Source organism: Piliocolobus tephrosceles, chromosome 4 (assembly GCF_002776525.5).
Source record: "Piliocolobus tephrosceles isolate RC106 chromosome 4, ASM277652v3, whole genome shotgun sequence".
Classification (NCBI taxonomy): domain Eukaryota; kingdom Metazoa; phylum Chordata; class Mammalia; order Primates; family Cercopithecidae; genus Piliocolobus; species Piliocolobus tephrosceles.
In genome coordinates, this window is record NC_045437.1 from 83,569,649 (window position 1) to 83,641,737 (window position 72,089).

Below are 72,089 nucleotides of genomic sequence, written 5' to 3' on the forward strand. Positions count from 1 at the left end.
TCTATTAGCAAATTCATTTCAGTATTGCCGATTTACTATACATACATACATACATATATATGTATGTATATATACATCTCAGTTCTACAAATTTTCTTTTGAACTTTATCTTACTGCTTCTCCTGTTTAGAAATTAGTTGCAGCTGGGTGTAGTGGCTCACACCTGTAACCCCAGCATTTTCGGAAGCTGAGGTGAGCAGATTGCTTGAGCCCAGGAGTTCAAAACCAGCCTGGGCAACATGGCAAAACTCTTGTCTCTACGAAAGTACAAAAATTAGCTGGCCATAGTGGTACATGCCTGTAGTCCCAGCTACTCTTTGCTTGATCCTAGTAAGTCAAGGCTATAATAAGCCAAGATCTCGCTACTGCACTCCAGCCTGGGTGACAGAGCAGGACCTGGTCTCCATTTTATAAGAAAGGAGGGGAAATAAAATAAATTGGTTGAAATCTTTAATGTGCTTTCATTTTATATTTGCATAAGAGTCCTTTATTTTTTCAAAAATTTACTGCTAACTAATCAACATCTTTGTACCCTAAGAAATAAAGCCTCACCACAGAGATTTTGGGGGTTGACTAGACAGTCCTTAGCCTCCAGAGATTCTCACATGAATACTGCTTCATTTCCTAATTTTACCGCCTATCTTTTTCCCAAAGTTCATCTCTTGAATAAGAATTTCATGCCTCTCAATATTCCCAACTCTCCCACATCTTCTTTCACCATAACCCTATGTGTTTGTAAAGTCACAACTTCCTTTCCTTGGAAATTGTCACCTATCAATATCCATCCGTCTTATATCTTATAAATTGTATATTTAAATATCTGCTGTTTGCTAAAGGGAAGAATGCTTCTTGGGGCCTGGTGGGTGGAGAACAAAAGAATGTTGAACATTCCCTATTCTTAGCCTATTACTTAGTCTTTCCCCCAAAGGAAAACAAAAATGAAACAAGAGATCACACAGTGAGGATTAGATAACCTACCAGAAAAACTTGACCCGGATTACATAAGAGATTTCCACTCTTTCTGTTGACTTATCTTTGACTTGATTATGCTAAAACACATACCCTCACCAATTCAACCCCATACACACACCCCATTTATATTCCAAAGGCTTCCTCCATTAGCCTAACAATAAGCAGCACCTGCCCACAACTTCTGCCTGAATCCTGGTTTTTATTCCTGGTTGTAGGAGATGGCAAGAAGCAGAGTTATTAGTGACTAATGAAGTAGAAATATCTGGAAAAGTAATCCCACCTCACAAGAATTGAATCTGGAAATGTGAACATATTGATTCCACCATACTCTCTAATACAATCTCTTTCTTAGAGTTTGTTACCTGGCACATAGCAGGTATTCAATCGACATTTATTGCATTTTTTTAAAAATGTTATCAGCAGACTTCACAGATACAAAGATACCTGCTATACCCATTCCATATCTTTGGCTTGGTGGTCACTTGTGAATATAAGCATTTTCAATGAACTCAAGTCCCACGTGACAAAAGTGTCTCTGAACCAAGGAATCCTACAGTTTATGAATTTTGAAATCCTGTTTTCATTGTTTTTCCTTGTCTCCTACTTATTTTTCTCATCAAAGAAACTTTCTGGGATTTAATAGCTACACTCCCTTTTCCTGAGTCATGCGGCTAACACCCATTATGTGTTCAGCTAACATCGTGTCTGTCTGCCTAAATTTCTTTTGACATCTTTGTTCTGCCAAAACCCTTCTGGTAAAAAGGAGTTTACAGGCAGGGGAATGTGTGGGTACAAGGGGGAAAAACACATGCATGCACACACTTTGAAATGAAAAATAAACCAAAGCATAATCTTTGTTGAATTGTGATGGGCTCAGCCACAGATTCTGCTTTGCAGAGTTTCTCTCCTGTAGAGATTTGTCAGTGATTCACCTTGAATGGAAGATTGTTACATCCTATCTGAAAAAAGGGTCTGTTGTCTTCCTCATAGCTTTTATCTGCAGCTGATGTCAAACTTCAGATATTTCAGTCGAGGTCAAAACTGTTATTGTCATTACAATGAGTCTAGAGATTAACTCTAGAGATGTGATATGAATACTTAAGATGTACTCTCTGCACATTTCAAATAGGCAATAAATTAATATTATTAACTATATTCACCATGTTGTACACTGGCTATCCAGAACTTATTCGTCTCATAACTGCAAGTTTGGTTAGTATGTGTTGACTGTGCTCTAAATGCAAAGCTCTCCAGAAAGGGAACTAATTATTTTCTGCCAAAATTTTATCAAAGTTAGACAACAGATAAGAGACCAGCAAGAAGAAGCAACAAAATATGTTTATGTAACCTCAGTGCTCTTAAATGACTGTACATGACACCATAGTAGCAGTGCATTTTTTTGGTATAGCAGCATCTTTTCATGGAATAATGATAATTTTATGGACATAATTGAGGCTCAGTGAAGTTAAGAGCATGTCCAGGGTCCCACAGGTGTAAGTAGTGGAACTAGCACTTTTTTCTTCTTGTCCTACTCTATGTGCAGTGTTTTGTAACCACCCAGGGGTTCATTTTGCCCGCTCTCTGGATAAAACTCATTTATCAAGACAGAAGAATTGCAATAGAAAAGGAGCTTAATTCACACAGTCAGCTGAACAGGAGACCAGTTTTATTATTACTCACATCAGTCTCCTTGAAAATTCAAATTCACAGGCTGGAATTTTTCAAGGATAGCTGGGGGGAAGAAAGGTGGGTCACTAGGCAATGAGAACTTGCTGCTGCTTAGTTGAGGGAGCAGTTATAGGGATGTCCTCATGTGTGTTGAATCACTTCTGGGTAGGGCCACAGGAGAGGTTGGTGGGTCCAGGTGGAGCCATTGGTGGTCAAACATGCAAAAAATCTGAAAAGACATTGCAAAAGGCTAATCTTAGGTTCTACAAAAGTAGCATTATCTGCAGGAATATGTGGGGCAATTACATATCTTGTGACCTCCAGAATACTAGCAGGTAATCATTTATGTCAGCACCTTAGCAGAATTCAGGCTTCCCTTACCCTCTTAGCCTAGTGGTCTCTCATTAGCTTTACAAAAGCAGTTGAGTTTTGGGAAAGGGCTATTATCGTTTAACCTATAAACTAAATTTCTCCCAAAGTTACCTTGGCCCAAGCCCAGGAATAATTAAGGGCAGTTTGAAGGCTAAAGACAAAATGGGGGCGAGGTTAGATTAGATAACTTTTACTGCCATAATTTTCTCACTGTTATAATATTTGCAAAGGCAGTTTCAATTTTCATTGCACCAAAATCATGTATTCCTTTCAGTACACATGGAAATCTGTATATACACAGGATATATTTTAATCCACAGTGGAAGAAAAATTGGGTATAATAAAATGCTTTGCATTACAATTCTAGTGAATTTTCTTAACATTTAAGAACATATAAGCAACCCTCCCGAAGATCTTAAATAATAACAGTGCTGGGGTTTGTTTTGCATCTAAGGAAACCTAACAACCAGTTATTTGTCAAGTCTTCTCTGGGTATGTTAACAAGGTGTTAGCTATAGTATTTAAATATCTATTCCCTACCCCCGTTTAAAAATAAACATGATTATTCAGATGAGGAATCTGAGACTCAAGCAGTTTACAAGGTCCTGCAGAGTTAATGACAGAATGGAAGGATTAAATTCTGGTCCCAAATTTTGTAACTCACCTAGCCTGGAAACCAACATGACTATTATTTCTGGAGTGGCAGAACATTGTCTCAGATCACAGTTCTTTTAAGTGAGTGGGAAGATAAGAGTTACATAACATCGTTCATCTCCAGTAAATTTTGTCGGTAGAAGTCATTTACACTGTGGCAACAAGCACCCCCTGATATTCCTGTTGGTGCCTTCTATGTAAAAGGCCTGCTGTGACCTAGAAAATGGTGAATTCATTTGCATAATCAGTTCACGCACTGTCCTTGTGCTGAAGTATATTTAGAAGGGCTATGTTTACAAGAACGAGATCAAGAGCTTTTGAGAAAACTCACATGGACGCTTTTTTAAAGTCTTGGTGAAATATACTATTCAAGAGGTGCTACAGTTTCTTGACAATTTGAGATTAACGTATTTTATAAGGAGAGGGATTAATTTATAGAACATATTACTCCAAAAGAGGTCTTAGTCAAAAAATATAAATGCAGCAAGATATAGTTGGAAGCATTTATGAATGCCAGGGATACACATGGGTTAGCATTAATTTTGCAGTCAATTATAGGAAGACTGTGCACCTTCTAATCCTAGCATGGCCACTGATTAATCATATCCTCTAGGCCTGTCATTTAAAATTGTTTGGATTCTACCTCCTCATTTGTGGAATTAAAGATTGCATTCATAAGTCATTGGTTATTGTCCCTTTGTAGAATTTGACCAATATAGATTTTTATTTATCCCACTCAGTGTTTTTAAAAATGTGAATATGAATGGAATTTTTAATACTCCTTTGAGTTTGCTAATATTGCACATACTTTTCCCAGCATGGAAAACATCAGAGTCTTCTTCACCTCTCTCGGAATTACTCACTGAATTACATATCTCAACATCATTTTGACCACTCCTGCTTCTTTAGTTGTCAAGGTAAACTCAATGACTGAATAGAGGGATTCTCTCATTTGAGGCACCTTCTCTAAGAGCTATACAGATATATAAACTGCAGGTGGTGAAACAGGGTGGTGAAGCTCTGAACTATTATCAATCTGGCACTAACTTCCTGCCTCTTGAAGACTGCATTGCAAGCTGAAGCAAATGAACTGAAGTGTCTTGGTACTACAGAATCAATAAGTCAGCAAGAAATGCCTAAAACCTTCATGATAGTATTACAAAGCCTATTCATATGGCATGATGGGGAGAGAGTCAACATCATATGCAATGCAGTGAATGTAATTCTTGCTTTAACATGTAATCTTTTTCTCTTTTCTCAAACTTTTCTGGATCCAAAGTAACTAACACTTTCTTTTCAAAACCAGCATCTTGACTGCCCACTAATAAAATAAAGACTATTAGAGCAAGAGTAACTAGGGGCAGCTAACTCCTTCAGATTCAATCTTTGTAAAAGTGTGGGAAACAGCTGCCCCTTGCCTAGATTTTGGCATTTAACCATTTATGCTGAGACCTGTGCAGAGGTCTGTGAGATACAACAGCTGCAAGGCTTCCTGGTAGTACCTAAGATGGGATACAAGAGAAATTAAAGAGCAGGTATAAGGAAAATGTGTGTATGAAATAAAAGCTGAATAGTCATTATATAGAGAGTGGAGAGAGTAATCTGAAAGCTTTGACTTTGTACTTTGATCACTTATTGCATTATTGATAATCTTATTAAAAATGTTTTTCCAATAAACTCAGTAACAAACTATAAAAAATAAAATATGTGTCAAATAAGAAATTAAGTACTTAATTTTCATTTTGCAGAAGGTTAATGAAGAAAATGTAATATGCACAGAACATTTTTGACATTTATTATCTACTGTGGGAGCAATAACGATAACACTGACCAAATGCAAATCAGAAGATACAAATTTGCTGAAAAACTATCAGCACCTATTTTAGGCTTACTAGATCCTTAAGAAGGTTGTGCCCAAAGACAAAACAGTAATAAGACTTTTCATTGATATTACTGACTCTTGTTCTAAATTAATTTGTCATTTTAAAGTATTTCTTTTCATATTTAAGCATGATAGCTATTAACAGTTATCTCCATTATTTGAAGATAAATTTTACAGTTAGTCATTTTGTTATCAGATTTTTCAAATAGAAAATTAAGTTATGTAAGGGTTTAAGATTTTTATTCAGATAGTAAATATTTTCTGCTAGGTAAATAGAATGAGAAAATCTGTATACATAATGTATGAAGATATTCAGTATATATTTACTGAACAAAAAGTTAGAACTTTGTGTATAGCATGCCACATTTATGTAAAATAAAAAATATCTATTTTTGCATTTATTGCTTTTAAAAAGCCCTGAAAAGTTGACGAAAGTGTTAATCAGTGGTAGAAAGTGGGGAGAGATAAGACTGGGTATGTGGGAATGAAGAAATATGCCTACAACTTTAGACATCATTTAGAATTTATCTTGGATACATTTTATTTACACATTTATTTATGTTGCTTTCTCTTGTGAAAGTGGTAAGAACAAAAAATTATGGTGAGATGTTTAATGATTTTTCTCTTCATCTCCATCGTAAGCACCTTTAAAATATTACTAAGTGGCAATTGGATATTGGGGATCTATTGAATTCCATTAGTCAAAATTTTAGTTGTTTCATATATATCAGATTATCAAATTAAGCTTCTGCCTGGACATGCTGCATTTTCCACACATCCTCTCAAATCTATATGGAGGCTCCTGAGACTCAACTCTTGCATTCTGTGAGCCCACAGGGTTAACATCACATGGAAGCCACCAAGGCTTATAGCTTGCACCCTCTGGAGCAGTGGCTTCAGCTGTATCTGGGGCCTTTTGAGCTGAAGCTGGAGCTGGAGAAGCTAGGATGCAGGGAGCAGTGTCCTGAGGCTGCACAGGGCATTGGGGCACTGGGCCTGGCCCACAAAACCATTCTGTCTTCCTAGTCCTCTAGGCCTATGATGGAAGAGGTTGCTGTAAAGATTGCCAAAATTCCTTTGAGGCCTTTTCCCCATTGTCTTGACTATTAGCAATTGGCTCCTCCTTCCTTATGTAAATTTCTGCAGTCTGCTTAAATTCCTCCCCTTAAAATGGATTTTGTTTTTTACCACATAGCCAGGCTGCGTTTTTCCAAACTTCTGCACTCTCCTTTCCCTTTAAATATAAGTTCACATGTTGGTTTGCTGCACCCATCGACTTGTCATTTATATTAGGTGTTTCTCCTAATGCTATCCTTCCACCAGCCCCCCACCCCTCAGCAGGCCCCAGTGTGTGATGTTCCCCTCCCTGTGTCCATGTGTTCTCATTGTTCAACTCCCCAGTGAGAAACATGTGGTGTTTGGTTTTTTCTTCTTGTGTTACTTTCCTGAGAATGATGGTTTCCAGTTTCATCCATGTCTTTGCAAAGGACATGAACTCATCCTTTTTTATGGCTGCATAGTATTCCATGGTGTATATGTGCCACATATTCTTTATCCAGTTTATCATCAATGGGCAGTTGGGTTGGTTCCAAGAGTTTGCTATTGTGAACAGTGCTGCAATAAACATACATGTGCATGTGTCTTTATAGCAGAATGATTTATAATCCTTTGGGTATATACCCAGTAATGGAATTGCTGGGTCAAGTGGTATTTCTAGTTCTAGATCCTTGAGGAGTCGCCACATTGTCTTCCACAATGATTGAACTAATTTATACTGCCACCAACAGTATAAAAGCATTCTTATTTCTCCACATCTTCTCCATCATCTGTTGTTTCCTGACCTTTTAATGATCGCCATTCTAACTGGCGTGAGATTGTATCTCATTATGGTTTTGATTGGATTTCTCTAATGACCAGTGATGATGAGCATTTTTTCATGAGTTTGTTGGCTGTATGAATGTCTTCTTTTGAGAGGTGTCTGTTCATATCCTTCACCCACTTTTTGATGGGGTAGCTTGTTTTTGTTTTTTGTTTTGTTTTCTTTGTTTTTTATTTGTTTGTTTGTAGATTCTGGATAATAGACCTTTAACAGATGGATAGATTGCAAAAATTTTCTCCCATTCTGTAGGTTGCCTGTTCACTCTGCTGATAGTTTCTTTTGCAGTGCAGAAGCTCTTTAGTTTAATTAGATCCCATTTGACAATTTTGGCTTCTGTGGTCATTGCTTTTGGTGTTTTAGTCATGAAGTCTTTGCCCATGCCTATGTCTTAAATGGTATTGCCTAGGTTTTCTTCTAGGGTTTTTATGGTTTTAACTCTTACATTTAAGTTTTTAATCCACCTTTAGTTAATGTTTATATAAGGTGTAAGGAAAGGGTCCAGTTTCGGCTTTCTGAATATGGCTAGGCAGTTTTCCTAGCACCAGTTATAAAATAGGGAATCCTCTCCCTATTTCTTGTTTCTGTCAGGTTTTTCAAAGATCGGATAGTTGTAGATGTGTGGTGTTACTTCTGAGGCCTCTGTTCTGTTCTGTTGGTCTATGTATCTCTTTTGGTACCAGTACCATACTGTTTTGGTTACTGTAGTCTTGTAGTATAGTTTGAAGTCAGATAGCATGATGCCTCCAGCTTTGTTCTTTTTGCTTAGGATTGTCTTGGTTATGCAGGCTCTTTTTTGGTTCCATATGAAATTTAAATTAGTTGTTTTACAATTCTGTGAAGAAAGTCAATGGTTTCTTGATAGAGATAGCATTGAATCTATAAATTACTTTGGGCAGTATGGCCATTTTCACGATATTGATTCTTCCTATCCATGAGCATGGAATGTTCTTCCATTTGTTTGTGTCCTCTTATTTCCTTAAGCAGTGGTTTGTAGTTCTCCTTGAAGAGGTCCTTCACATCCCTTGTAAGTTGGATTCCTAGGTATTTTATTTTCTTTGTTGCAATTGTGAATTGGAGTTCACTCATGATTTGGCTCTCTGTGTGTCTGCTCTTGCTGTATGGGGATGCTTGTGATTTTTGCACATTGGTTTTGTATCCTGAGACTTTTCTGAAGTTACTTATCAGTTTAAGGAGATTTGGGGCTAAGACAATGGGGTTTTCTAATATACAATCATGTTATCTGCAAACAGAGACAATTTGACTTCCTCTTTTCCTAATTGAATACTCTTTATTTCTTTCCCTTGCCTGATCACCCTAACCAGAACTTCCAATACTATGTTCAATAAGAGTGGTAAGAGAGGACATCCTTGTCTTTTGCCAGTTTTTAGAGGGAATGTTTGCAGTTTTTGCCCATTCAGTATGATATTGGCTGTTTGTTTGTCATAAATAGCTCTTATTATTTTGAGATATGTTCCATCACTACCTAGTTTATTGAGAGTTTTTAGCATGAAGGGCTGCTGAATTTTGTGAAAGACCTTTTCTGCGTCTGTTGAGATAATGTGGTTTTTGTTGTTGGTTCTGTTTATGTGATGGATTATGTTTATTGATTTGTGTATGTTGAACCAGCCTTGCATCCCAGGGATAAAGCCAATTTGATCGTAGTGGATAAGTTTTTTGATGTGCTGCTGGATTCAGTTTGCCAGTATTTACTGAGGATTTTCATGTCGATATTCATCAAGGATATTGGCCTAAAATTGTGTGTGTGTGTGTGTGTGTGTGTGTGTGTGTGTGTGTCTGCTAGGTTTTGGTATCAGGATGATGGTGGCCTCATGAAATGAGTTAGGGAGGATTCCCTCTTTTTCTATCAATTGGAATAGTTTCAGAAGGAATGGTACCAGTTCCTCTTTGTACCTCTGGTAGAATTCTGCTGGTTTGTAGGCTATTAATTATTGCCTCAATTTCAGAACCTGTTATTGGTCTATTCAGAGATTTGAGTTCTTCCTGGTTTAGTCTTGGGAGGGTGTATGTGTTCAGGAATTTATCCTTTCTTCTCGATTTTCTAGTTGATTTGCATAGAGGAATTTATAGCATTCTTTGATGGTAGTTTGTATTTCTGTGGGATCAGTGGTGATACCCCCTTTGTAATTTTTTATTGCATCTATTTGATTCTTCTCTTTTTTCTTGTTTATTAGTCTGGCTAGTGGTCTATTTTGTTTATCTTTTTAATAAAACAACTCCTGGGTTCAATGTTTTTTTGAAGGGTATTTTGTGTCTCTGTCTCCTTAAGTTCTGCTCTGATCTTACTTATTTCTTGTCTTCTGCTAGCTTTGGAATTTATTTGCTCTTGCTTCTCTAGTTCTTTCAATTTTGATGTTAGGGTGTCAATTTTAGATCTTTCCTGGTTTCTCTTGCAGGTATTTAGTGCTATAAATTACCCGCTACACACTGCTTTATATGTGTCCCAGAGATTCTGATATGTTGTGTCTTTGTTCTCATTGGTTTCAAAGAAGGCCTTTATTTCTGCCTTCATTTCGTTATTTACTCAGTAGTCATTCAGGAGCAGATTGTTCAGTTTCCATGTAGTTGTGTGGTTTTGAGTGCGTTTCCTAATCCTGAGTTCTAATTTGAATGCACTACATTCTGAGGGACAGTTTGTTGTGATTTCTGTTCTTTTACATTTGCTGAGGAGTGCTTTACTTCAAATTATGTGGTCAATTTTGGAATAAGTGTGATGTGGTGCTGAGAAGAATGTATATTCTGTTGATTTGGGGTGTAGAGTTCTGTAGATGTCTATTAGGTCCACTTGGTGCAGAGCTGAGTTCAAGTCCTGGATATCCTTGTTAATTCTCTGTCTCGTTGATCTGTCTAATATTGACAGTGGGGTATTAAAGTCTCCCACTATTATTGTGTGGGAGTCTAAGTCTCTTTGTAGGTCTCTAAGAACTTGCTTTATAAATCTGGGTTTCTCCTGTATTGGCTGCATATATATTTAGGATAGTTAGCTCTTCTTGTTGCATTGATCCCTTTACCATTATGTAATGGCCTTCTCTCTTTTGATCTTTGTTGGTTTAAAGTCTGTTTTATCAGAGACCAGAATTGCAACTCTTGCTTTTTTTTTTCTTTCCATTTGCTTGATAGATATTCCTCCATCCTTTTATTTTGAGCTGATGTGTGTCTTTGCACATGAGATGGTTCTCCTGAATGCAGTACACCTGTGGGTCTTGATTCTTCATCCAATTTGCCAGTCTGTGTCTTTTAATTGGGACATTTAGCCCATTTACATTTAAGGTTAGTGTTACTACATGTGAATTTGATCCTGTCATTATGATGCTAGCTGGTTATTTTGCCCGTTAATAGATGCAGTTTTTTCCATAGTGTCAATGGTCTTTACAATTTGGCATGTTTTTGCAGTGGCTGGTACTGGTTGTTTCTTTCCATGTTTAGTGCTTCCTTCAGGAGTTCTTGTAACACAGGCCTGGTGGTGACAAAATTTCCCAGCATTTGGTTGTCTGTTAAGGATTTTATTTCTGTTTCATTTATGAAGCTTGGTTTGGCTGGATATGAAATTCTGGATTGAGAATTATTTTCTTTAAGAATGTTGAATATTGGCCCCCACTGTATTCTGGCTTGTAGGGTTTCTGCCAAGAGATCATGGGCTTCCCTTTGTGGGTAACCCGACCTTTCTCTCTGGCTGTCCTTAACATTTATTCCTTCATTTCAACCTTGCTGAATCTGACAATTATGTGTCTTGGGGGTTCCTCTTCTTGAGGAATATCTTTGTGGTGTTCTCTGTATTTCCTGAGTTTGAATGTTGGCCTGCCTTGCTAGGTTGGGGAAGTTCTCCTGGATAGTATCCTGAAGAGTGTTTTCCAACTTGGTTCCATTCTCCTTGTCATTTTCAGGTACACCAATCAAACGTAGATTTGGTCTTTTCACAAAGTCCCATATTTCTTGGAGGCTTTGTTCATTTCTTTTCACTCCTTTTCTCTAATCTTCTCACTTTATTTCATTAAGTTAATCTTCAATCACTGATATCCTTTCTTCCACTTGATCGGTTCTGCTGTTGAAGCTTGTGTATGCTTCATGAAGTTCTTGTGCTGCATTTTTCAGATCCATCGGGTCATTTGTATTCTTCTCTACACTGGTTATTCTAGTTAGCAATTTGTCTAACCTTTTTTCAAGATTCTTAGCTTCCTTGCATTGTGTTAGAACATGCTCCTTTAGCTCAGAGGACTTTGTTATTACCCACCTTCTGAAGCCTACTTCTTTGAATTTGTCAAACTCATTCTCCATCCAGTTTTGTTCCATTGCTGGTGAGTTTTGATCCTTTGGAGGAGAAGAGGCGTTCTGATTTTTTGAATTTTCAGCCTTTCTGCATTGGTTTCTCCCCATCTTTGTGGTTTTATCTACCTTTGGTCTTTTATGTTGGTGACCTACAGATGGGGTTTTGGTGTGGACGTCCTTTTTGTTGATGTTGATGCTATTCCTTTCTGTTTGTTAGCTTTTCTGCTAACAGTCAGGTCCTTCAGCTGCAGGTTTGTTGGAGTTTGCTGGAGGTACTCTCTTTTTGCCTGGGTACCACCAGTGGTGACTGCAGAACAGCAAATATTGCTGCCTGATCTTTCCTCTGGAAGCTTCATCTCAAAGGGGCATCTACCAGATTCTAGCCAGAGCTCTCCTGTATGAGGTGTCTGTAGACCCCTACTGGGAGGTGTCTTTCAGTCAGGCTACACAGGGGTCAGGGACCCACTTAAGGAGGCAGTCTGTCCATTATCAGAGTTTGAACTGTGTGTTGGGAGAACCACTGCTCTCTTCAGAGCTGTCAAGCAGGGACGTTTAAGTCTGCTGAAACTGTGTCCATGACTGCCACTTCCAGCAGGTGCTCTGTCCCAAGGAGATGGGGGATTTATCAGAAGTCCCTGACTGGGACTTCTGCCTTTGTTCAGAGTTGCCCTGCCCACAGAGGAATCTAGAAAGGCAGTTGGCCTTGCTGAGCTGTGGTGCACTCCTCCCAGTTCGAACTTCCTGGCAGCTTTGTTTACACTGTGAGCATAAAACCACCTACTCAAGCCTCACCAATGACAGAAGCCCCTCCTACTGAGAGGTGACAAGGTGCTAGCAGCCCCAGCTTGTTCTCAGCACCTCCTCAGTCTCAGTGTCTGCCCTGGCCACACTGGAGCGCTTCAGACCACCACTGCACTATGAGAGCCCCTCTCTCAGGCTAGCTGAGGCCAGAGCTGGTTCCCTCTGCTCACAGGCAAGTGTTAAGAGAGATGTACAGGCAGGAGCAGGGGCTGTGTGGGGCGCTTGTGAGTCGATGCGGGCTCCGGGTGAGCACCACTTGGCAAGCTGGGCTTTATTGGAGGCTGAATCCCATGCATGGACCATTGTTCCCTCTTGGCGGGATTATTGGCCACCATAGCAGGTCTCCGTCTCTTTCTCACTTCCCCTTTTCCTCTTGATTGTCTGGAACGAGCTCCCTCTGGGCTGCCGGAGTGCCTGGGCTAGGTGTGGCAAAGTCCCCAGGAGAGGGCCAGTGAGAGGTGAAGCCTACTGGGCTTCTGGGATGGGTGGGGACTTGGAGAACTTTTCTGTCTAGCTAAAGGATTGTAAACACACCAGTCAGCACTCTGTGTATAGCTAAAGGTTTGTAAATGCACCAATCAGCACTCTGTGTCTAGCTAATGGGGTGGGGACTTGGAGAACTTTTCTGTCTAGCTAAAGGATTGTAAGCTCACCAATCAGCACTTTGTATCTAGCTAAAGGTTTATAAACACACCAATCAGCACTCTGTCAAAATGGACCAGTCAGCTCTCTGTAAAATGGACCAATCAGCAGAATGTGGGTGGGGCCAGATAAGGGAATAAAAGCAGGCTGCCTGAGCCAGCAGTGGCAACCCGCTTGGGTCCCCTTCCAGGCTGTGGAAGCTTTGCTCTTTCACTCTTCTCAGTAAATCTTGTTGCCGCTCGCTCTTTGGGTCCACGTCACCTTTATGAGCTATAACACTCACTTCGAAGGTCTGCAGCTTTACTCCTGAAGCCAGCAAGACCACAAACCCACCAGCAGGGATGAACAACTTGGGACTGGAAGGAATGAACAACTCGGGACTGGAAGGAATGAACAACTCCAGACGCCCCGCCTTTAAGAACTGTAAAACTCACCGTGAAGGTCTGCAGCTTCACTCCTGAAGTCAGCGAGACCACAAACCCTTCAGAAGGAAGAAACTCTGGACACATCTGAACATCTGAAGGGAAAAACTCCAGACACACCATCTTTAAGAGCTGTAAAACCATGAAGGTCTGCAACTTCACTCCTCAAGTCAGTGAGACCATGAAAGCACCAGTAGGAAGAAACTCTGGACGTGTCCGAACATCAGAGGGAACAAACTCTGGACACACTATCTTTAAGAATTGTAACACTCACCGTGAGGGTCCATGGCTTCATTCTTGAAGTCAGCGAGACCAAGAACCCACCAATTCTGGACACACTACCACCAAGCTCCAGTGTCCCAGGTAGATCTCAGACTGCTGCACTAGCATCAAGAATTTCCAACCAATGGTTCTTAGCTTGCTGGGCTCTGTGGGTGTGGCACCTGCTGAGTCAGGCAGTGGAGGGAATCTCCTGATCTGCCAGTTGTGAAGACCATGGGAAAAGCACAGTATCTAGGCAGAAGTGTAGTTCCTCCTGGTACAGTCTTTCATAGCTTCCCTTGGCTAGGAAAGGGAAATCCTCCAACCCCTTGCACTTCCTGGGTGAGGTGCTCACCACCCTGCTTTGACTTGCCCTCCGTGGACTGCACCTGCACCCACTGTTCAACCATTCCCAATGAGATGAACCAGGTGCCTCAGCTGGAAATCAGAAATCACATGTCTTCTGCATTGATCTCACTTGGAGCTGCAGCCTGGAGCTGCTCCTATTTGGACATTTTGCAAAGATTTTTATAATTGAAGCAGATTTGCTAAGAATAATAAGAATTTACACAATATTAGAAGATTTGCATATGGCACTTGAAACTAGTTTATTCCATCTACTGATTGCCACACAAAATATAGTTTATAAAACTACATATTGATTAAACTATATCTTAAACAGGATTTTATAAAATGACTTGAGCTGATATTTTTAAATTCAGTGGATGTATCATCTGTTATACTATTTATACTCTTTTCTAGGTACTGTCAGCATGTACAATACATACCTTTCTGGGGTTGCCTAAACTCTCACTAGTGCGTTCTACTAGAACTTTCTACAATGAAGGAAATATTTTCTATCTGTATGTGCTCCAGTAAAATAAGTGTTAGCTGCAGGTGGTACTGAGTACTTAAAATGTGATTACTATGAAAGAAAAAAATACATTTTTATTTTATTTAATTTTAATCAATTTAAACTTAAATAGCTACATATAACTAGTGGCTACTGTATTGAACAGTTAAATAATTTCCTTTAAATATATATATATATATATATATATATATATAATTATTTGCTGTTCAGTTGTTTGAGCTCCTTATGTATTCTGATTATAAATCCATTGTCAAATAGTATGCAGATACTTTCTCCCATTCTATATGTTGTCTTTTCACTTGGTTGATTGTTTATTTTGATGTGCAGAAGCTTTTTGGCTTGATGTAATCCTACTTGTGTATTTTTACTTTTGTTGTCTGTATTTTTGGGACCTTATCCAAAAACTTCTTGCCCAAACCAATGTTCTGATTCATTTCTCCAATATTTTCTTCTAGTGGTTTCAGTGTTTCAGATCTTACATTTCAGTTATTAATCCAGTTTGATTTGATGTTTGTATGATATGGTGAGTGATAGGACTCTAGTTTGATTTTCCCATATGTGATTATCCAGTTTTTCCAACACCAATTATTAAAGAAACTACCCTTTCCCCAGTGTATATTCTTGGTGCCTTTGTCAAAGATGTGTTGTCTAAATGCCTGGATTTATTGCCTGGATTTATTTCTGGATTCTCTATTCTGTTCCATTGGTTTATGTGTCTGCTTTTTAAGCTAATGGCATGCTGTTTTGGTTTCTGTAGCTTTGTGGCATAGTATGAAGTCAGGTAGTGAGATCCCTCTAGCTTTGTTCTTTTTGCTCAGGATTGCTTTGGCTTTTTGGGCTCTTTTGTGGTTCCATACATATTTTAGACTTGTTTTTTCCTATTCCTGTGAAGAATAGCATTGGTATTTTGGTAGGGATTGCACTGAATCTGTAGATTGCTTTGGAGAGTATAGATATTTTAACAATATAAATCTATGAGCATGTGGTTTTTATTTTCTTTCTTTCTTTTTTTTTTTTTTTTGGTCTCCTCCTCAAGTTCTTTCATAGGCATTTTATGCTTTTCTTTATAGAGATCTTTCACTTCTGTGGTTAAATTTATTTCTAGGTATTTTATTTTAGTAGCTATTGAAAGTGGAATTACTTGATTTTTTTGTCTAATTGTTTGCTGTTGGCATATATAAATGTTACTGATTTTTTATGTTGATTTTGTATCCTACAACTTCACTGAATTCATTTATTGGTGCTAACAGTTTTTTTGTCCAATCTTTAAGTTATTCTAAATATAAGATGATGTCATCTATAAATCTGATTTAAAAATGGACAAGTTACCCTAACAGACATTTCTATTAATTTATTTTTATTTTATTTTATTTTTTTGAGATGAACTCTCCCTCTGTTGCCCAGACTAGGGTGTAGTGGTGCCATCTCTGTCCACTGCAACCTCTGCCTCCCAGGTTCAAGTGATTCTCCTGCCTCAGTCTCCTGAGTGGTTGGAATTACAAATGCTCACCACCATACCTGGCTAATTTTCTATTTTTAGTAGAGATAGGGTTTCACTATGTTAGCCAGGCTGGTCTTGAATTCCTGACCTCAAGTGATCCGCCCGCCTCGGCCTCCCAAAGTGCTGGGATTACAGGCATGAGCCACCGTGCCTGGCCCTGAATAGACATTTCTTAAAAGAAGACATATAAATGGCCAACAGACATATAAAGAAATACTCAGCATTACGAATAATTAGGGAAATGCAAATCAAAATCACAAGGAGATATCTCACCCCAGTTGGAATGACTATCTCAAAAGACAAAAGATAAGCATTGGCAAGGATATGGAGAAAGGAGGACTGTTAATACATTAATACTGTTAATACTGTTAATACATTGTTACAGGAACATGAATTAGTATAGCTATTATGGAAATCAATATGGAGGCTCCTCAAAAAACTAAAAATGGAACTACCATATGATTCAGCAATTGTACTTCTGATTATACATACAAAAAAAAGAAAATCAGCACATTGAAAAGATACCTGCTTTTCCATGGTTATTGCACCACTATTCACAATAGCCAAGCCACAGAGTCAGTCTAAGTGTCTGTCAACGGTAAAAGGATGAAGAAAATATGCTATATATACACAGTGGAATATTATTCAGCCATACAAAAATGACAAAATCCTGTCATTTGCAGCAATATGGATAGAATTGGAGGACATTATATTAAGTGAAATAAGCCAGGCACAGAAAGATAAAATACCACACAAATACCATGTTCTCACTAATGTGGGAGATAGAAAACAGTCTCATGTACATAGAGAGTAGAATGGTAGTTACCAGAGGTTGGGAACTATAGGAGTAGGGTAGGAGATGAAGACAGCTTGGTTAAAGGGTACAAAAATATGGTTAGACAGAAGAAATCACTTCTAGCATGTGACAGCACAGTAGGATAACTATAGCTAACAATTTGTTGTATATTTCAAAATAGGTATATAAAAGAGTAGATTTGGAATATTTCCAACACAAAGTAATAAATGTTTGAGGTGTTAGATATTCCACTTGCCCTAATTTGATTATTACATGTTATATGCATGTATCAAAATATCACATATACCTCAGACATTTGTACAATCATTATGTATCAATAAAAGATAGTTAAAAGACACAAAAAAAGAAAAAAAAAGCATTAAGGACAGGGCTGTCTAAAGATACATTTGATACTATGTTATTATACAAAAATAGAGATACCGTACAATGTTCAGTTTTTTAAAAATTGCTGCAGTGTAGTTCTAGCCTACTTTCTGTTCTTGTTTCTTGCATCTATTTTTGTTTTTGTTGTTCTCACTGAATAAATGCTTTGCTATGAAGTTCTGTGGGTGTAAACGCTCTTTGTCTTGCATAAAAATATCCTCATTTTTTCAAACTCTTGAATAGTCATTGGATTGATGTAAAATTCTATGCTGACAGCTATTTTTCCTCAGCATTTTGAAGGTGTTGTTCCATTATGTCCTGGCATCTATTTTTGCTAATAAACAGTTAGCTGGAATTTATTTGAGTTATGTTTTTTCTCTCTTTCAAGTAGTATTTTCTTTATTCTTGATACTCTGTAGCTTCACTATTATGGGTCTTGGTGTGGATTTAATGATATTCTGCTTGGTACTTTGAAGTATATTTTCAATTTGAGGACTTGTATCTTTCTTCAATTCTGGAGAATATTCTGTTCTTGTGTGTGCAAATGCAGCATCTCCACTATTTTCTCTGTTTTCCTCCGAAATTTTAGAGGTGTCTCAGTCTATCTTCCATATGTTTTCCTCTTTTATCTCTTTATCTCACTAGCAAATTGGTGAATTGGATGAGAATTCTGGTGAAATTCTCACCCAATTCACTAGTTTCCTCTTAGATTGTGCCAACTGAGCAATGTCCTGTGTTATTTTAATGCCATCAGAATCAAATCGAGGATTTGAACAAGAGTGTTTTTCTTTGGAATTTTGGATTGAAGGCTCATTAAATGGAAGTCCTTTTTTTTTTTTTTCTTTGCTCTTCAACTCTGTTGAACACAGGACATTGCTCAATTAGCACAAGAGTATTTTTCTTTGGAATTTTGGATTGCAGACTCATTCAAATTGGAAGTTCTTTTTTTTTTTTTTTTTCTCTTTCCTTACTCTTCAAACCTGTGATCGACTTCACTCAGGCCTTTGAGGACACTAATCTTTACTCAGTCTTATATTGAGAGATGGGACTTCTTTCTGAATTATACATTAGATGTCACAAATCCTGTCACCCTATCTGCAGGCAATTCAGTTTGCTTCCTGATCAACAGGCTGTGTCTGCATTCTGTCACCTTTCTAAGCTGGAATGTTAATCAGCTGTAGACTCAGGATATTTTCTGCAGCATATTTGTTCATAGTCCATTTGTGAGCAGGGTAACTCACCCCATTAGTGAGAAAGGTCTAGTACCTCGTCATGTGTAACATGTTTAATCTCTAACTCTACAGGGGCCAAACTCCCAGTGATCTCCACCTGCTTCAGGACCTGAATTATATCAAAACAATAACTTTAGCCCTGCTCATGGCTGTGTATTTCTGTCCGATTTCTGGATCACAGAGACATTATCCTCATTTTTTGTTGTTTTCTCTGATATTGTTGTTGTTTACAACAGAAGGGGTACCTCCAAGTGCAGACTTATATTGTCATTTTAAAAAGACATCTGCCCTGGCTTTTCTGCCATGTGTTAATCCCCTGTAGGTATGGACATATCTTAGCATCTTTATATATTCAAAATCTAAAACAGTATATGTCTTTGTGCTCCTAAAACAGAAATCTGAGACTGGATAATACACAATAAACAGAAATTTATTGACTCATAATTTTGGAGGCTGAAGTCTGTGGTCAGAGCATCAGCAGGTTTGGTGTCTGGTGGTGCCATTCACCACCTTCAACCCTGTGATTGATTCTTCCAGACCTATGGTGTGTCCTCTGAAGGGGAGGAAGGCTGGATCCTCACAGGGCAGAAAAGCCAAGACATAAAAGGGGGCCAAACTCACCCTTTTTAATGGCCTTAATCCCACCAATGAAGATGAAACCCTTATGGCCCTATCATCTCCTAACGGTCTCAGCTCCTAACACTGACACAACAGCAACCAAATTTCAACATGAGTTTTGCAGGAGACAAACATTCAAACTGTAACAGTACACAATACTTGTGACTTAATAAATAAACATATTCTTGGATAAATAAGTATATAAATATTCCCCTTTTTTGAAGCCAATGGCTTTAATTGGTTTCAGTTAATGCAGCTATAAATCTACAAGTGATATGGAAATCACATTGACTAAAAGCCAAGAGAGGGTTAGGTCATTCCTAGAGTAACTTTCCAACTACACTATTCTCTAAATAACCTGTGAACATCTCCTGAGGTTATCGCAGATAACCCTGTGAACATCTCCTGAGAACAAAGAAGTGGGTTCTTTATGCTGTAGACAATTTTATTTACAATGGGCCATGTCTACTCACGACTAGTTTAAATGTTTGAAATGAATCAACCAGTTATAGTTCATGTTAGTAATATAGCAGTCTTACCCAGAAGTGTGGTGGCAGACATATTTAGAGCAGCTAAATCGGAACTTAACAGGTTTGTATGTTAATGCATATATATTTCATTCTCAAAAAATACTTCAGGCCCTCACTTAAAGTGTATTTAATCTTGTTTTACATAAATATTGTCAAATTTGACTCTCTGGTTTCCCAGAAGGTCATAAAGGAGGGAGAAAAATGCTACAGGCCAGCTGGTAGGTACATTGAGATCATTGAAAAATAAATATTGATAATTAGGCAGGGTAAAGAGATTTGTATAAAATCATTTTGCTGAATCTATTTTTGTTTTTTGTACTTAGAGAATAACTATATTATAGCCAAGCACAACTATTGACCTATAATTTATATTGAGTCACAAAGAAAAGATTTAATTATCTTCGCTAAATTCTGATTAAGTGGTTAGGGAGAAGCATGGTGAACATCGTAGCAATATTGACTTGCAAAAATTATTTAGTAGTATTCAAAATTATTTGTTAACTAATAATTGTACTCTAGATAGCTGAGATAGTAGAATTGCTTCAGTCTCATTTAACTTCTGCCAAAATCATCTATATATTTTTGAGGAGCATAGAGTGGAGATAAAGAGATTGAGAAGTTAAATAGAGTAGGTGTTCCTAATCACCATTCTTCATAATGGCCTGGAACGGATGAGATGGCAAATGTGATTCCATTTTTACCACACAGAGTCTCAGTTCCTACAGACCTCTCATCACACAGAAAGCCATCACCTGGTTTACAACAGAAAGGGTACCTCCAAGTGCAGACTTATAATGCCATTTTTAAAAGACATCTGCCCTGGCTTTTCTGCCATGTGTTGATCCCCTGCAGGTATGGATGTATCTTAGCATCTTTATATATTCAAAATCTAAAACAGTATATGTCTTTGTGCTCCTAAAACAGAATAGGTACAGATAAGTAGGATACTAAGTAGGATACTAATTTTTAAAGGTATACGTTGGGGGAGGGAAAGGTTACAACCAAGCCAACAAATTACTTCATCTGGTTTTAAGTCCAAACTGTGATCTATTGCAATGCTAGGGCTCAGAGGCTGTGGGATTGTCTCTGATAGATTTATAAATCAATGGTATGGTGATTGCTAATGTGGCCCCTTACTGATGAATTTTCAAGGTAATGTGACTTTCTTTGATTTTTGTCATATGTGCCAATTTTCTGATCAAAGCTACAACTGAGAGGCAACTCTATAGTAATTAAACACACCAAGCAATATAAGAGACAGAATACTCCCTGGCTTATAAGTTCGTTTATCTCTTGTGCCGAGCACATAGTAGGCTTATATTAACTTTTAAAAATAAACACTTTTTACACACTACTTTCCAGCGGAAAACCCAAAAGATACTACTGCTAGTTTACTAGTATTTATCTGATTATTTCAGACTACAGTATAATACTTATTGAAAGTAAAAACCTCATCTACCTTTTCCACTTCTATTTCTTGAGGGCCTAGTACATGGTAGAAGTGTAATCAATATTCTTACATCAATAAGTGAATGCGTAAATCAATCTAAAGTTCATATAGGCACTCTCAGTCTTAAAGATGTGTTTTAAATTTTACTAGCAGCTATGTGAGTCTGATTAGGACTAAGAAACATATAGCAAGTAAAATAAGTGGCTTTACTTAACAATTTGAGGAGAAAATAATGTCTTAATTACATAATTAATCATGATCTTATTTGACTAACTCATGTTCATCACTTCTGTGCCTTTTAAGACCTTAGGATCTATGAGAAAACATAAAATGATGTTTACCTATGTTTTAATTGAAAATGTCCTAGTGAATCTGACAGGGACTATAGTAGTTGATTATAATTGTGTGTACATGTGTATATATATGTTGTATGTGTGTATATATATCAAATGTATATATCATATATGTGGTTGTCTATATAAGTATACATATGTATGTGTGTGTCCATGTGTGTGTGAAATAGCATTACATCTCAAACACCCACTATGTTATATTTTTCAATGAATCTCTCCTCATATTCTCCCCTAGACCAACTGACTATGATGCATTCTGGATTTCAGCAGCACTTATAAAGGTGAAGCAGACCCACGGGATCTGTGAGCCCATGTGCAATTAAACAGTTAATTATCATAAACTGTATTTTGTCTGATTGCTTGAGAGAAGTTAGAGACATTCTGAGTCAGAATTACTCAATAACTGGCAAGGAGCAAGAGAACCTTCCCTCTTCGGAAAATAAATTATCTTTCACAATTCATCCAGGATCTGTCTTAGGAAATCCAAACACCAAGTGAAAGACTTACTGTCACTCTTAAGCTGAGTCAGATAAATGTTAACTTGTTGGTGGGGAAAAAAATGAGCAACAAATAGAAAATCAGAAACACAAAATGAGCGCAAATCCATTTTCTTCTCTGAGAAAATCTTTCTCATTTTGCTTCTCCCAAAAACTTTTCTTTTTTGTCTTTATTGTGGATTAGAGAAGTTTCCTCATTCCCCTAGAGTTCTGAAATTTATCCCTAAGCTTTTTTAAGGATGAAATTCTAAGGTCTACAATTTATGGATAAGATCTGTCTTCAAGTTGTATTTATTTTTCAGCATAGCTAGATTGAAATTCTTTGACAGAAGCAATGTTTTTACAGTATACTGTATTTTAAGGTAAATTGTACTATTCACACTAATGAAATAGATACAATAAATCATACCACTAGTTTCACAAGCCATTGCTCCCTTATGTTCTCAAATATTGACTTGACTTCATTTTAGAAGGCTGTACCCGAACTACTGGAATATTATATATTCATAAATGGCCTCTTTCTGAAAGCTATTTGCAAACAAAAAATTTCCCTCTCTTTCATTGTCCAAAGGCTTGGTGATTTAGTGGAGAGTCTAAATCTTTTGAAATTTTTTTGATACACACACACACAGAGATCACACAAATGCAAACAACAACAAAAAAAGAGAATGCTTGATATGGCAATGTTAAATCTAGAACAGACAAAAATGTTTGGCATGTTTTCTGGCCTTCAATCTAGTAAATAAGTGGACTACCAAAATAAAGGAAAAAAACTGGGCAAGTAGAGAAGACAAAGCAGGACAAAGGTGTTGTGTTCCTAGAAGCATATTAAAGATAAAAGGAAAATATAAATCAAGCTGAGAAAATGTCCTTTGAGTGGCTTCCTGATGGAATGACACAATCACATGTTGAGAGCCATATGGGAGAGTTCAAACAGTTTTAGACCTGAGCCCAGAGGGCAATGAGAAGACTGGCTGGGAGAGTAATTTATTTTGTTTCTTGGAAGGAAGGCCAGAATGACTGATGCTTTGACAGTTCTACTGGCTGATCAGCAACTCCCCCCACTTTTCCTTAGCCTTTTATGAGAGAGAAGACTAGAAGGGCAGAGACTGTGTAGAGGGTGATGACAGGGAACAACACTCAGACTAAAAAGAGATCTGACACTACAAGCACATTCTAGTCAGACACAGAAGCTCGCACTGATTAAGTTGTTCACATTTTATGTGGCCATTTTACTGAGCTGTGCTTCTTCAAAAAAAAGAGACTTGTATTTCCATTGATATTAGGAAATTGTTAGGGTCTTTTAACATAAAATTGTGACACCACTTCCTCCTTTTACTGAAGTAAAAAATTTGAAAAGGCAAGGAGATTATGAATATATATATATATATATATATATATATATATAATTTTTCTTAAAAAATAGATGGCTACAAGAAAACATTTTCAGTTTGGTTTAGAGGAAATCACACACTGAAAGTTTAAATTTTGTGCAGTATACAACCTACATATTAGAGAATTTCTATTATCAGAAATGAAATTCAGTTCATTTCCAATCAGCAAAAGACATACTAGAAATTCAACATTTAAAATACTTCTCATTATTAATAAACTAAAGACAAACTGCTGGAGAATAAAAGATGTCAAATAATTAAAAATGTGAGATATTTGCCTATATAGCTGCTCTCTGAAACCAATCTATCGCACCTAGAGAGCTCCATGTAGACACAGATTACATGCTGAAAAATATACACTTACATATCACTTTATAAGTGATATAAAAGATGAAAAAAATGCACCAAGCAGTTAAGGAGATAATTTTATTTAGGCCTTTATAATCAGAAGAATGTGAATATTCATTAATAAGAAACATGTTAAAAGGAAGAGAACTTGGACCCCAAAATTAGACAAAGGAGTCATCACACAATCTTTTAGGAGTCAAGATAATGATGGAGACACATGTTATCTAAGTCATTGAGGAAATATGGAGATGGATTTTATCTCGCAATATGGGATTTCAGATGGTCCTTGGTGGTTAACCATTCCTGAAACACATTAAAGTGTGGAAATTCTTTCTAAAAGCACAGGGCTCAGATAAAGTTCAATGTGGCAATGGAAAGTAAAAAGGTGTCCACCTAGTTCTGGTTGCATGCATGCAGCACTAGCCTTTCAGTGGAGTAATGTTTTCTGTACTGATTGATATAATGTGTTTAAATTATTTAGCAGAGTTTCAAGAAAAGAGAAGGAAGGAAAGGGGAGGGGATACAATGGGCGCTGAGAGTTTCAATATTAATTAAGCAGAACAATTGATAATTTCAAGGAAACAAAAGATGGATTTATGGAGAAAAGTTAACATGACCAACATGACCTCTGAGAACTTAAAGTATAATGAAAGAAAGATAACAAATAGAGTAATTTATACCAGAGTTAGCAGAGCTAATGGTATAAAACAAATTTAATGTTTCACGTAAGCATAATAGATTTCCTCAGAGACATAAGAATTGTGGAACCCAATAGAAGATATTAGCTATAAAATATATACCTAATCGTGAGTCAAATAAATCTTTTTTCTTTATAAGTTACCCAGCCTAAGGTATTCCTTTATAGCAAAACTAAATAGACTAACACTTCCCTAATGCTGGGGGGTTAAGCTATTCAGGATGGTATTTATGCCGCTCATCTCACGGCATCAAGTTAAGGACAATGACTGCTTAATGATGCTTGTATCTGTTTTTTGTTGTTGTTGGGTTTCTTTGCCTCAACAAAAATGCATTTCTCTTTTTGGTAGTAGGTTTTCAGAAGATAGTTTCCAACTTGGAGGAACACTTTCAACAGAGTCCTTGGTGATAGATTAAGGCCTTTTGATATGATAGATTCCCTTTTCAGAAGACTATGAAAATAGACAACTACAATTTTGACTGTCAAGGCAGTCAACCTTTCAGTCACCCAAACACCACTGCAATATTTTGGAAAAAAAAAAAATCTATAATAGTATTCATTATAAATGGCAGTGTAAAGTGAGCTCAGTTTGCCTGGAAGAAGCATAATTTTCATTTCATGTTTGTTTTTCAGTCGTTTGAGACTTCTGGGATTTCAGACTTTCATAGCAGTAACTCTGCTCAATATTATAGCACATATCACCTTGGAAAAGCAATTGCAAAATGCTTGTTTGTATTCTCTTTGTGCACTGAGTGGGCTGGAATCATTCTCTTCAAACATCATTTACAACTCAATGTAATGAGCACACGTAGTCAGTAAGGCTTTTAAAACTTAATGAGAAATAGAAAACTTTAGGGGGTTATTTCTCAATATGCTCAGTGTCTACAACTAGGTCTGTGGTTTAAAAAGAACACTTCTGGTCTTAGCGAAGATTTTATTTTCAGGACAATGGACTGAGAAACAAAGACATCCATCTTGTCTGGGACCTAATTAAGAAGGAGGAAGGAAAGAAAAGAATCATGAAAGGAAGAAGACAAGGAAAGCATAACCTGGTTTTTGTATAAGCATTCTGCAAAATGGGGAAAATGATCTTATCCTAGGTATAAAAATACTGTGCAGTCAGCCCAGGCAATATAGGGAAGCTGGAGGAAATAATGAGAGGGGAGAATATACAGAGAAGCAAGGTGGAAGGTCCTTTTCCCTGGATTATTCTTGTTTTGACTTTCAAATGAGGTTAGGAGAAGGGGAGGCTTTTCTGAGATGATTAATTGGGAGGCCAGAATTAAACTCACTACACAGACCATGTTCAAGGAGAGGTGGAAACCCTACCTCTGCTAATTTATTAAAGGAATAAAAGCACGAAATATCAAAAAGAACAATAAATTAGAAACCCGTTGCTCCTCTTGGCTCCACTGTGCATGGTCTCTATGGTCTTGACAATTTAATCAACCTCTCTAAGAATCTGTCTCATGATCTTTGAAAGAAAACATTTGGGTGAGAGGTCACTTCCACTCTTAAAATTTAAAAATTAAATTCAGTTTCCCTTAGAGGTATTGAAAGTTGGAGTTTTTAAAACAATGTGAAAGAGAAGAGAGATATTTGTGAATGTTAAGTATTTTTTATCTGATTATGCTTAGAAAACTCCACAAGTTTTATAATACGCTCACTGCCTTTGTTTTTTTCCATGTTCTTAGTCCTTAAATATATCTGTACTAACGAAGTAATGGATCATTCTCTTAATCCTTCAATTTCTGTTATTTCAGAGGCTTACATTATATTGGGAAGGATAGGGAATTGGAAAACAGGGCTAAATACACACTGAAAAATCTCAGACTATACCAAATTAATAGCATTTTATGTATGTATTATAAGCAACTAATCACTTAACTATTTTAATAATATGTAAAACATTATTTACTTATAATATTACTTTACAAGGAGTTTTCTCTTCCACAATAATTCCAATATATGTTCACTAATAAGATATAGACTCATAAAATCCCATGATGAATAGTTATGCCATTCCATTCCTTATGCATCAAAACTTATAGGATATTTTTGGTTCTGCCTTTTGGGTTTAAATTTGTAATCCAACTATGTCTAAGATTTTATACTTTACCTCTTGTGATAAAGTGTAACTTGAGTATAAGAGCCATGTTAACAAAGTTTTTGGAACAGTGAAACAAAACCGAATAGAGCAAAGTGTACACATATGAGGAATTCTATGCTGAACCTTCAAAATGAATCTCTTGGTGATTTTCCAGACGACAAAGATCCTGAGTAGCTTTAGAGTTTAGTGGCTTTGTTGCAGTTTCCTAAGCTCCACTTCGTCCTTGAATCTACACAAGCCTCACAAAATTCCAATAACACCTTCAAGTGGAAGTTCAACATTTAATGATTGAAACTGTCAAAACTTTTAATGCCACAGCTAACAGTACAGTTGAAGAGAGCTGTCTCATAGGCTACCAAATTTTAGAGCTGAAAGGAAGTAATTTAGCCCAATATTCTAATTATAGAGATGAGGAAAGATGCCCAGGTGTTTTTTTTCAAGGCCACAAAACTTATTAATGGTAGTGTTTCAGTTAGAAGGTTTTGTTTTGTTTTTCACTTTTATGTTCAGGATACATGTGCAAGTTTGCTACATAGGTAAACTTGTATCATGGGAGTTTGTTGTATAGATTATTTCATAAACCAGGTATTAAGTCTAGTACCCATTAGTTATTTTTCCTGATCCCTTCCCTCCTCCCACACTCCATCCTCCGATAGACTCCAGTGGGGGTTGTTCCCCTCTATGTGTCCATGTGTTCTCATCATTTAGCTCCTACTTATAAGTGAGAGCATGTGGTATTTGATTTTCTGTAGAAGCCAGGTTTTCAAACTTCTGGTTTAGTCTACTTTTACTGTACTTTATTTCTATTTGTGTAGCATTGCATGAGAAAAATCATAACTAAAGCAAGCTGTGTTCACTGGGGTGAAATCTCTTGCCTTTTCCATGTGTTTCCATGCAGAGGCATCTCATTTGAACAACACTCTTTGCCTTTTTCTACTTCACTTCCTCATTCCCTTGGGATGAGGAGGATCTAACTGATTGGTGAGTTTGGGAGCAGGAATTGCTGGTATTTTCCTCCCTTTTATCAGAAGCCAGTATGTGCTCAGGCAAAGCAGGCTAGAGGTTAAGGCTGTGCCCCTGCAGGTGAGGCCTGCTCTTTTCTAGAGCTGCCTATGACAAGATAGTCAAGTTTCTTTCAGGCCACTTGGTCAGCTGACTTCCAGCCTTTATCATTAATAAAGGTAATAAGTAGACATCTCTTGACATTTATCTCTAGCTCCACTTTGTTCCAATCTGCATGGGAAAAGGAAGCTTACTAAGTTGCCTAAAATTCCAATTATTTTAACCTGGGATAGTCTAGACTTTCTTTCAGCCTACGATATTTACTTTAAGACAATAATAAATAAAATCTTTTTAAATTATTGTTTAAGGCACCACTCTATAAGCAATATGTGAGAACCAACTTTATATAAGACTTGGTCTCCAAAATAAAATAATTTGCTCTTTACTAAAGGAAAGAAGCTCTCTCTCCAGTTAACAGTCCCTCACCCCTTTCTATTCTGATGCTCTGACACTTTTCTGTCCAGCAGAGCTGGGTGTTATCCCAGCTATGCTAATTACCAGCTATGTGACTGTGGCCAAATAAAAACTTTTCTCTCAGCCTTAGTACCCACATCTGTAAGTGGGGATAATAATTGCAGTTGAGATAATTTTACTGCACTAAATTCCACAGGGAACAAATAATAATCTTTTCTTCAACTTCCATAGACTCTTACTTGGAAGTTTTCCCTGGTGGAAGAGGGGTGAGAGACAGGATACATTTTGTCTTTCTAATTCTATGTCCTGTTTTTAGGCAAATGAGGGCAGAGAGCTTTTCTGTATCAACTTATTCTTAATTGCCTTTGGCTCAACAATCCTTCAGATTTTGAGGTGGCACCTCCTGGTCTCCCACAAGCATACTATGGTATTTCACTTTATTACTAATATTATTTTAATGTTATTGTTTTCATTAGATTCAATTGCTATTTCCCTAAATAGTCTTCAGCATTCCTTCCACTCTGCTTACATTGCACTTGATATATCACTTTTTTTGGCCGTAATTTTCACAGTACACTTTAACTACTTGCATATTTATGTTATCAATGGTCTGTGAGTTTCCCAGGAAGGGCAATTATTGCATCTTATATCTCTATATCCCAACTCCCAATTAGAGGTTGGCATGTAATATAAGCTCAGTAAATGTTTTGTGAATGACTAAATTATGAGAAAATTTAATACATTAATAAATTATAATTTAAGTAATTATATGGAAAGGAATATATAAATGTTGTACATAAATGTTATATGGGAGGGCTTATTTTCATATGGGTGGGCCAGGGAACTTATTGTGGAGATGGGATGAGACATGTTTGAAGCTTCACCAGTGGGTTTTCTTAAATTGTTTTTTCAAAAAAGGATCAAAGAAACATGCTATTCTAAAAGGAAAGTATATGCAGAGTCCAAAGTAACATGCAAGCCTAATCAGAACATGGAGTGCAACCTACAATGGCTGGATCTTAGATATGATATTGGAAATATGTAGGAGATGAAGAGGTATGTTAGAAACAAACTGGTGGGATTTACATACTCAAACAAGGAAATTATGCTTTATTTGGTTTAAAAAAAAAAAAAAAAGAGAAATCACTGACAGAATTGAACAGAAGAGCCATGATATTGGGATTATGATTCAAGAATATTATTCTGGTGACGGTGTGTCAAAGGGGTTGGAGTGGCAGAATGTCGAATTAGTAATACAAATTTTGAAGAGGTTACAAGCCTTAACTATAGGAATTGAAATGAAAAGGAGAAGATGGATGCAATATATAGGGTGGAATAAAGAATGTAACCTTTCTCAAAACTCAATGAAAAGTACATCTTGAAAATATCTCATTCTAACCTATTTGATAGAAGAGTAACATGAAACTACTTCTGTCTAAGCTCTTAGACAAAAACTTTGGATAAGTGCTTGGTAAATAGTAATAATCAGGCTTCCCTGGAATAAAGATATAATATTTTAATTTGCCCTTAGCTCTTAGAAGTCTATTTTTTCTTTCATTAGCTGTTTTATTAGATTGACATCTTTTTCATCTCTTATATTCACACATTTGCCCCTCTAGATTCCTGGGCTTAAACATGTGACTGCAGTATATGCCCTGCAAACAGTTCTGCTGGTGAGTCACCAGTGCCCTTGCTGAGTATTTGTATTTATTCCTATTAAAGCCTTAAAGATCAGGATTTTTAGCAAATACTCTTGAAGCCCTCTTATTTACCTCAAGCCCCTGCCTTTTCCCCTTAAACTAGAATTAACCTAGTGAAAAATAAAATAATCTGAAATTTATGTGACTTGTTTTCCCAAGACGCTCACAGATCTTTTCCAGCTACATCCTGCTGAGAGGGGAAAAGGATGAAAACATCATCTCCACTTTGCATTTGTGAAAACAGAAGCAAAAAGGAAAAATTTGCTCCAAAGATTCATGGCAAATCTGCTACAGATCCAGAAGGACAAAACAAAACAACTTCTTGACTGTTGGACCACAGCTTTTAGATTCAGTGAGAATAGACAACGAAGATCATAACTGGGTTTCCTTAAGGGACGAAGAATTCTCATTGCATTGACTGGGAAGTTATATCCTTGGAAGAAAAGGATTGTGGTCATAAACATAGCAGGCATGAAAAATGAGCCTCTCCTCTGAAAATTCTCTAAAGGTAGTTGCTACCTTTCATCAAAGACCAAATTCCCAGAACCAGACTTTCTCCTCAGTTTACAAAACAAGAACAAATTACTGTGTGGGTAACTCTGAAGGGCAACAATAATCACATTGCAGTGGTTGTCTTCCTAAAATGATGTACACATAGAGGTGAATGCGCTCATTATTACACGAAAATCTGTACATCATTTTCATGGGCTAGAATATAGAAAAAAAATTATACACTATCCCTTCTGACAGGAAAACATTATGCCATGAATTTAGAAAATAACCTGGACAATTAATCATCAAAAACATTGTCCTTTCCTTCAATTATGTGTTCAGCTCTAACAAAGAAAAAAATATATTTACATAATCTGGATGATTACAATTTTATTGAACTCATATATTTTCATTGTGCCATTGTGATATTTAATTCCCAAACATGGGTATAGACACCAAAATGTAGACCATACTCCTCTGCACTCTATGAGTGCCCAAATCTTGCTGCAATATATTGCCTTCTAAGCTAAAGGGGTCTTAAGAAAATGAAGAAATTAATAGAGAATCCATAGAATGACCAATTGATATCTGTAAAGTTTAGTAGATAGTGAACTTGAACAAATTATACCTGTAAGTTACAGATGAAAAATAGTGGAGTTCTGGTTTTACCTTCCTATTGTTCTTCACTAAGAATTGAGGAAACTTTTGTTGAATGTGACAGAGAACTGTCCTAGTCCTGTCCTAGATTTTTCTCCTTTCCTTATCTAGTTTCTATTCATCTTCTGGGAATTCTCTCTTTTAATCCCATACTGGTTGGAAATGACTCTTCCTAATGTGAAGACCACTGTTATTAATTGCAGCTATTATTCATTATCAATCTAAAAGAACTCAAGGTCTACACTGGGACTGTACTTATGTGGTTCCATCTATTTCTATTACTGAGTTTGTATGATAATTTTCTTCCCTCCAGTATATTATGATAATGCCTACATGTTATGTGAGATTGTCAACAACTTGCATTGGCCTGTAGAATTAGTCTCTGTCAGATTAACTCCAACAGACTTTGGGTCTGCCTTGTTGACTTTGAGGGACAAAAATGAGTTTTATCAGGCTCTAGCTTCTGTCAGGAGGAGTGAATTCCTCTCTCCCAATCCATAAAGAAACAGGCCACTTCCCACACCTTCCTCATGACACCATCAGACAGAACCCCAGGCTACAGAAGTCTATGATTTAGTTAGCCTAAACCCACAAATAGGTAGGCTGCATGCATATACTTACTTTAGTTTTTGGTCAACCTCAAACATTTTATTTTGTTTATTAGGAAGATGTATTTCCTCATTATATAACTATTATTTATACTAAACTAGCTTGAGAGAGACAATCAGGTGAAGAACATGTGTGCAATTTGTTAAAAGAAATCATCCAAAAAAGATAAACTTAGAGAAGTGAGAATTTGAGCCTGCACTCAATTTTTTGCCCTAAGGTTATTTTTCAACACTTTACATAAAAAATAATTCTCTGTTTTATGATCACACATGGCAGACCAAATTTTTTAATGAAGATCTTCACAGCAGCTTCTAGAACATATCTTTCTAAACCTTTAGAGAAATTGTTTTAATTTGTCTTGAATGGCTTAAGTGATCCCTTGCTGGAAATAAGTTGCTATATTAAATGTCTAAAACCTGATCTACTTATTATGGACAGTTATTTAAAAACTTGCATTATAGAATGTGCTTATGTGTTATAATGCAATACCAACTTCAGATCAAATCTGTAGGTCTAATATTGCTGCAAAACAAATTAATTCAAAAAATAATAAATATTTATTCCATGTCTGTGGGTCAAGAAGGAGTGGCTTGGCTACGTGGTTCTGTCTCAGGGTATCTCATGAGGTTGTAGTCAGACTATCAGCTGAGCCCATCTACTTCTAAGATGGCTCACCCAAGTGGCTGGCAAGTTGACACTGGCAGTTAACAGGAGGCCTTAGTTCCTCACCACATAGACCTCTCCATAGGGATGCTTGAGCGTTTTCACTTCATGGTGTCTACTCCAGAGCAAGTGGTATATGAGAACATGGCAGAGGTATCAATGTTTTTAATTACCCAGTCTTGGAAGTTCATCACTTCTACTATATTGCATTGTACATAGAATGTAGAAGGGGATTATATAAAGGCACATATTTTGGAGTCTGATAAATACGTAGTTGACCCTTGAACAGCAGGTTTGAACTCTGAAGGTTCACTTATATGCAGACTTTTTTCACCAAAAGTTGCTCCTAAGCGTGAGTCCCTTTCTACCTCCTCTTGCCTCTTCTGCCTCTGCCATCCCTGAGAAAGCAAGAGCAACCCCTTCCCTTCCTCCTCTTCCTCAGTCTGCCACTCAACATGAAGACAGTGAAGATGAGCACCTATATGATGACCCACTTCCACTTAATGAATAGTAAACATGTTTTCTCTTCCTTATGATTTTCTTAATAACACTTGATTTTCTCTAGCTTACATTGTTGTAAGAATACAATATATAATACATATGACCTTCAAAATGAATTTACTGTTTATGTTATTGATAAGGCTTTAGTCAAGAGTAGGCTATTGGTAGTTTCGTTTTTGGGGAGTCAAAAGTTATATGGGGATTTTCAATTGCACAGGAATTGGCACCCCTAACCCCTACATTGTTCAACAGTGTTCAACAGTCATCTCTCTCTCTCTTTCTCTCTCTCTCTCTCTATATATATATACGTGTATATATATGTGTGTGTGTGTGTGTATATATATATACACACACACACACACACACACATATATAGTCAGTTCTTTGTTTCCATGGATCTCACATCCATGGATTCAACCAACCCTGGACGAAAAATACTAGAAAAATAATCAATGTTTGTGTTTGTACTGAAGAGGTACAGACTTTTTTTCTTCTCATTATTTCCTAAGCAATATAGTATAACAACTACTTACATAGCACCTACATTGTATTAGGTATTATAAGTAATGGAGGGATAATTTAAACTATAGAGGAGGATGTATGTAGGTTATATGCAAATACTACACCATTTTATATGCCAATACTATGCCAAGTCCCTTATGGGACTTGAGTATTTGAGAATTTGAGTATCTGTGGGCAGTCCTGGAACCCAAAGTTCCAAAAAATTAAAGTTTTTAAATTAAAATTATTTAAAATATCATTTTTAAAAAGTTTCTGTCCTGTATCACTTCACTTATTTGGCTAAATATAGCCATTATATTTAAAACTAATTCATTCTTTTGTATTCTTTTTGTATATCATGATCACATGGTTAACTTTGCTAAAAGTATTTTAATTGTCTAGATTTGAGGCTGAAGTTTAATTCAAATGACCACATAATTTCAACCTGAAATAATATTTGTCAGTTTAATTAATTATTTTGGCCCAGATCTTCAGTACATTAAATAGATGCTAGTGAACTAAGTAATTAATTCATGTTCCAAAGGTGACTTATTGACTTGCAAGGGTAGCTTAGGAACCAGGAGATTTGGACTCAGTAAAGTATTTGCTTTGTGCTCTGTGCTAATATTTCTTATATAAATCACTTGCAAATATTGTTAAAATACAGATTCTGAGCCAGTAGATCTGGAATAAGGCCTGAGATTCTGCATTTCTAACAAGTTCCAAGATTAATTCCACTGTTCCTTGGGGCACATGTTAAGTGTCAATGTTCTATGCAATAGAGGTTCCTTTGAGAGAAATTTTGTTATAACAATGTTAGCTTGTTACACAGAATTCAGAATACCTCCAGTTTCCTATCTTAGGTTAATATATGTAAATCATAATGAAAAAAACATTGTATTGTATACCTTCCATAGGAAATGGCAACTACTCTCCCTTTAAAAATTATTTCCAAGTAAAATACCTTTTTTTAAAGAAAGCGATTTCTTACTTCTAACCTCAACTATTTTTAAGAAAGAAGAAAGGCAATTTTGTAGTGGTAGACACGTCTTAGATCTTTAGTAACTATTTTTTAAACTATGAAATTATAATGCACATATTTAGATTTAACTCTTTTTCTTCTTTAGGCTGAAATATCATAGAATCTAATCATTGCAACATTCCTCCCATTATTCTATACTCACTCCTTGAATCTTGTGTCATTTCTGCCTCTTTTCCATGTCATGCCATGAGTTGGATTATTGTTGAGGCCATTTAGATATTTTCTAAATATCTGAAATACTCCTTACTTTCCTAATATCCTTTAATTCTCCCTACCTCCAACTTGGTCTTTATAAGTATAATTCTGTTTTGGGTTATTACTATCAGTATATGTTCTGTTTTAGGTAATTTTATTACCCTTAAACACATTTATACGTCATTTTTGAAGACCTAGTGAGTCAGGATTCTTGACTGTAGGCAACAAAATCTGACTGCCTACCTAAGATAAATAATTAAGTTTATTGAAAATATTTGAGTAAATCGGAGGATATAAGAGACAGAAACAGTTTGGTCTTTATAAAGCTAACTGATTTTAATTATTTCCATTACCATATGTCACCTGTTGAATAATCAGAGCTGGCAGTTGACAGAACTTAACTCATGTACATATCCACATTGCATCATGGCAAAGTGAAGATAAATGCTGCCCCCACCCCACCCCTGCCCATCAAGACTACCTCCAATGCCCCTTGTAATAGAGAAATCAAGATGCTAATAGGAGGGAGATCAATTTGATGTTGGATCAAAAAAAAAAAAAGTAAAATGTCCACTATATTCAGAGCCTATAGAGCCTAAAAATGGCAATTTAACCTTGCCATTGTTCTCAAGTTATCCTGGGTTTCCTCTACACACTGGGAAAAGAACTAATGCACAGCACTGACTTAAGATACCTTATTTCTCTCAGTCTGTTGCCATTCTGGGTTACACTTTCCTTGAGGACACAATAGGAAAATGAGTAGCTCAGACTAGAAAAGAAAGATGCTACCATCTACTCTCCTCCCATAAGAATCAATTTTACCAAAGAAGGTGATAATCTTCAAATCAACATTTTTATATATAAGTCATAGAATACATAACTATTTTTGGAGAAATAGAACTGACTCAATGTTTAGTAAAAATAGCTATTTATAGGCAAGTATTACTAATACATGAGAAAAATATGAGGAAGAATTACATGGTGATTTTGAGACACTACCTGAATATCTATCAAAGTCTTAAACTAATTTAAAATATAGGCCTTTTGCCTCACATATTACGATGAACTTGTCAAACTTGAGGTTAAGGGCATAGTCCTCTGTGAGACTACCCTCCCTTCAGATACCAGCCACAAGTCTGGAAGTTCCCAAACCATGCTTATTTTTGACAAGCTAACTACAAATTTGGGAGTTCTCACTACCCCCTCGGTTTCAGTAATTGACTAGAATAAATCGCAAATTCAGGAAAATGCTACACATATATCAGCACGAGCCAAAGAGACCAGCTACATAGGGCAAGGTCTGGAAGGGTTCCAAATGCAAAGCTTCTGTGTCCTCAGGAAACATTGCTCTCCTGATGTATCAATGCTTGAAGTTCATCTAAGCTTCAGTGTCCAGAGTTTTTACTGGAGTTTCATTATGTAGGCAAAACTAATTAAATAACCCCATTGGCCATGTGGTTGAACTCACCCTTCAGTCTTCTTTCCCTTTCCAGAGTTTGGGCTGATATCACCTGGTTCAAAGTCTCAACCCTCTGTTGCCTATTTGTTGATGGGGGACTATTTGACTTTAGTCCTGCATCCTGAGTCACCCGTCACTAACAGTTACTGTGTTAGTATTAAACTGTGGAGGAACCTACAAGGAGTCACCTCATTGGCATAAACTGTCAAGTGTGATCCTAGGGTCAACCATGGTAACAAAGATACCTCAATAGTTTGGAAAATTTCAAGGGCTTACAGGTCACACCCCAGGAACCAAGAACAAAGGCCAGTTAAATTCTTTATTATATACATCTATGACTAGTTTAACACTGTCAGTATTTCTATGATTTAAACTGTAGCTGAAATGCTCTAGAAGGGGAAAGAACTTCAGCAGAATAGTAGAACTGGTCTCTGGGACTCCTGCATAGAAGCTTTTATTAACTATTAAGCCACATATTTGACATCTTTTAATAATGGAGGAAAATTGCTAAGATTACCCTAAAATCACTCTGTATATATAATTGAACAAAAATAATATCTTCTTTAGTTCTCCTCAAAATAAGCTTATGGATGGAAAAATGCTACTCTGCTTCTTTAAAATTTAGATAATGAAGAACTAACATGGATGATGGTAATCTGATGAGGAAGAAAAATCTAGAAACCAGTAATAGCCATCTTAGACAATGCAGACTAGTTAACAGGTTTTTCTGTTGTATGATGAAAAGTATCTCATATTGAAAATCTGTCATACTGTGGAGAGAGAAATTTGATATAAGTTTCTGGTATAACAGCAAATATTTTAACTCTTTAATCTTTTTTAAAATCTGGAAGCAAGTCTAAAATTGGTAGTTTTTGTTGTCCCCTAAAATAAATGTTTACTTTTCAAAATAACATTTTAGATCTAGTGCCAAATTCTCAGACCTGAAGGTTACTGTGAACTCTGAAAAGGTGTGTTCATTTTCTTCTAAAGTCACACTGTCACCTAGTGGTTTCCCACACATAAAATCTGATTTAAAAAGCAAATGGCTTACTTAGATATCATATTCTCCCACTCATCCAAAAGGGCTATTTTGTCTTTATATCATCTGAAGTATGTTTTATACCTTTAAATTATTTATATGAGTTAGGATATCATTATAACTAACCCATAAATCATTTTTATTGAAGCACATCTCTTTCCTCTTTCAGACACAGAGAGAGTAGGGCAAAGAGTAAATAATGAAGAGTGGTTTCAATTACAGCAGATTATCTGGTAAATTTAGTGGATTTTCCTAAGTTTTATCAGAGTAGTTGTATAAATCAACTTCAGTCATAGTGCCAAAATTTTCTATTTGCCTTAAAACACTCAATTAATGTGTAACTGCTAAGTTCTCTTTCCCATTCTTTGTTTTCAGTCCTCTTTCCCTTGCTCCTTCCTCCAAAGGGAATGAAAGCACTTTAAGTCCCTTTTACACAGTAGTTTCTCTGGTTATTATTGGTGCACAGGAATCACAGGAAGTGTAACATATATGTTAAAAAGATGTGACTCAATATGCATTACAGTGGACTGGCCCCAGGCGAAGTTATGAGGTCAGTGAAGGTTGATGTTGGTGTCTTTCAGTTTAGCTGCAACTCATGCCGTGGTGCCCTGTAAGTTTCTTCTGCCACACAGCTTGAATTTTTTCACTGCAGTCTCCCTTTTTCCTTTCCCCCACTCGCAAGCACATGGAAGAGGACCTGTATTGCATTGCATTTTCTTATGGAAAAAGTGCTTAACTAGTTAGAGAACTAAGCAAAATGGGAAACTTACTAGAGAAATACTAGCAGAAACAATGCAGACTTTAAATGGGGACTTTGGGGAGCATAGCATAAACCACCCAATGGTAAACTGGCAGAACATAAGACTTCACTAAGACACAACCACAGGAAGTCTTGGCTAGAGCAGTAAGGCAAGAGAATGAAATAAAGGCATCCAAATTGGAAAGGAAAAAGTTAAATTATCCTTGTTTACAAACAACATGATTTTATATTTAGAAAAACCTTTAAAATCCACCAAAAAACTATCAAAACTGATAAATTAATTCAGTGAAGTTGCAGGATACAAAATCAACACACAAAAATCAGTAGCATTTATGTATACTGACAATGAACAAATTGAAAAATTAAGGAAACAATCTATTTACAATAGCTACAAAAATATGTAAAATACTTAGGAATTAACTAAAGAAGTGAAACATTTCTACAAGGAAAACTATAAAACACTGATGAAACATTATTGAAGATAACACCAAAAAAATTGAAAGCTATCCTATTACCCATGAATTCGAATAATCTTATTAAAATGTCAATACTACCCAGAGTGATCTACAGATTTAATGAAATCCCTATCAAAATACCAATGACACTCTTCACAGAAATAGAAAAAACAATCCTAAAATTCATGTGGAACCACAAAAGACCCCAAGAGCCAAAGCAATCCTGAGCAAAAGAATGAAGCTGGAGGGATCATGCTATCTGACTTCAAAATATACTGTGAAATTATACTAATCAAAACAGCATATTACTGGCATAAAAGCAGATACACAGACCAATGAAACAGAATAGAGAACCCAGAAATACATCCAGACATTTACAGCCAACTCATTGACAAAAATGTTAAGAACATACATTAGGGGAAATGACAGTCTCTTCAGTAAATTGTACTCGGAAAACTGAATAACAATATACAGAAGAATAAAGCTAGACCCCTATCTCTCATCAAATGCAAAAATCAAATCAAAATGTATTGAAGCCTTATATCTAAGACCAGAAACCTTCAAATTACTAGAAGAAAGCATTGTGGAAATGGTTCAGAATATTGGTCTAGGCAAAGACTTGTGTAAGACTTCACAAGCATAGGCAACAGAAGGGAAAATACACCAAAGGGATTATATCAAGCTAAAAAGTTTCTGCACTACACAAGAAACAACAGAGTGAAAAGACAAACTACAGAATGGGAAAAAATATTTACAACCTACCCATCTGACAAGGGACTAATAAACAGCATGTATAAAGAAAATAGCAAAAATCCCACAAATAATCCAACTAAAAGATGGGCAAAAAGTCTGAATAGACATTTCTCAAAAGAAGGCATACAAATGGTCAACAGACTTATGGAAAAATGCTTAACATCACTAATCAGGGAAATGCAAATCAAAGCAATAATCAGATATTATCTTACCTCAGTTTAACTTTTGTACTAAAAAAATAAATAATGGATGCTGGTGAGGATGTGGAGAAAGGAGAACACTCATAAACTGTTGGTGAGAATGTAAATTAGTACAACTACAACGAAGAACAGTATAGGTCAAGCACAGTGGCTCACACCTGTAATGCCAGCACTTTGGCAGACCAAGGCAAGGGGATCACTTGAGGTCAGGAGTTTGAGACCAGCCTGGTCAACATGGTGAAATTCTGTCTCTACTAAAAATATAAAAATTAGCCAGGCATAGTGGCGAGCACCTGTAATCCCAGCTACATAGGAGGCTGAGGCAGGAGAATTGCTTTAACCCAGGAGGCAGAGGTTGTAGTGAGCCGAGATCACGCTACTGCACTCCAGTCTGGGTAACAGAGTGAGATTCTGTCTCAAAAAGTATATAAAAAAAAAAAAAAAAAACCAACAAAAAAACAGTATGGAGGTTCCTTTAAAAATTACAAATAGAACTACTGTGTGATCCCACAATTCCACTGCTGGGTATATATCCCCCCCAGAAGGAAATCTACATGTTGAAGAAATATCTGCACTCCTTTTTTTTTTTTTCCCAAGACGGCATCTCGCACTGTCGCCCGGGCTGGAGTGCAGTGGCGTGATCTCAGCTCACTGCAAGCTCCGTCTCCCCGCGTGATCTCAGCTCACTGCAAGCTCCGTCTCCCCGGGATCAGCCATTCTCCTGCCTCAGCCTGCCGAGTAGCTGGGACTACAGGTGCCCGCCACCACGCCTGGCTAATTTTTTGTATTTTTAGTAGAGACAGGGTTTCACCGTGTTAGCCAGGATGATCTGGATCTCCTGACCTCGTGATCTGCCCACCTCAGCCTCCCAAAGTGCTGGGATAACAGGCATGAGCCACCGTGCCTAGCCTGCACTCCCATTTTTAGTGCAGAACAATTCACAGAAGTCAAGATGTGGAATCAACCTGTGTTCATCAACAGATACATGAATAAAGAAAATATGGTACATATATACAATGGAATACTATTCAACTGTAAAAAAATAAAATCCTGTCTTATGCAGTGACATTGATGGAACGGGAGGACATCATGTTATGTGAAATAATCCAGGCACAGAAAGACAAATACCACATGTTCTCACTCATATGAGAGAACTAAAAATGCATCTCATGAAGATAGAGAGTAGACTGGTGGTTACCAGAGGCTGGAAAGAGTAGGTAGGGTGAAGTGAATGAAGACATATTAGTTAACAGATACAAAAATACCCTTAGATAGAATAAATAAGATTTAGTGTTCAGTAGTTGTGATTGTAGTTAATGTGTAGTTCAAAATAGCTAGAAGAAAAGAATTGGAATATTTCCAACATAATAAACAAATGTTTGAGGTGATTAATATCCTAGTTACTCTGATTTGATCATTACCCATTGTATGCATGTATCAAAATATCACATGTACCACCAAAATATGTGTAACTGTTGTGTATCAGTGAAAAAATATGCAACCACAGTTGTTTCATGGTTATTAGTCCTTGTTTATAAAATTTGTGATTATTTCATTGTTATAATTTCATGGTTTCTATTTCTTCCTCTGTAAACTTCTACATAAAACGTTGGTTGGAATTTACAGGGTATTAAAAAATAGTAAGTAATAAAAAAATCAAAAGAAATGAGACTTCTTTCAAGATCATGATACATAATTATAGAAAAAAGTGGTCTTTGGCTAAGTATCACAGCCCTAGCCTCAATGAATAACTAAAATTAGTATTTTTCTACAAATGGATAAGGCATCTTTTCTCACTTTTGATAATTTTTACCAAGCCCACAAGAAAAGCCTATTTCTTTTGAGTTTCATTCAGAAAAGGAAATACCGCATTCTATTTTTAATGTCAACTAGAAAACTTAAATTTTTTTTGGATTTAAAATAATCCAGGAAACATCTGTGAAGGTCTTTTTCATATAATACATGTCATTTTAAAGTAACAGGTAGAACTTCTGAGCTTATAGGGATAATTAGACCATACCTGATTAGTAAATTCTAAGCCAACATAAATAATAGATCACCAGGATATGTACCTATAACTTGTTTAATATTCATGGAAATTTGTCTACAGGATTATTTTCTAAGGATTTGATGTATTGATATATATCTGTCTGATAATTAGGAAGAAACTCCTTGTTTAACAATTGAGAAACCGATCAATAGCTGACTGGGAGCAAGCAATGGGATTCATAAACTTGCCAGTAACGTTTACGTTATTAAACTTTATGGCACTCTAGAAAAAATTCACAGTTGTGGAGAATGTGATACATACAACATGTGATGGTTTATAGCCATTAATTTCAGAATTCCATGTTATCTGGCACAAATCTATAAATATATTAAAAATTCAACCAATTCTGATTTCAGATCAAGATGTGAAGAAAGAGATGTATGTTTTAGGATTCAGAACCCTCTAGAGAAAAAAAAAAGAACAACTGTTCAATATGAATATGAGTTAATTAAATGTATATCAAGCCAGCATTTAAAAAGTGCCATTATTGGGCTGGGCGCAGTGGCTCACGCCTGTAATCCCAGCACTTTGGGAGGCCGAGACAGGCGGATCACGAGGTCAGGAGATCGAGACCATCTGGCTAACACGGTGAAACCCCGTCTCTACTAAAAATACAAAAATTAGCCGGGCACGCTGGCGGACACCTGTAGTCCCAGCTACACAGGAGGCTGAGGCAGGAGAATGACGTGAACCCAGGAGGCGGAGCTTGCAGTGAGTGGAGATTGCGCCACTGCACTCCAACCTGGGTGATAGAGCGAGACTCTGTCTCAAAAAAATAAATAAATAAATATAAAAAGTGCCATTACTTATGAAAAGAGTACATTTTTACACGGAAAAGGTACTAAATGTAAACCATGGACAGCAAAGAAGATATAAGGCAAAAAACATGGAATGTTCCAATTGGTTACAGAAATATTACTCCTGTAAGAGCCATAAGAAGAGATACCTGTAAAAATGAGTATTTGTTGTTGGATGCCCTTTGGGGAGACTTGTAGCAGATATAAAATTGCTATAAATATTTATAGAGTACCACCATACATGCAGAAGAACAATGATACATTTTCTATCATTTATTTTTATTTTGTTGTTTTTGATCTTATATAACAAATGTATACATACACATACCTAAGTACATATACAACAAATATATATACACATACATGTAAATATACCTACCTACCTATATACATGTATGCACACAGAGACATACACTCACACCTATATAGTCTTCTCCAAATGCCAGGCACTGTTCTAAATGTTTTACAAATACTAATGCACTTCAAACAACTATATTCACTTAAATAATGTGCCACATATAATTACTACAAAAAGAATTGTTTTTGAGATAGAGCCTCACTCTGTTGCCCAAGCACTGGCACAATCACAACTTACTGCACCCTTGAACTCCCAGGCTCACTTAATCCCCCCACCTCAGTCTCCTGAGTGGCTGGGACAACAGGCATGTGCCACCATGCCCAGCAAGTTTTTGTAATGTTTGTAGAGGCAGGATTTCACTTTGTTGCCTAGGCTTCAAAATTTTATCAAAAGAACTTTAGTGCTCTGCCCCTGAATATTACAGAGTGCAGGTTGGGTTATCAGTGTCATGAATATGATTAATATTATGGAAGTCTTAATGTAAATCATGCCCTTTATCAAGTACTTAATCTCAGGATCAGTCAAGATCCAGTCAAAAACCACAACAGTTATTTTAACAACAACAAAAAAAAATTTAATGTAAATAATTTTGAACTATCTTTTAAAAGCTGAAAGCCAGACAGTAAAACAATAAAGTACCATGAAAATAGAAACTGCAGGAAGCAGCTACCATCCTTAGGGAACAAAAGAAAAATGTAGAAATTACTAAAACTTTGTTGTTTGGTGGAGAAACCTCGCAGAGCTCAGACCTCTGAGTGCTACCAGCTGGTGCCAGCATCTCTAAGGGCACCATCAGGCTGACTCTTTAATGTGCTAGAGAATGAAAACCTGGAATTGCTGCTGCCAGGGTGAAGATGTGTGGCCGATGTGATGCTCACAGGAGCTGGGAATAAACAAAAGAGCAAGACAGCATGAAGCTGGCGGGGGATGTCCCTCATTTGCCCTCTAGCCTTCCAGGCTGTCTCTAGTGCCCCTTACACAGTTGTCTAGCAAATGAAAAGCAGTTTCCAAAATCCCAGCCCCAGAATCCCAAAGCTGAGAAAAGTGGATTTGAGACTGAGCGACAATATCTTCATAACTGGTATAGTGTCTTTTAACATAAAAGATCCTTCACTCCAACTTAAGGGTAAATCCTTAAGTTACATTTACCTTAAGGGTAAATTTAAATCCATGTAGTCTAATTCATTTCTCTGAGAAAGGGTAAAGAGCCTCCTTAATATCATCACTCTAATCCTTGGAAACATTAAGGTATTGTTGACATCTTACTTGGTGCTCTCTGTATCACTTGCACAGTATATATTATGCTCTTAGCAAATATTAGTTGAATGAATGTGTAAAAGTATATTCTCAGCATAACTCTGACTTCTTAATTCTCTTTAAACAAGGGATTTTTCATCCCCTTTATCACTGGGCTAGGATATAAATATTTATACTGTAAAAACTATAACACCACAGAAATATGACTTCACAATTTCAGAAGCTCTGGTGTTCCTTAAGACAGTGAATATAGATTTTGCATGTTTCTCTCAAACTACAGAGGGAATGAGGAAATAAAATAGAATTCCTTTGATTTCCTCTAAGATTGAATCTACCTTCCCAAAACCCCAATGATGCATCAGGCTACTCTCTGGATTCTCCGTATCATATGAAAGATACAAGTGAGCCATTCAGCTTTTGTAAAAAAGAAATAAGAGATGATCTTATCTTATTTTGGACCTCAGTCACCTCAATTTATCCTCAATCTCTCTTGGGTGCTATAGTACCTTCCAGGCATAAAGTGTTCAACCGTATGCAGTAAATAAATTAGAGACAGTTCTGTTAAAGTATGTTTAAAAAAATAAGATTTATGTTTACACAATTCATTCACTTTACATAGTTACATGTTTAGTTTTGTTTATAGCAATTCAATACGTTGTCACTAAATAATTTTTTTTCAAAATCAGATGACATAAACTTAAATATGAAAGAAGAGGAGAGAATTAATTCATGGAAACAATGGCCTTCAAAAATCCTTTTCCTCAAAAAAAAAAAAAAAAAAATATTTGAAGGGGTGATGTAAAACCTTTTGTTTTTCTTATGGCAGCATTCCAAGTCTTTCTCAAATATATTTGAGGACTTTATTTTGTAGACACTTTAGAAGTCGGATGTTTTTGCAAGAAACATCTGTAAATATTAGAAAAACAGTTCAAATATTAAGAACAAGATGTATAAACAAGATATATAAACAAGTTGTATAAACACATTTTAGTGCATTATGTGGTCAACCCAATATTTAATCATGGTTATCCATTATGTTTTACAAAACATGTTACACTGTTTTTCCTGATGCTAATTGCATTATTAAGATATTATGAAAGGACGTATTTATTTTTTGTTTATGACTTTCTTTGTGGTTCATCAAAAGTATGCTATTTTACCACGAAGAGCAATCTCTGCTGACCGGGCTGTTTACAAGTATAAGAAGAAACGGAATGTCAGGCTTTTGGTATTATAATTCCATGGGCAATCTCTTGATTTTCCACAGAAAATAGATCCACTTTATACAAGGTACTATTCTCTTAGAATTTTTTTTAAGTTTAGTTTTAAAATCTAAAGCTAATTCTAAATAAACACTGTCCTGTGCACGGTAAGATTTAGTATTATCCCTGGCCTTTTCATACTAGATGACAGTTGCACCCCACCAAATTAGGATGCTGAAATTATCTCCCAAGGAGCAAAACTGCCCCCAGTTGAGAACCACTGCTTTGGAACTTGACTGTTTCCCTTCCATTCTTTCTGTTTTTCTTGTCTCCTCTTTTGGGACCCATTATAAAACATAGGGTTGAAATGCTCTTCTTTTTAAATTATTTATTGTGTTGCTTATTCTGGAAGATTGACCTAGGATTAATCACAAGGCAAGACCTAGTTTAGAATCAGTGAGATGACCCTTACCGGAAATGATGATTGCATGGTAATTTTAAGTATACTAGCTTTTTATGTGAGGGTGATACTAAGGATGTACTGTACTACAGACATATGATACTGAAAGGTGTTTATCTGAAAGTAGTAATAGGGTGAACTAAATTATTCAGAAATATCTAATGTTGTAATTTGAGCTAAAGCTTTAGGAGAGAATGTTAGAAGGATCACTGGACACATGAACTTGAGTCAGTTATTAAGAACATTTCCAATATTCTAGATCATCCAAATTATATAAGAAAATATATATATATATATATATTTCCCATCCTATAAAAATAAACTATCATGACTAGCAAAATAAAATTTACTGCTATAATTATAATTAGTACCATTATATTAAAAAGATACACAATCTTTGATAACCATAAGTTCATTAATCATCATATTAATAGGTAATAGTTTCTCATCACAACTGTTACCCAACCTTGAAAATGGAACTTATCGATCTTTTATTTTGTCCACCTATAAGACAAATTTAAACTCTAAAAGCAATTTATTTGTTGCAGTTAACAAAGACTTGAGGCTTCTACTGGAAAAGAAATAAAAACAAATTTTATGCAAGTGCTAACTTAAATTAGTCTTTTTATATTATTTTTCTTGTTTTTATGTCTGTCTCCATAACTAAACATTTTTAATGAAAGAACTATAACTTTCAATCAATTAGTAATCTGAATTATAAATCAGGAAAGAGTGGCATACAACATGTAACTGAAATTCATCAAAGCCTAAGACAAGAGAGCATATAATATATTGTCAGAGTGTTTTCTTAAATATTAGTCATTTACACATGTGTGTATATATAACTCTTTATTGGTCCAAACCTATAAAATGTGCAACATCAAAAGTGAATCCTAATGTTAAACTATGGACTTTTCATGATAATGTGTCAGTGCAGGTTCATCAGTTGCACTATTCTAGTGTGGGATGGTGATACTGGGAATCACTATGTATGTGTAGAGCAGGGGATATATGAGAAATCTCTGTACTTCTCTGTCAATCTTTTTGTGTACCTAAAACTGCTCAAAAATGTAAAAACACTCTTTAAAAATCTGCAATTTATATTATTAACTGTTGAAACTATTATGACTAAAGATTCTGGTTATTTAAAATTGGTAATAATTGTGAAACTGATCAGATATTATATGACAAGACGTCATATCAACACTTGCCCTACTTAACATTTATATCGATAACTTAGATGAAGCAAATGCTTGGGGCATGCTTTGCAAATGTGACGACAGTAAAAAGTCAGAAAGGACAGCCAGCAAACACAGTGATGTTGAAATCTGAATCCAAAAGGATAGAAGACATGAAACAAGGAGATCTAATAATATGAAATTTGACAGATTATTACAGGTCTTGCACTACAATCCGAAGGCACAACTTGGATCAAAGACAAATGGAGAAAATTGGTTTAAAGACAGCATGTATGAGAAAGAATTATAGGATTAGTTGAATTCAAATTCAATGTGACTCAACAATGAGATTTGTTTGCCAAGGAACTAATGTGATCTTGTTGCAGGAAGTCAGGGAACACAAATGGAGGGACCAGCTGAAGCCATGGCAGAAGAACATAAATTGTGAAGATTTCATGGACATTTATTAGTTCCTCAAATTAATGCTTTTATATTTTCTTATGCCTGTCTTTACTGCAATTTCTGAACATGAATTATGAATATTTCATGGATACTTATCACTTTCCCAGTCAATACCCTTGTGATTTCCTATGCCTGTCTTTACTTTAATCTCTTAATCCTGTCACCTTCGTAAGCTGAAAAGGATGTATGTCACCTCAGGACCCTGTGATGATTGCGTTAACTGCACAAATTTTTTGTAGAGCATGTGTGTTTGAACAATATGAAATCTGGGCACCTTGAAAAAAGAACAGGATAACAGCAATGTTCAGGGAACAAGGGAGATAACCTTAAACTCTGACTGCCACTGAGCTGGGCAGAACAGAGCCATATTTCTCTTCTTTCAAAAGCAAACAGGAGACATATTGCTGAATTCTTTTTCTCAGCAAGGAACAACCCTGAGAAAGAGAATGCAACCCTGAGGGTAGGTCTCTAAAATAGCCACTTTGGGGGAAGCTGTCTTTTACGGTCATAGACAAAGGGATGAAATAAGCCCCAGTCTCCTATAGTGCTCCCAGGCTTATTAGGATGAGGAAATTCCTGCCTAATAAATTTTGGTCAGACCGGTTGTCTGCTCTCAAACCCTGTCTCCTGATAAGATGTTATCAATGACAATGTGTACCCGAAACTTCATTAGCAATTTTAATTTCACCCTGTCCTGTGGTCCTGTGATCTTGCCCTTCCTCCATTTGCTTTGTGGTATTTTATTATCTTGTGAAGCATGTGATCTCAGATATTTAAGGAACTATTATACGGAAGATAAATTTTGTTTTTTTTTTCTATATAAGTAACTCTAAAAGTTAGGCCTGCTAGCTACAAGTTATTTAACCTAATCGTAGTCTAATTTCCTGCTCAACAGACTACAAACCTAGACTTTTCAAGCAAATGAAAATCTAAACAAATACTAACAGGAAATTGGTATAACTCTTTCACTTTTATTCATCTTAAAAGTGTTGTTACCTTGTACAGAAAACCTTTAGGAATGTGTTAAAATAGTTTACAGTACTTATTAAACTTACTTCTGCCTCTAACTCTGTGCATAGGATTCTGTTAGAGACCAAACTTCATTACCTCAAAGTAAAATACTAGTTACTACTGCTGATTCAGCAGGTGTACCTTAGAACTGTTGAGTCTTACAGTTGTTAAGAATTGACTATTGATGAATCAGATAACAGATTTTGGTGGAGATAAAGCTAAGGTTTTTTCTCACTTTTTATTTCCATCTTAACTTTAATTTCATATAACTTTGGAAGGAGTAGGTCCTTTTTCTCTCTAATAGATAACAGAAAAATACCATTCTCTGCAAAACATATGACATTTTTTCATTAGGGAATTTACATTGTTATTTTAATGCAGATAGTGAGAAGAGCTATAGGTCAATTGTTCCACAATTAATGCCATCATTTTGGGTAGGCACATCTCAGCTTTTAACTGCTTTATAGCTGAATAATTCCATACAACAAATCACCTTAATGTCACCTATAGGTACATTTAGAGATCAGTGTATTTTTTAATTGTGGTAAGGATATTTAATATGAGATCTGTCCTCTTAACAAATTTTAAGTGTGCAATATATTATTGTTGACTCCAAGTAAATATTGTATGACAGATCTCCAGAGCTTATTCATCTTACTTAACTGAAATTTTATGCCTGTTGATTAATAACTCTTCATTTCTCTCTCCCTCTGTAGTTCTTGGTAACAACTATTCCAGTCCTTGATGTTATTAATTTCACTATTTTGGAAGCAATTGAAACTCTATCACCTCCCTCCCCTTTCCCTCTAATAGTAAGGCTTTCCCTGTTTGTTTTTATTGGCAAGTGAGTTATTTCCTTTGTCCTGGTTTTCCATATTCTATGGCATTCATTTATAAGACTAAATTACAAGTTCTATTAAAGAAAAGATGAATTAACTTTATCAGTTAATCTTTGTCTCCTCCATGATGTTTTTTAAAAGATAACTATTCATGATACATATTTACTGAGTAAAGAGGGTTCTAATTTAAATAATTGGTAACAAGAAAAATGTTTAACCATAATTTTGGATGGGAACTTAAGTTTTATTCCCCAAAGAACAACTTATTATCACATAAAATTGATAAGATAAGACAAAACAATAAATTCCTCAAATCCAAATGACAGGCAAATGTTTGGTTTCTTGGAAAGAACGGAATCCAGAAGTTGATAAGATGATATCCATCCATAGTTAATCATTTATCTAGGGCACATTGGTCCACCTTGATCCACTTAAATTGTATTTTGTGAATGATTTTAGGCTGATAACTGCAAAGGGAAGTCTAAAATTACTTTTGTTAGCCAGACCCCATCAACTCTGAGCAGATCTTCCTGCTGTAGCTATTACCAAATGATTTATACATAGAACACTCAAAAGAGATTTATTTTTCATCTGGAGCTTAGAGAAATATACAATAGAGCAACAAATGACAAATGCCATAATTGCTTAGGAGTATTATCATTCCTAGTGCAAGAGATCAAATCTGGAAGCTTAAAATAAACTAACCATTCATTCACTTTGCTAAAGAGCATGAACCAAGTAATTGTTTACTTTTTTCAGAGTTCAGTGGAAAGTCAACTGTTAGAACAAAGCGATTTCAGCTTTGTCACTGAACAATAAATATGCTCAATGAAGCTTGACTGGTTTTGTGTTATTCTTTTTCATGCCACCCTGCATAAAACAAAGATCAACTTCAGAGCACAAGTGGGGTTTGGCACTAAGTTAGCACTGTTGCAAAGTGAAATTTTTTCTGTCTACTTTGACAGGAAAAAATTTTTGATAGCTGTTCTCTTCACTGGTGATCAATGCCCTTAAAGTCGAAAGGTGTGGGTTGTAAATGTATGTTCACCACATTCAGGTTATGGAACATTGAAAACAATGCTCGTCCCTCTGTGCCACACCTGTAGGAAAGTAAGGAGAATTATATTTGTGTTGTTTGTCTCAAAGGGTGTTTAGGTAGAACACATCCAATCATATAAAGGAAAATGGCAAATCAGCAAGTCGTGATTGTAAATGTGAATAACCAAATTCTCTATAAATATACTTGGGGAAAGAGTCATAAGAAGGAAAGAGCTAATACGCACTTGAATTCCTACTATGTGTCAAAATCGTCTTTGAATATCACTGAGGTAACCATTGCATAGCACTTTCCTACTTCCCTAAATTTCTTTTTGTTGTTGTTGTTATATAATTAACGAATACTTATTGAGTACCTACTCTGAGCAAAGTGTTGTGATTTGGCCGTCTATGCAGCCAGTAATATGCAATCCACATACTAAAAATTTCCTGAAATTCTGAAGGGAATTACAATCTTATTTTAAAATCAGATGACATCAAAAAATTCAAGTTACATTACACCGTATCTATGGTAGACATGTAATGCCTTTGTTGGTGGACTCCCTGTCTGCATGGCCAATGGAAAGTGCTAATGGAAGGAAGAAGACTTCAAAGCAGGAATGGTGTAACCACTGTCAGATGTTATATAGAGGACAAGTGCAGAGAGCCTAATGCAAGCATGCCTGGGTGCAACTCTTGCCCTGCTCCATATTAGCTCTGTGATGTTAGACAACATACAACCCTGTGCTGATTCTTCAATTTTTAATAAATACTACTTTTCTCATGGAGTAGTTATAAAAATTAAATGATTAAATGACAGTAGTAAGAACTTTAGGAAACAAAGCAAATAAAGTATTTTTATTAGTAGAGTTGCATGAAAATACAATTTTTATTATTATACTTTATGTTCTAGGGTACATGTGCACAACGTGCAGGTTTGTTACATATGTATACTTGTGCCATGTTGGTGTGCTGCACCCATTAACTCGTCATTTACATTAGATATATCTCCTAATGCTATCCCTCCCCCCTGCCCCCACCCCACAACAGGCCCCAGTGTGTGAAGTTCCCCTTCCTGTGTCCAAGTGTTCTCATTGTTCAATTCCCACCTATGAGTGAGAACATGTGGTGTTTGGTTTTCTGTTTTTGCAATAGATTGCTGAGAATTATGGTTTCCAGCTTCATCCATGTCCCTACAAAGGACATGAACTCATCCTTTCTTATAGCTGCATAGTATTCCATGGTGTATATGTGCCACATTTTCTTAATCCAGTCTGTCATTGATGGACATTTGGGTTGGTTCCAAGTCTTTGCTATTGTGAATAGTGCCACAATAAACATACATTGCATGTGTCTTTATAGCAGCATGATTTATAATCCTCTGGGTATATACCCAGTAAAGGGATGGCTGGGTCAAATGATATTTCTAGTTCTAGATCCTTGAGGAATCACCACACTGTCTTTTACAATGGTTCAACTAGTTTACAGTCCCACCAACAGTGTAAAAGTGTTCATATTTCTCCACATCCTCTCCAGCACCTGTTGTTTCCTGACTTCTTAATGATCACCATTCTAACTGGTGTAAGATGGTATCTCATTGTGGTTTTGATTTGCATTTCTCTGATGGCGAGTGATGATGAGCATTTTTTTTCATGTGTCTGTTGGCTGTATGAATGTCTTCTTTTGAGAAGTGTCTGTTCATATTCTTTGCCCACTTTTTGATGGGGTTGTTTGTTTTTTTCTTGTAAATTTGTTTGAGTTCTTTATAGGTTCTGGATGTTATCCTTTTGTCAGATGTGTAGGTTGCAAAAATTTTCTCCCATTCTGTAGGTTGCCTGTTTACTCTGATGGTAGTTTCTTTTGCTGTGCAAAGCTCTTTAGTTTAATTAGATCCCATTTGTCAATTTTTGTTTTTGTTGCCATTGCTTTTGGTGTTTTAGGCATGAAGTCCTTGCCCATGCCTATGTCCTGAATGGTATTGCCTAGGTTTTCTTCTGGGATTTTTATGGTCTTAGGTCTAACATTTAAGTCTCTAATCCATCTTGAATTAATTTTTGTATAAGGTGTAAGGAAAGGATTCAGTTTCAGCTTTCTACATATGGCTGGCCAGTTTTCCCAGTACCATTTATTAAATAGGGAATCCTTTCCCCATTTCTTGTTTTTCTCAGGTTTGTCAAAGATCAGATGGTTGTAGATGTGTGGTATTATTTCTGAGGGCTCTGTTCTGTTCCATTGGTCTGTATCTCTGTTTTGGTACCAGTACCATGCTATTTTGGTTACTGTAGCCTTGTAGGATGGTTTGAAGTTAGGTAGCGTGATGCCTCCAGCTTTGTTCTTTTGGCTTAGGATTGTCTTGGTAATGCAGGGTCTTTTTTAGTTCCGTATGAACTTTAAAGTAGTTTTTTCCAATTCTGTGAAGAAAGTCATTGGTAGCCTAATGGGGATGGTACTGAATCTATAAATTACCTTGGGCAGTATGGCCATTTTCATGATATTGATTCTTCCTATTGATGAGCATGGAATGTTCTTCCATTTCTTTCTGTCCTCTTTTATTTCATTGAGCAGTGGTTTGTAGTTCTCCTTGAAAAAGTCCTTTACATCCCTTGTAAGTTGGATTCCTAGGTATTTTATTCTCTTTGAAGCTATTGTGAATGGGAGTTCACTCATGATTTGGCTATCTTTGTCTATTATTGGTGGATAAAAATGCTTGTGATTTTTGCGCATTGATTTTGTATCCTGAGACTTTGCTGAAGTTGCTTATCAGCTTAAGGAGATTTTGGGCTGAGATGATGGGGTTTTCTAAATATACAGTCATGTCATCTGCAAACAGGGACAATTTGACCTCATCTTTTCCTAATTGAATACCCTTTGTTTCTTTCTCTTGCCTGATCGCCCTGGCCAGAACTTCCAATACTATGTTAAATAGGAGTGGTGATAGAGGGCATCCCTGTCTAGTGCTAGTTTTCAAAAGCAATGCTTACAGTTTTTGCCCATTCAGTATGATATTGGCTGTGGGTTTGTCATAAATAGCTCTTATTAATTTGAGATATGTTCCCTCAGTACTGAATTTATTGAGAGTTTTTAGCATGAAGGGCTGTTGAATTTTGTCAAAGGTCTTTTCTGCATCCATTGAGATAATCATGTGGTTTTTGTCTTTGGTTCTGTTTATATGCTGGATTACATTTGCTGATTTGTGTATATTGAACCAGCCTTGCATCCCAGGGATGAAGCTCACTTGAACATGGTGGATAAGCTTTTTGATGTGCTGCTGAATCCGTTTTGCCAGTATTTTATTGAGGATCTTTGCATCGATGTTCATCAGGGATATTGGTCTAAAATTTTCTTTTTTTGTTGTGTCTCCGCCAGGCTTTGGTATCAGCATGATGTTGGCCTCATGAGTTAGGGAGGATTCCCTCTTTTTCTATTGATTGGAATAGTTTCAGAAGGAATGGTACCAGCTCCTCTTTGTACTCTGGTAGAATTCGGCTGTGAATCCATCTGGTCCTGGACTTTTTTTGGTTGGTAGGCTATTAATTATTGCCTCAATTTCAGGGCCTGTTATTGGTCTCTTCAGGGATTCAACTTTTTCCTGGTTTAGTTTTGGGCGAGTGTAAGTGTCCAGGAAATTATCCATTTCTTCTAGATTTTCTAGTTGATTTGCATAGAGGTGTTTATAGTATTCTCTGATGGTAGTTTGTATTTCTGTGGGGTTGGTGGTGATATCTGCTTTATCAATTTTTATTGCGTCTATTTGATTCTTCTCTCTTTTCTTCTTTACTAGTCTTGCTAGCAGTCTATTAATTTTGTTGATCTTTTCAAAAAATCAGCTCCTGGATTCATTGATTTTTTGAAGGGTTTTTTTGTGACTCTATCTCCTTCAGTTCTGCTCTGATCTTAGTTATTTCTTGACTTCTGACAGTTTTTGAATGTATTTGCTCTTGCTTCTCTAGTTCTTTTAATTGTGATGTTAGGGTGTAAATTTTAGATCTTTCCTGCTTTCTCTTGTGAGCATTTAGTGCTATAAATTTCCCTCTGCACACTGCTTTAAATGTGTCCCAGAGATTCTGGTATGTTGTATCTTTGTTCTCATTGGTTTCAAAGAACATCTTTATTTCTGCCTTCATTTTGTTATATAGCCAGTAGTCATTCAGGAGTAAATTGTTCAGTTTCCATGTAGTTGAGCGGTTTTGATTGAGTTTCTTAATCCTGAGTCCTAGTTTGATTGCACTGTGGTCTGAGAGACAGTTTGTTATAATTTCTGTTCTTGTACATTTGTTGAGCAGTGCTTTACTTCCAATTATGTGGTCAATTTTGGAATAAGTGCAATGTGGTACTGAAAAGAATGTATACTCTGTTGATTTGGGGTGAAGAGTTCTGTAGATGTCTATTAGGTCTGCTTGGTGCAGAGTTGAGTTTAGTTCCTGGATATCCTTGTTAACTTTCTGTCTCGTTGATCTGTCTCATGTTGACAGTGTGGTGTTAAAGTCTCCCATTATTATTGTGTGGGAGTCTAAGTCTCTTTGTAAGTCTGTAAGGACTTGCTTTTTGAATGTCAGTGCTCTTGTAATGGGTGCATATATATTTAGGATAGTTAGCTCTTCTTGTTGAATTGATCCCTTTGCCATTATGTAATGGCCTTCTTTGTCTCTTTTGATCTTTGTTGGTTTAAAGTCTGTTTTATCAGAGACTAGGATTGCAACCCCTGCCTTTTTTTGTTTTCCATTTGCTTGGTAGATTTTCCACCATCACTTTATTTTGAGCCTATGTGTGTCTCTGCATGTGAGATGGGTCTCCTGAATACAGCACACTGATGGGTCTTGACTCTTTATCCAATTTTCCAGTCTTTGTCTTTTAATTGGGGCATGTAGCCCATTTACATTTAAGGTTAATATTGTTATGTGTGAACTTGATCCTGTCATTATAATGTTAGCTGGTTATTTTGCTTGTTAGTTGATGTTGTTTCTTCCTAGCATCGATGGTCTTTACATTTTGGCATGTTTTTTCAGTGGTTGGTACCAGTTGTTCCTTTCCGTGTTTATTGCTTCTTTCAGGGGCTCTTGTAGGGCAGGCCTGGTGGTGACAAATCTCTCAGCATTTGCTTGTCTGTCAAGGATTGTATTTCTCCTTCACTTATGAAGCTTAGTTTGGCTGGATATGAAATTCTGTGTTGAAAATTCCTTTCTTTAAGAATATTGAATATTGGCCCCTCTCTGTTCTGGCTTATAGAGTTTCTGCTGAGAGATCCGCTGTTAGTCTGAATGGCTTCCCTTGTGGGTAACCCGAACTTTCTCTCTGGCTGCCCTTAACATTTTTTCCTTCATTTCAACTTTGATGAATCTGACATTTATGTGTCTTGGAGTTGCTCTTCTCAAGGAGTACCTTTGTGGCATTCTCTGTATTTCTTGAATTTGAATTATGGCCTGCCTTGTTTGGTTGGGGAAGTTCTGCTGGATCATATCCTGCAGAGTGTTTTCCAACTTGGTTCCATTCTCCCCATCACTCTCAGGTACACCAATCAGACGTAGATTTAGTCTTTTCACATAGTCCCATATTTCTCAGAGGCTTTGTTCATTTCTTTTTACTCTTTTTTGTCTAAACTTCTCACTTCATTTCATTCATTTGATCTTCAATCACTGATACCCTTTCTTTCAGTTGATCGAGTCAGTTACTGAAGCTTGTGCCTTTGTCACGTAGTTCATGTGTCATGGTTTTCAGTTCTATAAGATCATTTAAGGACTTCTCTACATTGGTTACTCTAGTTAGCCATTCGTCAAATCTCTTTTCAAGGTTTTTAGGTTTTATTTTGTGATGGGTTTGAACCTCTTCCTTTAGCTCAGAGAAGTTTGATCATCTGAAGCCTTCTTCTCTCAACTCGTCGAAGTCATTCTCCATCCAGCTTTGTTCCATTGCTGGTGAGGAGCTGCATTCCTTTGGAGGGGGAGAGGCACTGTGATTTTTAGAATATTCAGTTTTTCAGCACTGCTTTTTCCCCATCTTTGGGGTTTTATCTACCTTTGGTCTTTGATGATGGTGATATACAGATGGGGTTTTGGTGTGGATGTCCTTTCTGTTTGTTAGTTTTCCTTCTAACAATCAGGACCCTCTACTGCAGGTCTGTTGGAGTTTGCTTGAGGTCCACTCCAGACCCTGTTTGCCTGTGTATCAGCAGCGGAGACTGCAGAAGAGTGAATATTGCTGAACAGCAAATGTTGCTGCCTGATCGTTCCTCTGGAAGCTTCATCTCAGAGGGGCACTCAGATGTGTGAGGTGTCAGTCTGCCCCTAGTGGGGGTGTCTCCCCGTTAAGTTACTCAGGGGTCAGGGACCCACTTGAAGAGGCAGTCTGTCCGTTCTCAGATCTGAAACTCCGTGCTGGGAGAACCACTACTCTCTTAAAAGCTATCAGACAGGGACATTCAAATCTGCAGAGGTTTCTGCTGCCTTTCGTTTGGCTATGCCCTGTCCCCAGAGGTGGAGTCTACAGAGGCAGGCATGCCTCCTTGAGCTGCAGTTGGCTCCACCCAGTTCGAGCTTCCAGGCTGCTTTGTTTACCTACTCAAGCCTCAGCAATGGCTGACACCCCTCCCCCAGCCTCACTGCTGCCTTGCAGTTAGATCTCAGACTGCTGTGCTAGCAATGAGGGAGGTTCTGTGGGCGTGGGACCTCCCAAGCCAGGCACAGGATATAAACTCCTGGTGTGTCGTTTGCTAAGACCCTTGGTAAAGCACAGTATTAGAGTGGGAGTGACCCAATTTTCCAGGTGTTGTGTGTCACTGTTTCCCTTGGCTAATAAAGGGAACTCCCTTCCCCCTTGCATTTCCCCGGTGAGGTGATGCCTTGCCCTGCTTTGGCTCTCACTCTGTGGGCTGCACCCACTGTCCTACACCCACTGTCCTGCACCGACTGTCTGACATGCCCCAGTGACATGAACCCAGTACCTCAGTTGGAAATGCAGAAATCACCCATCTTCTGTGTCACTCTGGGAGCTGGAGTCTGGAGCTGTTCCTATTTGGCCATCTTGGAACTGCCCCCTGGTATAGTGAAAATATAATTTCTTAAGAAATATTACAGAATCTTCTTTCAGAATAAGAAAATAATAGATAATGGGATCTATCATGCCTGAAATTATAATACTAAAGTTTACCCTTAAGACCCTACATAACATTTTTTGTACATATGGTTAGTATATCAGTAAGTGGCTATTTTCTGGGAATTTTCCAGGTATTTATCATGCTGATTTCCTTTGTTTCAAAGCATGTGAATAAATAATTCTTTGAATTTCTACACACTTTTAAAGTTCTTTAAAAATTTTTTTAACAAGCTAATTTATTCCCCACACATTGCTCACCAAATATAACTGTACCCACCAGTCCCCAAATCTTAACATGGTTTCTTCTAAATGTTATCTATATTAATGCCATTTTACACTTATCTTTCTATGTAAAGTCATACATCACACAGTACATAGAAACATGAGGTAACAACTTCTAGTTACTGCTTTTCACCATCAAGTAAGGCAAATGTAATTGTGGTTTTTGCATTTAAAAATATTTCTGGCCGGGTGCAGTGGCTCACATCTGTAATCCCAGCACTTTGGGAGGCCAAGGCGGATGAATCACCTGAGGTTGGGAGTTTGAGACTAGTCTGACCAACATGGAGAAACCCCATCTCTACTAAAAACACAAACTTAGCCAGGAGTGGTGGCACATGCCTGTAATCCCAGCTACTCAGGAGGTTGAGGGATGAGAATCACTTGAACCCAGGAGGCAGAGGTTGTGGTGAGCCAAGATTGTGCCATTGCACTCTGGCCTGGGCGACAAAAGCAAAACTCTATCTAAAAAAAAGAAAAAAAGAAAAGAAAAAAAAAATCTGCAAAAACCACAATTACTTTTAACACCAACCTAATAAAATGCTCAAAGAATGTGTTAGCCAAAGGAGTGCCCAGGATTTTACTAGAAACCTGCGACTAGACATTAGTTCCCCCAGGAAGGTCATCTTTGATATGATACCAAAATGGAACATTATGGTTAAGAAATCAAATTCCCTGGTTATTAGAGAATTAAAACAAAAGAAAATATGAGTGACTAATTTTTAAAGTTAAAATAAAACATACTTCACAGAAAAACTTTACTGAAAGTGCATAAATTTTTAATTTGATATTCAGAGGACATTGGCATCTTTCAGTGGCAGGAGTCACAGTTGTATATAACTATTGTCAAAAAATCAGCAAAGAGTACAAAGTCCTTGTCTTATTCACACATGAAGACTTGGGGTGGAAGGGGGATTTTTCTCCTGTTCTCCTAATTGAAGTCATGGTTTTGTGTTCACGGTGTGTATCATGCACCTTCTTTAGAAACTGAGATTTAAACTGAAGTGTGAGAGATTAAGGACTATAAGATTAGTAATCTCTGATGAGGAGACACCTAATGAGGATCTCTGTATGACATCTTCTTGCCCTCCATGAGCATTGCCAGTTTCTTGATTTGGATGCTCTTCATCTCTCATTTGGACTTTTTTTTCAAAGTCTTCTAAGCAATTTATTTGCCTCCAGTGATGTTCAGTCTCAGTCTATCTTTTAATTGTCATGAAAATTATTCCAAAATGCAAAAGATATTAATATCTATGCTTTAGAAAGAGCTTTTACAGATTAATTAAAAATTCTATAGGATAATAGGCAAATAATATTAATAGGAAACTGACAGATGAGCAATCCAAATAACCAATGCATATGTATACAAAATGATGCCCAATCCTAGTAGCAGTGAGGGGGAAAAATGCAAATTAAAGGAATGTTTAGATCCATTTATCCCTTACAAGATTCACAAAAAGTGAAAAGGATGATACCTATGAGCTGCAATCGTAAGAGGAAAAGATACTCTCATACATTTCTAGTACAATATTAATTACTGCAAGCATTTCTAAAAAGAAATTGGGCAATATCTATTCAAATTAAAAATTTTACAATTTAACACATAATTCCCTCTGTTAAGAATTTAGTTTGTGAATTACCACCAATTAATAAAGATATATTTACAAGGAAGTTGGCTACATCATAGTTACTAGTTTCAGAAACTTAAAACATATTAAATTCCCATCAATAGGGAAATGATTGAATAATTTGTGGTACATTTGTACTATAAGATATAGAGCCATTAAAAAGACTGAGTTGTCTTTATACTACTTGAACTGGAGGAATTTTTACAATATGTTCTTAAGTGGGAAAAGCTAAATGAAGAAAGAAATATATGACTGATCTTTCTCAAATAATGGCAAAAATCTCACATATACATGATTATTAATGTGTAACCGCATGTTAATATTATTTGTATAGGACTTAGAAAAAAGAAAAAAGTGAGTAAGTTAAAGTAGGAAGAGAAAATAAAAAGTGTTTGCACAATAGAAATAGAATAAATTATATGATTCAGTTTATGTATAATATGTGTGCATTTTACATCTATGAGTGCGTATAATGTGATGCACTAAAAGATAGTCACCAAATTAATGGTGGTATCTCAAGTTGTTGGGATTTTAAGACACTTTAAAACAGTGTACCTTCTATATCTTTTGTTTTTACAATTTTTCTATGTTTTAAATTTTACACAATGAATATGTACTATTTATATCATTTGGAAAAAAAATGAATTCTGCCTTTGAATAAAAGTACACATTTTATTACTTCTCTGCTTAAACCCAAATAATTCCCCATGACCTATAAAATCCAACCTATAGAATGAAACAAAAGTTTATTTGTGATCTGACCCTGAGTTGTTAAAAGTTTATTTCTGATTATCCCTCAGCAATTTTGAATTATAGGCCATGTTCTGAATACCCCAAGGTGTTTCAATCATCCAATCTTGGAACTTACTCTTTGTTTTCTCTACAATGCATTTTATATTTAACCTACCTGCCTGCAGATGACTTTGTATTTATTCTGCAAATTTCATCTTAGGTGTTTACCCATCAAGGATGTCATCGGCAGTGTCCCCCCAAATTTCTCACTAATTAGTCAGCAAATGTTAACTGAACACCTATGTACCTAGCATTATGTTATTATTTAAGAATGAGTAATACCAATACTTACTTTTAAAAAAATCCTGATTGTTTAAAAAACATTTTGTTTAGAGGTGATAGTCTAGTAAGGTGACAATGACAACTGGGTAAGTGTAGTGATTAAAGTTGCATTACAGGGCCTGAGGGAGAGAAGGGGATCTATGTTGGTGAAGGAAAGCTTCACAGCATGGGCAAAATTTGAGTAAAATCTTGAAGAGCTTTGGTAAGTGGAAATTATCTCTTTCAAAATTAAGCTCACTCATTCCTGGCAGAGGAAACTGCTTGTAAGAAGGCCGGGGTGCAAACAGCCATATTTCAAGACCTACAGTGGTATGCCACTTTTGGAGAATATCCATCAACAAACTGACCCGAGTTGTTTGTCTTTCCCCAGCAGACATGAACTCCTTGAGAACCATCAGCATCTTATTCCTCACTGTGCACTCTCTCAGCAGCTGGCACAATGCCTGACAGAATGGGTGTTCTGTAGTGGTGGTGCGCTGAACTGAACTGAATCCTGCCCATTCAGCCCTGCTCATAAAGATCCCCACTCAACCTTGTCATTTATAATACAGGGAATTTTCTAACTACTTTTATTCATTTCACTTCAAACCAAGGTGCTGAACCCTTTGTGGAATGTCATTGATTTGAAGTGAAGCATATTTATTTCCATACTTCATCTATATTCCATCTAATGTGCAATTTTAATTTCCTTATTATCTTATTTGTCTTTTATCTTTTATTCAAAAGAGAAAAGCAAAGAGCCTGCATACATCAGTGGATCCCAGGAACAACTGAAATGTTTTTCTGAAACAAGGGAGACCGGAAGCTTTTATCCCTTCCTCCCAGTTATGGGAGCAGAAACTCCTTGCAATTTCTCAAGATAATATTCCTATTCTGGCTTTTATTTGTAACCTTTTCTCTCATTCAATTAATTTCATGCTTAGCAAAGAAATGCATGTATATGACTTTTAAATTATTTTAAAGGGTATGAAAAAACTGAAAATGAGTGGAGTTCCTTGCCCTCACTCCATCACACATCATCCCATCCCACAATCTCAAGGGGTGACCACTTTCAACTCTTTTGGCTCTCTTTTGGTATTTTCACCTAACTTTCCAAATTATATGCTTGTATTCTTTTATTGATTTTAGATGCTTATCTATTAGCTGTTACTATGCTATCTATAGCACTTCATTTCAGCATAGAATGAGACGTGTGTATTGGGTTAATTATATCCTGAGTGTGATCAGTTATTCTAATCACACCTTAGACACAGTCAGCTAATCAGGAAACCCACTCTCCAGAGGCTATCACTACAAATCCTTCTGTCTTGTTTATTTCTTACATCACAGGATTTGATAATTAGCATAATGAATATAAGAAATGACTTTCCATAGGTGAATTAATGGCTTTTAATTGAAATTTGCATGAGCTGATCATTGATAAGTTAGATGTATTCAAGATATGTGGACTGGCTGAAATATTTTAGAGTTTTCTCTATTCTATCATTAAACATGAATATAATCTAAAGAAGCCTGTAGTTTAAAGACTTACGGTTACTCATAGGCTTAATCCCTAGAGGGTCCCATGAACAGACTAATTTGGAGGAATTCTGATAGGCAATTGCCTATTTTTAAAATTAAATTCTGCCTCAGAAAATATTTCTTGTTTGTCTCTGATTACATTTACATGTGGATTTTAGTCAGAACATCTAAAAGAATGAGATTGAGACCTCTTGAATCATAGGATTGTTTATGTGCCCTCTTGCTCGCTGATGGATGTTTATGTAATAGGGGAGATTTTATGTGACAATTTTTTCTGACTTGCCTTCTTCAATAAAGATTTGTTTGAGGATATTGAACAGTAGCTAAACATCACTGAATTCAATCTCCTTTGGAGGCTTTCGTATTACTAAAAAGAATCTAAGGGTTTATGTAGAACTAAGTTGGTTAAGTCAGTTTGCAACAAATATTTATTATAGCAAATTATTCAGCTTCCTTATACATTTTCAATCTTACCCAATATTTCCTATAAATTATATAATTATTTTTGGTTAAATTATATAATAATCTTTGCTTAAAGTATTATTTAGTGTTATTATGATTACAAAAATATTGTTCATCTTAAGGCAAGTAGTGTTTATTATTGTTCCTGCTACTGATAAATTTTTATTTTATTTTGTAATAAATGCCTCATTTTTTCATTCATTTCATTTCCTCCCTTCTTACAGTACCTTTGAACTGTGTGTTAATAAAAAATTCCACATGGCTAAACCTATCATATAACTGATCAGTTGCAATTTTTCTTCTGGAAACTACATGTCTATTCCATTCTTGACTGGTTGCTCTTTGCAGATCTAATGCTTTCCTTGAGACTCCTTTTACTATAAAACCTCTTTCGGAGGTGGGACCCCTGTGTCCTGAACCATTTTCTTTGTATTTCTTGGTTTATGTTCTAAATATACTGAAGAGCATACCCTGGTACTTTCCTGAGAAACGATGTACATGAGGCAAACATGTGAAGCCCTTGCTATCTGAAATAGGAGAGGAATGGCTGGGTCATGTTGTAGTTGTATATTTGACTTTTCAAGCAACTGAAACTGTTTTCTAAATGTGTTGCATCATTTTACATCTCCATCAGCTGTATAAATGAGTTCCAGTTGCTCCATATCCTCACCAACACTTGGTATGATCAGTCTTAATTTTAGCATTTCCAACAGGTTTGTAGTGGTATCTCATTGAAGTTTTAATTTGTATTTCTCTAATGGCTAATCATGTTGAGCATCTTTTTAAGAGCTTATTTGCCATCCATATATCTTCTTTAGAAAAGTCCTCAAATTTTTTGCCACTTTTTAAAAGTTGTTTGTTTTCTAATTAGTTTTGAGATTTCCTTATAGATTATGGATTCAAAATCTTTAACACATATATGACTTGCAAATATTTTCTCTCAATCTGTGGCTTGTACTTTTGTTATTTCAATAGTGTCTTTCAAAGAGCAGAAGTTTTTAATTTTGTTGAATTCCAATTTTTTTTTTAATTTTATGGACTATACTTGTGGTGATTTGTCTGATCCAAGATCACAAATATTTTCTCCTCTTTTGTTTTCTTTTAGAAGTCGTATACTTTTTAGCTTTTACATTTAGATCTATGATTCATTATAGGCTAACTTTTGTTTTTGGTACAAAGTATGAATCCACGTTTTTTTTTTTGTTACATATGAATATCCAAATTTTCAACATGTCAACAACTTTGAAAATACTTTTTAAAACCGATTGGCTTTGCACTTTTGTTGAAAAGCATTTGACTATGTACATGTGGATTTATTTCTGAGCTCTCTATTCCACTGATGTACTGTATTATATATCTTTCTGCCAGTACTGCAATGTCTTAATTGTAGTTCTATAATAATTCCTGAAATCAGGTACTTTAAGTCCTCCAACTTTGTTGTTCTTATGCAGCATTATTTTGGTTATTCTATATCCTTTGTATTTTCATATGAATTTCAGAATCAGCTTGTAAATTTCTACGAAACATCTTCTGGGATTCTGACAGAAATTACATGAAATATAGGAATCAAATTGGGGAGAATTACAATATTGGATTCTTCTAGCCCATAAACATGGTATTTCTCTCTATGTCTTCTTTAAATCTTTTGGCAGAATTTTATAGTTTTCAAAGAAACTATAGAACTTATGCAGACTTATCACTAAGTAATAATTTTGACATTGCTGTGTTTCGCATTTAAATTTCTGATTGCTCATTGCTAAAAATAGAACTTATTTTGTATACTGATCTGGTATGCTTCAACTTTTCTAATGTTTTAGTTCTAGTTGCATTGTTGTAGATTCCATAGGAATTTACCATGTATGATCACGTTATCTGAATAAAGACAATTGTACCTCTTTTATTGCAAAATGAGTAACTTTTTTTTGACCTTGTCTTATTGCACTGCCTAGAACCATCAGTGCAATCCTGAATAGAAGTAGTGGCAGAAGCCATCCTTGCACTGTATTTGATATTAAGGGGAGAATATTTGAGTCTTTTCACTATTAAGTATGCTGGTAATTGCAGCTTTATGTTAAAGCCTTTTTTTCAGGTTCAGTGGATCCCCTTCTTTTGCTAATTTACCGAGAGGTTTTATCAGTTGAGATATTGGATTTTGTTAAGTATAGTAACATTGTATGTTGAGATAATCATATGGTTTTCCATTCCCTTTGTAGCCTGTTAATACGGCAAATTACCTTGGCTGATTTTCAGATGGAAAGTTTGCATTCCTAGTCTTTCTACTTGGTCATGATATATTATTATTTATATGTATTGATGGACTGAATTGCTAACATTTTGTTTGATATATTTATATCTGTGTATCTGAGAGATATGGACCTGTAATTTTCTTTTAATATGTTTTGGTCTGGTTTTACTATCACAGAAATACTGGCTTTTAGAAGAAATTGGAAAGAATGCCTTTGTCTTCAGTTTTTGGAAAGTGTTTGTATATAATTGGCATTACTTCCTCCTTTAAATGTTGGGTAGAAATTACCTGTGAAGCCATCTAGACCTAAAGTTTCTTTGTGAGAATATTTGTAACTATAAATTTAATTATTTGATATTACAGAGCTATTCTAGTTCTGTTTTTCCTTAAGCTGAGCTTTAAAAGTTTGTTTCTTTAAAGAATATCTACATTATTAAATTTTAAAAGTTATTGGCATAAAGTTGTTTATCATGGTCTTTTTAAAAAAATTTATTGACACATAATATTAGTACCTATTTATGGAGAGTACCTGTGATATTCTGTTACATGCATAGAATGTGTAATGATCAAATCAGGATGTTTAAGATATCCATTACCTCAAATATTTATCAGTTCTATGTGCTGAAAACATTTTAAGTCCTGTTTACCAGCTATTTTGAAATACACAATGCATTATTGTTAACTTTGGTCACCCTATTCTGCTATCAAACATCAGAAAGCATATTCATTCTATCTAACTGTATGTTTGTACCCATGAACCAATCTCTCCTCACCTCCTCCTCACCCACCCACACACTATTCCCTATTCCCAGCCTCTGGTATCTATTATTGTACTCTACTTCCATGAGATCAACTTTTAGCTCCCAAATATGAGTGAGAACCTGTCATATTTCACCAAGTCTCTTAGTACTCTTTTATTATGTCTAGAATATTTGATGATATCAATGATCTCATTCCCAATATCAATAATTTGTATCATTTTTATTTTTTGCCTAATCAACCTGGAAAGAAGTTTATCAATTTCATTTTTATTTTATTTTGTATATTTTATATTTTGTTTCTTTTTAGTATCTAAGAGTTTTTGCTTAGTCTTAGATTATTTCTATTTGAAATATGTTATTTTTGTTGAATAAATATTTCTTTTATCTCTTTTAAGATTTTGTTGGTATTTTTTCCTTTTGATTTCATTTTAATTTGCTATATTAGTCTGTCTTTCAGGATGATGACTTTCCACAAATGTCTGGTGAGTTATTAAAAGTGAGGCAGAAAAAGCATTTCTTTAAGAGGATTGACAAATATCAAGAATCTTATTTCCTGTTTTGGCAGTAGTGGCTGGGGTTTGGTGGTAGTTAGTGGATAGCCTGGCTATCATTATTTAGCAAATAAATGTGAAAAGGAAGTTGAGGATGCTGTTTTTGACTGTACAGATTTTCACATTATCTCCCAGTTTAAAGTTTTGTGCTTCATCATATCTTCTGCTCTTGTCCCTGAATTCAGGATCTCTCTCTCTTTTATTTCCTCCATCTCCTGTTAATGGAGAAAAGCAATTGCTTAGTTGTTCAATTTATGTAAACAGACCTAATTGGGGAGGAAGAGCTGTCTAAGAATTTTCTACATACAGGCATACTATGGAGATAATATAGGTTCAGTTCCAGGCAACTGCAATGAAGCAACTATTACAACCAAGGGAGTCATAAGAATCATTTGATTTTCTAGTGCATACAAAAGTTATTTTTAGATTGGCCAACAGAGTGAGACCCTTTCTACAAAATAAAAATAAAAAATTAGCCAGGCATGGTGGTACATGCTTGTGGTCCCAGCTACTCTGGAGGCTGAGGTGGGAGGATGGCTTGAGGCCAGGAGGTCAAGGCTGTAGTGAGCTCTGATTATACCACTGCATGCCAGTCTGGACAACACAGAAAGACCCTATCTCAAAAAAAAAGTTATCCTTACAGCATACTGTAGTATGTTAAGTGTGCAATAGCATTATGTCTAAAAAATAATGTATATACTTTAATTTTAAAATACTGTATTGCTATAAAATGCAAACAGTCATCTGAACCTTCAGCAAGTCAGAATATTCTTGCTGGTGGGAATATTTCCTCCATGTTGATGGCTGTTGACCGCTCAGGGTGGTGGTTGCCGAAGGTTGGGGGAGCTGTGGCAATTTCTTAAAATCACAATGAAGTTTGCCACGTTCATTGACTCTTCCTTTTACAAAAGATTGTTCCATAACATGATGCCTTTTGATAGTATTTGACCCACAATATAACTTTTTTCAAAATTTGAGTTAAAAAACAGATTGACTAAAACATCTCCAACCCTGCCACTGCTTTATCAACTAAGTTGATGTTCTATTACAGGTCATTTGTTGTCATTTCAACAATGTTCACAGCATCCTTACCAGAGGTCGATCCCCTCTCAAGAAACCACTTTCTTTGCTCATCCATAAGAAACAACTCCTCCTCCATTCAAGTTTTATCCTAAGATTGCAGCAATTCAGTCACATCTTTATAAAGGTTCTATTTCTAATTCTAATTCTCTTGCTCTTTCTGTCATATCTGCAGGGACTTCTTCCACTGAACTCTTGAACCCTTCAAAGTCATGCCTTGAGGGTTTGAATCAACTTCCTCCAAAGTCCTGTTAATGTTGATATGTTGATCTTCTCCCATGAATCATGAATGTTGTTAATGGCATCTAGAAATCTGAATTCTTTTCAGAAGATTTTCAATTGACGTTTTCCAGATCCATCAGATGAATCACTGACTCTGGCAGCTACAGCCTTATAAAATGTATTTCTTAAATAATAAGACTTGAAAGTTGAAATTTCTCCTTGATCCATGGATTGCAAAATGGATGCTGTGTTTGTTAGCAGGCATGAAAATGTTAATCTCTTTATCATCTGCATCAGAGTCCTTGAGTGACCAGATGCATTATCAATGAGCAGTAAAATTTAAAAAGGAATCTTTTTTTCTGAGCAGTAGGTCTCAACAGAAGGGTTAAAATATTCAGTAAACTATGCCGTACACAGAAAGTCTGCCATCCAGGCTTTGTTGTTCCATTTGCAGAGCTCAGGAAGAGTAGATTTAGCGTAATTCTTAAGGGCCTTAGGATTTTCAGGATGGTAAATGAGCACTGGCCTAGTCACCAGCTGCACTAACCCCCTGACAAGAGAATCAGCCTGTCCTTTGAAGCTTTGGAGCCAGTCGTTGACTTCTTTCTAGCTATGAAAGACCTAGATAGTATCTTCTTTCAATATAAGCCTGTTTTATCTACATTGAAAATCTGCTGTTTGGTGTAGCCATCGTCATCGATGATCTTAGCAAGATCTTCTGGAAAACTTGACATAGTTTCTATATCAGCATTTGCTGCTTCACCTTATACTTTTATGTTATGAAGACAACTTATTTCCTTGCGTCTCATGAACCAACCTCTGCTAGACTTCATAGAATTGGAGAGTTAGAGCCTTGCTCTGGATTAGGCTTTGGCTTAAAGAAACATTGGGACTGATTTTATCTTCTATACAGTCCACACAATATCAGCAATAAGGCTGTTTTGCTTTCTTATCATTCATGTGTTCACTGAATAGCACTTTTAATTTCCTTCAAGAACTTTTCCTTTGCTTTCACAACTTGGCTCTTTGGTACAATAGGCCTAGCTTTTAGCTATCTTGGCTTTCGATATGCCTTCCTCACTAAGCTTTTTCATTTCTACCTTTTGATTTAAAGTGAGAGATGTACAACTATTCTTTCACTTGAACATCTAGAGGCCATTGGAGGGTTAATTTTAATAGCCTAATTTTAATATTGTTGTGTCTCAGAAAATAGGCCTGAAAAGTGAGAGAGAGAGAAGAGAAGAGCTGGTTGATGGAACAGTCAAAACATATACATTTATCAATTAAGATTGCCATTTTATATGGGCACAGTTTGTGGTACCCCAAAACAATTACAGTAGTAACGTGAAAGATCACTGCTCAGAGATCACCATAACAGATATGAAAATAATGAAAAAAGTTAAAAATATTAAGAGGATTATGAAATTGTGACACAGAGACCCAAACTTAGAACATGCTGTTGCAAAAATAATGCTAATTGTCTTGCTTGCTTGCTGCAGGGTTGCAACCTTCAATTTATTTAAAAAAAAAAAAACAAAAACAAACAAACAAAAAAACATGATTATCTGTGAAGTGCAACAAAACAAAGTATGCCTCCATATAATTTCAAACAAATGCTTGTGTTTATATCAGACCAACTCATCCCTTTCTCTCGTGGTAACTTGTGCCTCCAGCCATTGCGGGTGCTTCACCCAGTTGGCAAAGTCAGTTAGTTTCTCTTCTTTCACTTACTCTTCATTTTTAAATTTGTTGACTTCTTTCATCTGCTACTGTTTTTTTTTTTTCATTATTAAAAAAATTTACCATCATTTTTCACAAGGTTTTAGAAAGGTGGTTCAGTAAATATACATCTCAAATTTCCCATGATTAACTGGAAATTATATGATGGAATTTTTTGTCAGCTATGGAAGTTTAATGACATTAAATGATTTTTCTCAAAACAGCAGACAGGCAGACTGAAAGTTCTCTCCCACTGATGAAAATAACAAACTTCATAGGGACTCAAGAAATTTGCTGGAAGTGTTTCTATCTTTTCCTAGTCCATTAAATTAAGAGGACTCATGAACAAAAATACATATGATTTTCAATATGCATCACTTCTTCCTATCTACTAAGTCATCTGAGAGGGCCATATTAGGGGATGCAACATAAGTAGATGAGATATTATTTGGAATATGCCCTTTATTACAAGCCTTTTAGTTTTTCACTGATTAAGTACATGGCTCTGATTATTTCTGTCAGATTACTTTTTAAATTTATAGATTACTAATAATTACTTTATTAAAATATTTTCTTTAATATCACTTTTCTAAGAAGATTTAAGGTAGCATTCTTATACTGGCTTGACTCAGTGATTTACTTTTTTTCAAGATACATCTTCATTCATTGAATAAATACTCAAATTCTGGGCTTCCAAAAGATTCTTGTGGCATACAGTTGTTCAACTTACATTAAAAACATAGTTCTATTGAAAGTCATTGAATTGAGTGACTTGAGCATAAGCATTAGTAAGTTTTTCATTCTGGCTCTTTCATCAGGATGCAGTGTTACTCAAAATCTAACATTCTGTAGAAATCTTACCAAGATTATCTTATGATACAGAAAATTGAATGATAATACCGGCCCATAAAATTTGCCTAAGCAAAACTATCTGTTTAAGTCTTATGGAGCATACTCCATAAGCATCTATTGTGCCTAACCATTTTAACAAATAAAAAGTTCTATATAGAAAAAGTTGGCCTTACTTTCTTGCCCACCTGTATTTCACATACAGAAGATGGTTGACCTCTCTTCAAAGTTAAAATGCGAATCAGTCTTTTAAACTTTTGGAACAAATTGATGACTTTGCTAATTTCTTTTCATGAATGAAACTTACCAGTGTCATTGTGATTATTGCTGAAGAAACTCTTCATTCATTACAGAGCTCAATTTTGAATTCACTGTTACCCGAATACTGTTAAAATATTATCAATACTAATACTTTTTGAGAAAAATACTTTGATACTTTAGGTAACCATATCCTTGCATCAATTTATTTCATCAGTAACTTATTATAGCAACATATAGGAATGCTTTCATTGAGTTACTATTTAATGTTAAGCCTCAATTTCCACTAGATTTTGTTTCAAAAAAATAGATATATAAATAACATTTGGCCAGGTGCAATGGCTTACACCTGTAATCCAAACACTTTGGGAAGCCAAGGCAAGAGCATTGCTTGAACCTAGGAGCTCGAAACAAGCCTGGACAACATAGTGAGAACCTGTGTCCATAAAAAAAATAAAATAAAATTAGCCAGTCATGATGGTATATGCCTATAGTCCAATCTACTTGGGAGGCTGAGGCAGGAGGATCCTACCTCAACCTCTTGAGTCAAAGATGTTGAGGCTGTGGTGAGCTATGATTACAACACTGCACTCCAGCCTGAGTGACAAGGCAAGATCCTGTCTCAAAAAATGACAAATACTCCTTCTACAAAATTGGGCATGTAGATAATATCCCTTAAATGATAGCACTCCATAAGGATTTGAGTGGCAAATTTTGCTTGAAAGTCAATGCTAATTTAAGGAATTTAATGTTTGCCTCTACAGGCAGTATTATACATGTTTTCTTGTTGTTACTATTGTTGTTTTGTTTTTCATTTTTTCTCAAGAGAGGTGTCTTGCTATGTTGCTCAGGGTGTAGTACAATGGCTATTCACAGGTACAACCATAGCACATTACAGCCTTAAATTCCTGGGCTCAAGAAATCCTCCTGCCTTGCCTTCTCAAGTAGCTGGAACTAAAGACATGTACCACCATTCCCAGATTGTTTCATGTTTTTAAAGAGAATAATTACATATTATATTTGTGCTTCCTTTTTGCCATAGCTTGAACAAAATTTTATACTCAAAATATCCTCGTTCACTGCTTTGCCATAGTTATCACTTCCTTTTTTCTAACTGATATCATGTAGCTCCTTTACTAGTCTTTATATTATCATATATATGTTTTTATTGCAAGTTTGTCTAAATTCTTTTAAGAAATAGAGTATAAACAGAGGAAATATTTTAAAAATCACTTCTCATTGAGATCCATTTACATCGCATTAGTATTTCTATAATATTTTTCTTGTGAATCAACATTGTTTCTCCAAATTCTTAACTACGGAGGCAATTCAAGTGATGTTAAGCTGACAGGGAAAAAGAAGGAGATATCTGCATAAACTGATTTTCAATTTTCATTTCCGAAGAAGGAAAAGTTTGAATTATATAACTGTGTGCTTGTGTAACTAAGCATTTTTATGTTGACATCAAGGAATCTGAGGTCAATCATGATGCTTTCTTTTTGTTTTTTGAGACGGACTCTCGCTCTGTCGCCCAGGCTGGAGTGCCCTGGCCGGATCTCAGCTCACTGCAAGCTCCACCTCCCGAGTTTATCTCGGCTCGCTGCAAGCTCCGCCTCCCCAGTTTACGCCATTCCCCTGCCTCAGCCTGCCAAGTAGCTGGGACTACAGGCGCCCACCACCTCGCGCGGCTAGTTTTTTTTGTATTTTTTAGTAGAGATGGGGTTTCACTGTGTTAGCCAGGATGGTCTCGATCTCTTGACCTCGTGATCTGCCTGTCTCGGCCTCCCAAAGTGCTGGGATTACAGGCTTGAGCCACCGCGCCCAGCCAATCATGATGCTTTCTAACTCTTTTGTAACTTCTAGAAATCTAGCACAATTTTATAAATATAAAAAATGATCAATAGCTTTTTCTTTCATTTAACCAATTTATTGTGCTCCTACTTTATGCCAAACTTTGTTCTTGGCTGTGGGGTTAGACCAGTGAACAAGACAGATGAGGGTTTCACCTCCCACAGAGCTTATATTCTAGTGGGTGGGAGGGGGGAGACAATAGATAGTAAATTAAATAAATAAATAGATTTCATTAATTTTAAATAACTTACAAAAATTTAAAAATACCTTTACATATACTGATAGAAAGTGATGGGCTGTGAGCAAAATGGACCAGAAAGTAGAACAAGAGTACTGAGCAGGGGAATGGGGTAGAGAAAGGAGTATTCGAAATAGGGTGACCTGGGTAGTCCTCATTGTGAATGATATTACTATTATGATATGTATAATCACTGCTTAAAGCAATTTGTCTTACAATTTTATAATCTCTGTCATTTCTTTATTGGTTGATACTGAATTTCTTCCCTCCTGGTTGAGTTTTTTTCCACTTCTTTGTAACCCTGGGAATTTTTAACTGGGTGCTAGATGTGAATTTAACATTTTTGAGTGAGGAATTCTATTGTATTCCTTTAGAGAGTGTTGGATTTTGATCCGGCACACATTGAGTTATTTGGAATCATTTTGATCCTTTGAAAGCTTTCTTTTAAGCTTTGAGAATCAAGATTCAGAGCAGCCTTTACTCTAGGAAT